This window comes from Mytilus trossulus, chromosome 1, assembly GCF_036588685.1.
Source record: "Mytilus trossulus isolate FHL-02 chromosome 1, PNRI_Mtr1.1.1.hap1, whole genome shotgun sequence".
Taxonomy (NCBI): domain Eukaryota; kingdom Metazoa; phylum Mollusca; class Bivalvia; order Mytilida; family Mytilidae; genus Mytilus; species Mytilus trossulus.
The window spans coordinates 28,509,458-28,570,405 of NC_086373.1; the positions used below are offsets into that span (position 1 = coordinate 28,509,458).

At 32.3% G+C, this 60,948-nt stretch overlaps 2 protein-coding genes across 2 annotated transcripts; one reads left to right on the forward strand and one right to left on the reverse strand.

Moving 5' to 3' along the window:
• Positions 1-23,535: 23,535 nt before the first annotated feature.
• Positions 23,536-35,395, reverse strand: LOC134710585 (uncharacterized). The gene is made up of 3 exons (XM_063570998.1): positions 35,354-35,395; positions 24,590-25,296; positions 23,536-23,848 (listed from the first exon to the last, which is right to left on the reverse strand). The coding sequence occupies exons 1-3, from the start codon at positions 35,393-35,395 to the stop codon at positions 23,536-23,538; spliced, it is 1,062 nt and encodes a 353-aa protein (XP_063427068.1).
• A 444-nt stretch (positions 35,396-35,839) lies between these two features.
• LOC134710678 (uncharacterized) lies at positions 35,840-59,722 on the forward strand. The gene is made up of 4 exons (XM_063571102.1): positions 35,840-36,608; positions 52,129-52,304; positions 57,961-58,181; positions 59,494-59,722. Exons 1-4 carry the CDS (start codon positions 35,867-35,869, stop codon positions 59,720-59,722), a joined length of 1,368 nt encoding a protein of 455 aa, XP_063427172.1. The 5' UTR covers positions 35,840-35,866.
• Positions 59,723-60,948: the final 1,226 nt, after the last annotated feature.

A 60,948-nucleotide genomic window follows, 5' to 3' on the forward strand; every position in this document is an offset into this window, starting at 1 on the left:
TTATCAAAAAATTATCATCCTTAAGGCAAAGACCAACTTATGTTTATCAATTTTAGTTGCATGAACTTTAACCTGCTTAAATATAAAACATAATGCTGCCATTAATGATAAGCATTTAACTAATATAATTGTGTAGTAAACAGATAATTAATTGCTTATACGCACTAGCATATGTTTTCATATTGAAGCATATACTGTTCTTTGGTTATTTACACAAACATGTTTTATTTAAATAAGAAGGCATATCCAATCACTAATGAAAGACATGCAGAGTTTGCTAATAAAGGAAAACTCACCATCTTGAAAGCGGAACAATGAATCTAGATATTTGCCTTACGCCGTACCCTTTTAAGAAGAAAGTTCATATGCAAGTTGTGTTCGAAAAATAAAGACACAAAGTTACCTTAAATAACAAGTGACAAATTAAGAAAATATTATTGTCCTTTTTTTGATACAATACTAATAATTAAATAGAATATTGGAAAGAAATAATTCCGATGAAGAAACTTTTTTTTATTTTTGAATTCGCCCAACGGTCCCATATTTTCTTATTTTATTCACCCAAAGGTCCCTTTAATTGATCAAAACATTATCAACCTTAAGGCAAATACCAACTCATGTTTATCAATTTTAGTTGCAATAACTTTAACCTTCTTTAATATAAAACATAATGTTGCCTTCAATGATAAGCATTTTACTAATATAACAGTGTAGTATATAGATACTTAATTGCTTATACGCACTAGTAAATATTTTCATATTGAAGCATAGATTGTTCTTTAGTTATTTACACAAAAATGTTTTATTTAAATAACAAGGCATATCCAATCAGTAATGAAAGACATGCGGAGTTTGCTAATAAGGGAAAACTCACCATCTTGAAAGCGGAACAATGAATCAAGACATTTGCCTCACGCCTTACCCTTTTAAGAAGAAAGGTCATATGAAGGTGGTGTTCGAAAAATAAAGACACAAAGTTACCTTAAATAACAAGTCACCAATGAAGAACATTGTATTGTCCTTTTTTGATACAACATTAATAATTAAACAGAATATCGGAAAGAAATAACTCCGATGAAGATTTTTTTTTTAATTTGAATTCGCCCAAAGGTCCCATATTTACTTATTTTATTCACCCAAAGGTCCCTTTTATTTATAAAAAAAAACTACAAGCCTTAAGGTAATGCCCAACTTACGGTAATGAATTTTTGTAGCATGACATTTAACCTTCTTTAATATAAAACATAATGTTGCCTTCAATGATAAGCATTTTACTAATATAACAGTGTAGTATATAGATACTTAATTGCTTATACGCACTAGTAAATATTTTCATATTGAAGCATAGATTGTTCTTTAGTTATTTACACAAAAATGTTTTATTTAAATACAAAATCATATCCGATTAGAAATAGAAAACATGGAGAGTTTGCTAATTAAGGAAAACTGACCATCTTGAAAGCGGAATAATGCAACAAAATATTTGCCTCACGCCATACCCTTTTAAGAAGAAGGGTCATATGAAGGTGGTGTTCGAAAAATAAAGACACAAAGTTACCTTAAATAACAAATGACTAATGACGAACATATTATTGTCCTTTTTTGATACAATACTAATAATTAAATAGAATATTGGAAAGAAATAATTCCGATGAAGAAACTTTTTTTATTTTTGAATTCGCCCAAAGGTCCCATATTTACTTATTTTCTTCACTCAAAGGTCCCTTTAATTGATCAAAACATTATCAACCTTAAGGCAAATACCAACTTATGTTTATCAATTTTAGTTGCAATAACTTTAACCTTCTTTAATATAAAACATAATGCTGCCTTCAATGATAAGCACTTAACTAATATAACAGTGTAGTATATAGATACTTAATTGCTTATACGCACTAGAAAATATTTTCATATTGAAGCAAAGATTGTTCTTTAGTTATTTACACAAAAATGTTTTATTTTAATAACAAGGCATATCCAATCAGTAATGAAAGACATGCAGAGTTTGCTAATAAAGGAAAACTCACCATCTTGAAAGCGGAACAATGAATCAAGACATTTGCCTTACGCCGTACCCTTTTAAGAAGAAAGTTGATATGAAAGTGGTTTTCGAAAAATAAAGACACACAGTTACCTTAAATAACAAGTAACAAATGTAGAACATATTATTGTTCTTTTTTGATACAATACTAATAATTAAATAGAATATTGGAAAGAAATAATTCCGATGAAGAAACTATTTTTTATTTTTGAATTCGCCCAAAGGTCCCATATTTACCTATTTTATTCACCCAAAGGTCACTTTTATTAATCAAAAAAATATCATCCTTAAGACAAAGACCAACTTGTGTTTATCAATTTTAGTTGTATGAACTTTTACATTCTTTAATATAAAACATAATGCTGCCATTAATGATAAGCATTTTACGAATATAATTGTGTGGTAAATAGATAATTAATTGCTTATACGCAATAGAATATATTTTCATATTGAAGCATATATTGTTCTTCAGTTATTTACACAAAAATGTTTTATTTAAATAAGAAGGCATATCCAATCACTAATGAAAGACTTGCAGAGTTTGCTAATAAAGGAAACTCACCATCTTGAAAGCGGAACAATGAATCTAGATATTTGCCTTACGCCGTACCCTTTTAAGAAGAAATTTCATATGAAAGTGGTGTTCGAAAAATAAAGACACAAAGTTACCTTAAATAACAAGTGACAAATTAAGAAAATATTATTGTCCTTTTTTGATACAATACTAATAATAAATAGAATATTGGAAAGAAATAATTCCGATGAAGAAACTTTTTTTTATTTTTGAATTCGCCCAAAGGTCCCATATTTACTTATTTTATTCACCCAAAGGTCCTTTTAATTGATCAAAACATTATCAACCTTAAGGCAAATACCAACTTAAGTTTATCAATTTTAGTTGCAATAACTTTAACCTTCTTTAATATAAAACATAATGTTGCCTTCAATGATGAGCATTTTACTAATATAACAGTTTAGTATATAGATACTTAATTGCTTATACGCACTAGTAAATATTTTCATATTGAAGCATAGATTGTTCTTTAGTTATTTACACAAAAATGTTTTATTTAAATAACAAGGCATGTCCAATCAGTAATGAAAGACATGCGGAGTTTGCTAATAAAGGAAAACTCACCATCTTGAAAGCGGAAAAATGAATCAAGATATTTGCCTTACGTTGTACCCTTTTAAGAAGAAAGTTGATATGAAAGTGGTGTTCGGAAAATAAAGACACAAAGTTACCTTAAATAACAAGTAACAAATGTAGAACATATTATTGTCCTTTTTTGATACAATACTAATAATTAAATAGAATATTGGAAAGAAATAATTCCGATGAAGAAACTATTTTTTATTTTTGAATTCGCCCAAAGGTCCCATATTTACCTATTTTATTTACCCAAAGGTCCCTTTAATTGATCAAAACATTATCAACCCTAAGGCAAATACCAACTTATGTTTATCAATTTTAGTTGCATGAACTTTAATCTTCTTTAATATAAAACATAATGCTGCCATTAATGATAAGCATTTAACTAATATAATTGTGTAGTAAACAGATAATTAATTGCTAATACGCACTAGAATATGTTTTCATATTGAAGAATAGATTGTTCTTAAGTTATTTACACAAAAATGTTGTATTTAAATACAAAATCTTATCCGATTAGAAATAGAAAACATGGAGAGTTTGCTTATTAAGGAAAACTGACCATCTTGAAAGCGGAACAATGAATCAAAATATTTACCACACGCCATACCCTTTTAAGAAGAAGGGTCATATTAAGGTGGTGTTCGAAAAAAAAATCCACAAAGTTACCTTAAATAACAAGTGACTAATGAAGAACATATTATTGTCCTTTTTTGATACAATACTAATAATTTAATAGAATATTGGAAAGATATAATTCCGATGAAGAAACTATTTTTTATTTTTGAATTCGTCCATAGGTCCCATATTTACTTATTTTATTCACCCAAAGGTCCCTTTTATTGATAAAAAAATTATCAACCTTAAGGCAAATACCAACTTATGTTTATCAATTTTAGTTGCATGAACTTTAACCTTCTTTAATATAAAACATAATACTGCCTTCAATGATAAGCATTTTACTAATACAACAGTGTAGTATATAGATAATTAATTGCTTAGACGCACTAGAAAATATTTTCATATTGAAGCATACATTGTTCTTAGGTTATTTCCGAGGGTGATTTACAAAAACATGTTTAATTAAAAAAAAAAGGCATATCCGATCAGAAATGAAAGACATGCAGAGTTTGCTAATAAAGGAAAACTCACATTCTTGAAACCGGAATAATGTATTAAGACATTTGCCTTACGCCTTACTTTTTTAAGAAGAAAGTTCATATGAAAGTGGTGTTCGACCATGTTTGTAATATTTGTTCTGTTTTGATTCTTTCAAATGCAAATGAACAATGAAATACTTTAGATAGTTGGAGCTTAACTATTTAAAATGGTTAAACAGAATAAAAAACATAACCTTTGCTCCATGGTTGAGGTAATTAATGTTTTACAATGGCCAAATCTCTTTGTTAGCCATGAAAAGTGTTTTTGATACCCATTAATTGTTGCTTTGATTCAACACAACTACACAATTATTTCTTGACGGATGTTAAGTAACCAAAAAAAAATTAAAAATATATTTTTCAATAATAGATCGTACTTTCACTTTGTTTAAAGTATGATGTAAAAATAACCCAAAAACTACAAAATTCAACTATGGTTCAATATATAGAACGTGTAATAAAATTGAAAACACGTATCTATACTGAATGAAAACAATGCATTATTGTAAGCGAATAATGATTCTTCACATTGAGAAAGAAATAATTAAAAAAGAACAAGATACAGGGGAAGTTACATTGAATATAAGGGATAATGCGGTTTTTGTGAACGCTTCTCGCCATTTTGTAATTAAACTTTTATCAGAACTTTGACCCACCCCCTCCCACCCCCTGTATTTTAATCTCATCTCGGTTTTATTTTAAATGATATACATGTCAGCCTCAATCCTATTTTAATCAGATTAAAAATGCAGTTATATAGCAGGAAGACTATTAAAAGTTCAAGACTGAAAATGTGATACTAAATGGAGAAAGATATAAAAACTTATTTAATAAAACGTACGCAACTATTAAAAAGTGAAGACCATGTAAACTTTATCAGAAATCAAAAATTACTCTGTTTGACGTCAAATTGTATAAAGTCGATTTCTATCCTTTACGGCTTGAGATATTGATATTTGATCTTGTTTACGTTTCTAAGACAAATGATGCATAAACAAAATAATGTTAACAGTAAATATAGTAATTAATAATCAACTTTTCATAACGTAATGATCAAAATATGAACACAGACAATAATTCAGATTTGTTTTGATAGTATATATCTATAAAAAGATACAGGTTAATTTAAAAATAGTTTTCAGGTCAATATTGCAATTCACCCGTCAATTAACCCAACACTCCAAAAAATAGTTAAACCTTGTTATATATGATTGCAAAACTTTGGTGTAATTCACTTTGGTGCAATAAAACATGTATATATAAACTAGCGTTTAATTGAGTACATACTTAAAAAAAAAAAAGTCACATTTACATGATAAAAATTCATTAGTCATCAGCAATTATTTAGTTTTTGATAATTTATGAAAGTTAACATTATATTCAGCCTTGTTAATTATTTAGCCACAACGTACCATTCATACGCTTTTGTTCCGAATTACCCCAACAAGCCATTTACCGGTTATATATATATATTAAAACTGACGTGGAAAGGTAACACATGCCCACCGTAATTTAAGCTCTTTTTTTGAGAGCCCAGGTGGTCGTGTGGTCTAGCGGGACGGCTGCAGTGCAGGCGATTTGGTGTCACGATATCACAGTAGCATGGGTTCGAATCCCGGCGAGGGAAGAACCAAAAATTTGCGAAAGCAAATTTACAGATCTAACATTGTTGGGTTGATGTTTAGACGAGTTGTATATACATTATGTACACAGCCATGTATCACCATCATTGTTGGCGATCCGATGGATACATCTGTTGTAGGGTTGTCACTGACTCAGACGTACTTATGAATATAATTATTTTCTGTGACTGTATCTTACATTAATTTGTAGGATCCTTTACTATAGATAATTTAGCTGATCTGTAACAATAACATCTTCATGCCTTATATATCATGTACTGTAGTACGCCGCTAGATTAAAACTGACGTGGAAAGGTAACACATGCCCACCGTAAGCTCTTTTTTTGAGAGCCCAGGTGGTCGTGTGGTCTAGCGGGACGGCTGCAGTGCAGGCGATTTGGTGTCACGATATCACAGTAGCATGGGTTCGAATCCCGGCGAGGGAAGAACCAAAAATTTGCGAAAGCAAATTTACAGATCTAACATTGTTGGGTTGATGTTTAGACGAGTTGTATATACATTATGTACACAGCCATGTATCACCATCATTGTTGGCGATCCGATGGATACATCTGTTGTAGGGTTGTCACTGACTCAGACGTACTTATGAATATAATTATTTTCTGTGACTGTATCTTACATTAATTTGTAGGATCCTTTACTATAGATAATTTAGCTGATCTGTAACAATAACATCTTCATGCCTTATATATCATGTACTGTAGTACGCCGCTAGATTAAAACTGACGTGGAAAGGTAACACATGCCCACCGTAAGCTCTTTTTTTGAGAGCCCAGGTGGTCGTGTGGTCTAGCGGGACGGCTGCAGTGCAGGCGATTTGGTGTCACGATATCACAGTAGCATGGGTTCGAATCCCGGCGAGGGAAGAACCAAAAATTTGCGAAAGCAAATTTACAGATCTAACATTGTTGGGTTGATGTTTAGACGAGTTGTATATACATTATGTACACAGCCATGTATCACCATCATTGTTGGCGATCCGATGGATACATCTGTTGTAGGGTTGTCACTGACTCAGACGTACTTATGAATATAATTATTTTCTGTGACTGTATCTTACATTAATTTGTAGGATCCTTTACTATAGATAATTTAGCTGATCTGTAACAATAACATCTTCATGCCTTATATATCATGTACTGTAGTACGCCGCTAGATTAAAACTGACGTGGAAAGGTAACACATGCCTACCGTAAGCTCTTTTTTTGAGAGCCCAGGTGGTCGTGTGGTCTAGCGGGACGGCTGCAGTGCAGGCGATTTGGTGTCACGATATCACAGTAGCATGGGTTCGAATCCCGGCGAGGGAAGAACCAAAAATTTGCGAAAGCAAATTTACAGATCTAACATTGTTGGGTTGATGTTTAGACGAGTTGTATATACATTATGTACACAGCCATGTATCACCATCATTGTTGGCGATCCGATGGATACATCTGTTGTAGGGTTGTCACTGACTCAGACGTACTTATGAATATAATTATTTTCTGTGACTGTATCTTACATTAATTTGTAGGATCCTTTACTATAGATAATTTAGCTGATCTGTAACAATAACATCTTCATGCCTTATATATCATGTACTGTAGTACGCCGCTAGATTAAAACTGACGTGGAAAGGTAACACATGCCCACCGTAAGCTCTTTTTTTGAGAGCCCAGGTGGTCGTGTGGTCTAGCGGGACGGCTGCAGTGCAGGCGATTTGGTGTCACGATATCACAATAGCATGGGTTCGAATCCCGGCGAGGGAAGAACCAAAAATTTGCGAAAGCAAATTTACAGATCTAACATTGTTGGGTTGATGTTTAGACGAGTTGTATATATATATATATATATATACGAGTCTAAATTGAAAACTACGTTCAAACCTATGACTGCGTTGGATAAAAACCGCAGTTTTTATACGTGTGCATGTCAAACAAATTTCGTTGTAGAAGGGTCTAAAAACAGCACAAACAACATTTTCCAAAAGACCAAAAGAGTGAAAAAGTATATTTAAACAAAACGCATTTGACTAACAGGTCGAACAACTGATGTTCTTTAACCCTGCTGACTGCCATTGACGATTGCCAAATAAAATTGATCACAAGATGTAACAAAATGGATCCTAATATAAATTTAATACGTCACAGAAAAAAAATAAATGATAACTTGTGGACAGGATGTTGTGCCACAAACATTCGGTGTCACTATTTCTTTAGTACACCATATCCGGATTTCGACAATAAATGTCTCTTCAGTGATGTTAGGGATCGAAACGGTATTTGGAAGGCCATATAAAAAGTACCCTCATTTTTAGAGAAAGTACCCTCATTTTCAGATTAACTCTTGAATTTTAAGTCAATATATAGGATGAACGGATCATATAAACCGGAGGGAAAATATGATACATGCCCAAACAAAAAATATAAACGAGTCTAAATTGAAAACTACGTTCAAACCTATGACTGCGTTGGATAAAAACCGCAGTTTTTATACGTGTGCATGTCAAACAAATTTCGTTGTAGAAGGGTCTAAAAACAGCACAAACAACATTTTCCAAAAGACCAAAAGAGTGAAAAAGTATATTTAAACAAAACGCATTTGACTAACAGGTCGAACAACTGATGTTCTTTAACCCTGCTGACTGCCATTGACGATTGCCAAATAAAATTGATCACAAGATGTAACAAAATGGATCCTAATATAAATTTAATACGTCACAGAAAAAAAATAAATGATAACTTGTGGACAGGATGTTGTGCCACAAACATTCGGTGTCACTATTTCTTTAGTACACCATATCCGGATTTCGACAATAAATGTCTCTTCAGTGATGTTAGGGATCGAAACGGTATTTGGAAGGCCATATAAAAAGTACCCTCATTTTTAGAGAAAGTACCCTCATTTTCAGATTAACTCTTGAATTTTAAGTCAATATATAGGATGAACGGATCATATAAACCGGAGGGAAAATATGATACATGCCCAAACAAAAAATATAAACGAGTCTAAATTGAAAACTACGTTCAAACCTATGACTGCGTTGGATAAAAACCGCAGTTTTTATACGTGTGCATGTCAAACAAATTTCGTTGTAGAAGGGTCTAAAAACAGCACAAACAACATTTTCCAAAAGACCAAAAGAGTGAAAAAGTATATTTAAACAAAACGCATTTGACTAACAGGTCGAACAACTGATGTTCTTTAACCCTGCTGACTGCCATTGACGATTGCCAAATAAAATTGATCACAAGATGTAACAAAATGGATCCTAATATAAATTTAATACGTCACAGAAAAAAAATAAATGATAACTTGTCGACAGGATGTTGTGCCACAAACATTCGGTGTCACTATTTCTTTAGTACACCATATCCGGATTTCGACAATAAATGTCTCTTCAGTGATGTTAGGGATCGAAACGGTATTTGGAAGGCCATATAAAAAGTACCCTCATTTTTAGAGAAAGTACCCTCATTTTCAGATTAACTCTTGAATTTTAAGTCAATATATAGGATGAACGGATCATATAAACCGGAGGGAAAATATGATACATGCCCAAACAAAAAATATAAACGAGTCTAAATTGAAAACTACGTTCAAACCTATGACTGCGTTGGATAAAAACCGCAGTTTTTATACGTGTGCATGTCAAACAAATTTCGTTGTAGAAGGGTCTAAAAACAGCACAAACAACATTTTCCAAAAGACCAAAAGAGTGAAAAAGTATATTTAAACAAAACGCATTTGACTAACAGGTCGAACAACTGATGTTCTTTAACCCTGCTGACTGCCATTGACGATTGCCAAATAAAATTGATCACAAGATGTAACAAAATGGATCCTAATATAAATTTAATACGTCACAGAAAAAAAATAAATGATAACTTGTCGACAGGATGTTGTGCCACAAACATTCGGTGTCACTATTTCTTTAGTACACCATATCCGGATTTCGACAATAAATGTCTCTTCAGTGATGTTAGGGATCGAAACGGTATTTGGAAGGCCATATAAAAAGTACCCTCATTTTTAGAGAAAGTACCCTCATTTTCAGATTAACTCTTGAATTAGAGTCAATATATAGGATGAACGGATCATATAAACCGGAGGGAAAATATGATACATGCCCAAACAAAAAATATAAACGAGTCTAAATTGAAAACTACGTTCAAACCTATGACTGCGTTGGATAAAAACCGCAGTTTTTATACGTGTGCATGTCAAACAAATTTCGTTGTAGAAGGGTCTAAAAACAGCACAAACAACATTTTCCAAAAGACCAAAAGAGTGAAAAAGTATATTTAAACAAAACGCATTTGACTAACAGGTCGAACAACTGATGTTCTTTAACCCTGCTGACTGCCATTGACGATTGCCAAATAAAATTGATCACAAGATGTAACAAAATGGATTCTAATATAAATTTAATACGTCACAGAAAAAAAATAAATGATAACTTGTGGACAGGATGTTGTGCCACAAACATTCGGTGTCACTATTTCTTTAGTACACCATATCCGGATTTCGACAATAAATGTCTCTTCAGTGATGTTAGGGATCGAAACGGTATTTGGAAGGCCATATAAAAAGTACCCTCATTTTTAGAGAAAGTACCCTCATTTTCAGATTAACTCTTGAATTATATATATATTTAGATAGACCCAAATAGTTCCATCTTTTTTTTCTAAATCACTCAATATTAAATTTTCCCATATTTTTTGTTTGTTTGTTTTAATATTGTGAAGATATGAAAATATCAATTTGTCGTTGGAACACCCACATGCATGGTATGACAATGTGCTACATCATTAATGATTCATTTAGGTCCTGCATTACCTATAATGATATGTAAATGTATATAAACATAGGTTTGAAGTTACGCAAGCACCATTAAATTAAAATATGGTTGCGATATCAATTGACCGTACAATATTGAAAATAGAAAAAAATAGAAACATTGCTACATGTATAGATAATTCTTGAATTTGCATAAGATGGCATATATGTAGCATAAACCCATAGAAAACTAACATAAATCTTGCAAATATAATTGTTCGAGCAGAGATCTTGAGGTAATATTACTTTTGTTAAGACAGATTTGATATTGGAATTGTTTAAGTCATATGCTATTGTATTATTATTGCCACATGTACCGTAACTATATTACACATTTTTTTCCAGTATTTTCCAATATGCCCAAACTGGTGAATGTTAAGAAGAAAAGTCCAGGCACAAGGAAAGTCCCCAAAAAAGTCTAAGCAGTTGGCCATCCATGCACTTATCATGTGGACTGACATAGGGCATGCCTTCAAATAGAAAAATCTGGAGTATAGGTACAACTAAATACGACTATTGACCAGAACGTTCCTTGGAATATCATTTATGGAAAGATATACCAACAGTATTTCATTAGATTATTAACATTCAATCTCTTATATTAAAACTTGGAGAGCTACACTTTGTGTGAAGGTAAATTTGATAGTGACTTGATGGATAAGCATGTCATACCAGCTGAATTTGATGATATCTATATTTTAACGTAAAAATGAATCAAATAATATCTTTTTTTAAATTCCTTTACATGCCAGATTCATTTAGTATTCGCCTAATCTACTTGGTATTGAGGGTATATTGACTATTCTCTTTCTTGTCACTGTCAATTATAAATTGTCTTTGAACCAATGTTTATGGTCAAGCTTGTCCTAGCAAACTGTTTCCCATTTATGATGTTAAATAAGATAACTTCCTTGCTGTATGATCTTCCTCCGACATGATTCAACTGACCCTGACCGAATACCAGAGATCAGTCATAAATGTACATTTCTAAGTCAAATTCATGTTTCAGATACTATCAGCGATATATAATTTGCATTTTGTATATGCAATGCATTTAATGTGTTCATTCCCCATTTCCATTCTCAATTTTATCATATCCAGTATAGGCCAGTATGTATCTGATCTTTGCTCCCTTTTCATGGTTAAATGTTTCTAACTAATACAATATCCCCGAAACTAAGAGTAATAACTGAAATTTATTTGGTGAATGGAACGGAAAATGCCGGATATTCGATTACGATTAAAGATAACCGTAATGGTTGACGTCTAAACAACATTTCGTTGCATCTGTGTAAAATAATTTGTATAACGTTTTTTTTTACATTTTGAATAATGTGTGTGCTAGTGGTTCAAAAATAAAATGGTTTCTATCTAAGACAACAGAAAAATGTCTATTGTTTGTTGCGTAAGGTTTGTTTTTCGTAAACAACATGAAACTGATGGGAAAAAAAGTTATGTGCAACAGAGTGATTGTTGTGCTGTTAAATGTAATTTTGATTAGTTTGCCCAAAAATTCGTCCCGTGAGAGTCGTGTAGATACATCATCCCACTGTAGATCCAGACATGGTAGTGTTGGTTAATTGCACACCGGACCCAAACATGAATATGTTTTCTGCCTTGTGATCAGTAAGGCAGCAAACATGTCCCTGACTAAGTCCAAAAGTGCAAACAACTGTTTCATGATATATCCCCCACCCCCCTTAAAAAAAATTCACGTTTGAAATGATTGATAAAAAAAAAATGAAATTAAACGTGATAGAAGAGTTCTTTTTACATTCTAGTTCTAGATTTCTCATAAAACGTTTGGCTTAGGCTTATAATAGAATAAAAGCATTCAGTGTTTAAATGGAAGAACTCAACTGTCTAAAGCCAATATATTAGATAAATTTCTAGAAACCTAAACATAATTTCATATTCTGTATATCACGACTATCATGTCCGGGGGCGATCACTGTGCGTGCACCACTATTCCCTATGTATGTATATAATGTCAAATACTTATTGTTAGTTAACTAATTATCAAATAATTGAAAATTTTTGGAATATGCATGATTTTTGGAACTAAGTGCGTAAAATAAATGAAACGTTCCAATTGTTCAATAATGGAATGCAGGAGATATTGTTTAATCATTGCTAAATGTAAAACTTGATGATAATATATATATAGGTACGTACTTTAACCTATAATGGTTTAATTTTTGAATTGTTGTTTGGATGGAGAGTTGTCTCATTGGCACTCACACCACATCTTCCTATATCTACGACATGTTAAGGAAAAAAGCACGTTCACATATACATTTTACATGATATGAAATGTATCAATTTGAGGTCTTTATTCAAAGGGGCACATAAATAATTGTGTGTAATAAAATATGTTGTTTTATTTTTGTATATACTATATGTTCAATTAAAGAATTGTGTTAAATTTACAATTCAATTATAGGATAATTGAATGGTTTACTGCTGCAGGTTGTGCAAAGTGCGCGTCTTTCACTCCATTTTATTGTTATAGCTCATTCATAATTTTATTATTGTCATAATATGTTTGACATTGAAGTTAAATATGATGCATTGTGTATTTTGATGAAGAACAATGAAAAAATAATTTAGTCAATGTATATGTGTAAGTATTTCAGATGGCCTATAGAGTTATGAGTTGGGAAAGTTTAGTCTCCATGGCCATCTCTCGAACTATTTTGTAATAAAAGTGGGTAGAGAGATTTCAGAATTTGTATCAAACAAATATCGCACATATTTTTATTTTATCCAATTCGTTTAAAAAAGTTTCAATGATTCCCTACCGCAAATACTGAGGTGAATGGGTGTCTGTTCTATAATAACAGTTCCCAGGATGTAACACTAATAAAGATATACACATGAATTCGAAGATACAAATACTACTGTTGATACTATAAAACTAATAATTTGAATCCGTTGAACAGGAACATAACAAAACGTATTAAAATAAAATGTCCTTCACAGAATCATAACTTTACAAATTTAGCAGAATATTTGTGTTCTATTGGTATCAAATCTAAACTTAATGAAATTTTAATAAAAAAACATAAGATAACAAAACCTGTTTTGTACTACCAAAGCAGAGTAACATATGTATTTTGAATGTTTAATCCTATTTCCAATTAGTAATATATTCAAAACAGTATTAATTTGAAGGCCAGGTAATGTTTGAATTCAATATGTAGATGTTGACTCGGTTGACTGTGGTTGAAATAATACGAAAGGTTTAAGGATCAACAGAAATCAATTGAACATAGTTTTACACAAATAGACATAGTATCAATCTCTATAATAACATAGCCCTACAATAACATAAATATACATCAGAAAACATAATTGTAGACAAATTGCACACAACTTTCTTGCATTTTGATGATAATTATAGAATAACTAATCGAGGAATTCAGATAGAGAAAAATATTCAATATTCTATATTTAAATTCTTTAATTAGTAATTCTTTTGTATTACATTGGCAAATGGCTTTTTTTAAAAGAAATTAATGTAAAACATGTAAGGAACTATGTCTTTTTTCTACGCATTCACAATTTGTTTTGATACGCCGTTATCAAAGTCTTGACAACGACTATTGTTGTATGACGTCATAGAGTGAAATAACCACGTTATTTCACATGTGAAATTATCGGTTTTTATTTAACTGGGAAATCAATGTAATTCATTGCAACCAATGTAATAATACGTTATATCTTTTTTTTCAATAGTAAAACATATTTTTATCTTTCCTGACAACACATTTTTTTTTCTGAAACAGGAAAATTGATCTGTATTTACTGGAACTGGTAACTTAAAAAAAAGTATTGTAAGGCTGATAATGAAGTAAATCTGAACATTAAAAAAAAGTATTTAAAGATGAATAATAATGTTTACTACTACATCAATACCATTGATTTGCGTTTCTACAAATCTGTTTATATTCTGCATATTTATGAAAGTATGGAGGGAATTGGTTACTACAGTTGATATGAAAACATCCAGATGATATTCAAAGCAGCAACACAATGATTATGGTACTCTAAGTAATCAGACGGATTTCGTTCTTCATAATGCCAATTTTCTATAAAATAGTTTACACATGCAGTCTGAAACTTACCAGGTTGTTTCATTGATGCCCAATAACTGTTCAGTTTTATTTAAATGTATGAATCTAAACAAAGAACACGTAATGAAAAGTATTTTGCCTATCTATATACTCACAATGTTATTTTATATCTCCATTTTGTAAAACAGTCACACTTTTGCTATCATATTGCGATTTTTTCAATGGAAAGTTTGGTAGTTTAATAATTATGCTGTGCTGTAGAATATAATGCACATACAACAGATATGCACTAATAATTGATATTGTTAAAGATTAATTAGATTCTTTTCTCATATCATATCATTTTACGTTGCTGTTATTTTAATAATTGATATGTTATATGACGAATTACAAATGTTTAAAACTTCAACATCAATGAAATAATATGAAACAGTATACATTGTAGTTCTAATTCTCAAAGATTGTTCGTTAAATGAAGTGTTTTGTAGTTTCTTAACCCAAAAAAAGCAACCATTATGCTTAATATAAAGAAGAAGATGTGGTATGATTGCCGTTGAGACAACTCTCCGCAAGAGACTCAATGACATATAAATTAACAAGTATAGGTCACCATGCGTCCTTCAACAATGAGCAAAGCCAAAACCGCTATAGAAGGCCCCTAAATGACAAATGTAAAACAATTTAAACTTGAAAACTAACGGCCTAATTAATGTACAAAAAACAAATATGAAACACCTCAACAAACAACAAACCTTGTTTTGTCTTACTAAACTATCTGTATACAAGACCTTTCGATGAACCTAGCATTTTTTCTAAACAGAATGAGATACAATTGACAAAAAATAGTTTTGTAACTCACCAGATAAAAAACAGTACTGCTTTCTCGTTATGTTAAAATGTATATATATATCATACAGTGTCAATATAGCAGCCAAAAGAACATCAACATTTTTCATGCTAATGTGATTTTGAGTATATTTAATAATTTCATAATAACTGTATTAGCAGTGATTTTGTAAAACATGCCTTCCGCACTTTATATGCATAAAAGAAAAGTTTATGAAAGTAATTTACGGATTTAAATTAACCGCATTCTAATTACATGACCGAGAACCCAGTTCCATTGCCAAAAAAGGATTTAGATAGAGTCAATTTCATCATGCCTTGCTGACATGTTATTAATTATTCAATACGATTTTAAAACGTTCATTGATTGAAAAAAAAGAATATGCAATTTTAATCGATTGATATGGTCAGCCATAAACATGATAAACACACAATCAAAGGAATTTAAATATATTTTTTTTTATAATTTATTTCTTTTCTTCAAGAATTTACAGGTATCAAGATATATTTATCTTGTGGCACAATAATCAAGCAAGTGAATTAAATAAGCATAATAAACATCCTCTAAACTAACACTTACAAATCTATGGATTAAGTATAGTAATAACATTTTCATTAATATAATAATAAAAGTAATAGTAGTACAAGAAATATATGAGCATACATATGGTATGGTATAACAGTATACAAATAATTTCAAATACTCATATACACACATGTATATACATTTACCTCATTTAAATGTTATTAGCCCAATGGTTCCAGTACAAGTTGTGTTCTTCAACATTTAAGTATTTTGAAGAAATATGCTTCTCTAAAATCAAGTTTTCTTTTATATAATTTTGAAGACCTTTTATATGAGGTTTTATATCTTGCATCTTACATCTGTAAATGAAGTACTTTGTCAGTAGGATAACTTTATTTTTAATGAAATTTACTTGATAATTTTCATAGAGGCCAAAAATTATAATTTTAAATTAAGTGGAATTTCGATAAGAACATAATCGAAAATCGAAGAATTTAGATTGTGCAAAATGTCGGCTACAATATGACAACCCCAAAGTAAATGTTCTATAGTTTCAGATATAATGAATGATTCTATATTGAAACCAACATATCCTAGTGTATTTTGAAACCTTGGTAACACACAAGTATATATTTTTCCAATCTTCTACAACTTTATTAAGAATAACTTCCATTTTTTTCTGCTACAAAATCTATAGGTAAAGTTCCTTGATTTAAAATAGTATACATGTTTTTTTAGCCCTTTTCGGACTTGAAGGAAATATTAATGTTAAAAGGTATACTTGCCGGATGTTTTTTTTTTTTTTTTTTATCTCTTTCAGTGTTGATTCCAATGGCTTGTAGCCACTCTTTTAGTGCTTATGTTAGTCCATAAAACTGTAGATACATGGGTTTGAAATTAAACATAATTTGTTAATATATTTCCATGTTCATCTAACACGTTATTTACAGTCCATACCCCGTGATGTGCCCAATTTGTATATTAAACTCTGGCATTATTAATTTGTTATGTTCAATATGCCATATAGATAAAGAAATTTAGGCAATTAAATTACTTCCTCAAAATGGAATGGATGTCTGAGTTTTTACATAGTTTTCCAGCCATAAAAAACTTCATCCCAATTTTTTTTTCATATATATCTATCTATCTACATATCTGGTTGCCATATTATCTTCGGGTAACCGACCATAGATATATCTACATAATTATACATCTATGGTCTATCTATCTATATATATATTTATCATATGTTTAGTAGTAAATACAGTAATTTTGCATATGTGATAAATAGCCTGCTGTTTAATCCATATCGCGCAACTTTGATGCGCACCCTTTATCGCATACCCTTTATCACACCCCTACTTTTTTTTTTTTTTTTTTTTTTTTTTACATAAAGTCAGTTTTTTTGGGTTTTTTTGCTTAAGAAAAATTTTCCTCAAAATAGGTAAAATTTTTGAATGACGTCATTGGTTGGTATGTGACGTCACGAACGTCGAGTTTTCATATTGTATGTGACGTCACGAACGTCAAGTTTTCATATTTTTTGGCACACTAAATGCAACTATGAAAAATACAAAACACACAAATTAATACAATAATAAACAAAATATTTTTAAAACAACAGCACGCAAATTGTAAGGTAACCCAGGTGCTTCGGATAAGTAATTGAGCAGTTCTTTTTTAAAAGGCCTTTGAAACAAGACAAAAGTAGAACTGAAGGTAACCCAGTGTTATGGATCAGAAAACAGTTCATATAATGTAATAATCTTCTGTTGAAATATATGATAAAGTGTATAATACATGGCAAAATCCGTATCACATGCCGTATCACCCTCGACCAATATCATCCCTCGGGCCTAAAGGCCCTTGGGCTGATATTGATGTCTCGGGATGATACGACATATGATACGGATTTTGCCATGTATTATTCTCTATATATTATATATCATATGAATCTATCATATTATGAATAAAAGCTGTGGCCAGATATCGCCAAACCATATATGTATTTTGTTTAAATGGCAACATCTGAGATAACTATTTTGGTTCCAATAGCAGTAAACATATGTAATCAAATATAAAATAAAGTTTGAACAGAAACTGCAGTAATTTAAAGTCTCTTAAATGTCCGCATAATTCAAATGATATCTACTACAGACAATAATGTTTTGTAATTCATTGTTCATTAAGTTATTGTGACAATATTCTAGGATGTTTGTATTATGTTGTTTGAATAGTGTTTGTTTGTACATTTATACCTAGCATGCATTCATTACATATAAAGTGACAAAAATTCCTCAAATAATTTTTTCAAATTCTTATTGAGTCGGGAGCTTTGAAATTTGACAAACTATAAATGACTTTCTGTTCCAAAATAGACTCGTCATACTGAAATCCAACCAGAATTGACTGGGGAATAGAAATATGGTTACCTTAATCGCCAAAATCTGGCGTTCGTATGGCTCTGCGGGTATAAGCAAGTAAGTTGTCACTTCCGGTAAGATTCGGAACGTTGAATCTAGTACCTCATGTAGAGAAGGTGCCACACTGTCTACACGTTTAAAAATTTCTTGCAACAACTTAGAGGTGTTCATAGGTTGTTTTTTCTCAAGGCAAAATTGCTGTTTCTATCCAATATATCCGCATGTTGAAACGGTAATCCAAATTTTCCGAGACCTTTGTCCCGGACAGCCTCCATAAGAGGATAACCTATTTGCTTCGTTGTTAAATGATTTGTGTCTAGACATGTGTGTAATATCTGCCACTGAACGTAAAGCTACCAACAATCAATCAATCATAGCAATCACACTGAAATGTAATGTTAACTTGATAACAAGATAAAGGTTCTCAAACGGTAAGCTGGATCGATTTTCTAACGTTTGAACGGGAAGCTGGTTCAAATTTGTTTTTGTAAAATCCAGTTCCATCCTCAACACAGATGAAACCTCAGAAAGAAATAGGCAAACGCCTAATAGTTAACGATCTGGTGCAGAGAAAAATGCTACTTCTAAGCGTAAAAGACCAAATGTTAGTAAAAGTCATGTGCATTCTGATCCAAAAAGACCCATGGCTCCTCGTGGGAATCAAAACATTATTGCGGCGGGTAGTCATTCAACTCAAGTTATGGTAAACGCAAGCGGAGACGAAATTATTGCCTCCAACCAAAACCAAAGTGCGCAGTTGGACCCTGTGACAGTAGCCATTCCTGGACCGTCATCTCCGAGAGTTCCGATGTCGAGTACAGATTCTTAGCGACATGAATTGTACGATGTCACCACAACAACCAACAGAAGAGCAGCCAATAATGATTCTAGTATAGTTTCCCAAGTCGAGATGGTCCCAGCGATTCAGGATAGTCATGATATGTATACGCATACAGGGGACAAAAAATCACCCCCTTTTATCATAGTAGGAGGCCACAGTCGCTCATTACAGGCTCGCACTCGGCCAGTAATGAAATTTCCCTAGTTAATCACATTTCGGAAAGCATCCCTAGCATATTTAATCCGATTGGGGCTCATATTCCATTAAAGATTAAGGAGAAAATTTGCCGAGGTGAGTTTATTCATTTAGGTTTATTGCTAAAATCTGCTGCAGTTTTGGGCTCTGATTCAACTTTGGATGGCGATTTTGTTTTGAAAGGAGGTGCCCTGACTGTGGTTAATAAGAAACCAGATTCTTTGAACAATATAGAAATTTGGACTTCGGTCTTTATGATTTATATGGCAATTCTATTAGAAAAATGGCCTATGAAAGCCCAAGAGTATTTGAAATATATGCAAAGCATTCGATTAGCGTCGTCCAGGGGTACTAAAAATGCCTGGGCCGTGTACGATGATCAGTACCGACTAAAAAAAGAGCGCTTTCCATCATCTTCCCGGGGTGTCATTGATCAGGAATTGTGGGTTTTGTGCGTGGTGACAGGGGATGTCAATCAGTCATCCTCGAATTATCAATCAGCAAGGAATATGACTTAAATTAGCATGGCCTATACAAATTGATGTGTTCACATGTTTTATATCTTACTTATCGTATTCTGGTTTTACATCATCTACAATCAATACATACATGATACTTATCCGGGATTAGCCATACCTCATAAATTATTAGGTGTAACTGACATTACATGTACTTTCATAGTTTCTAAATGTTAGAGGGAGTTCGAAGGAAGAGTCCCAAATTATGAGATATTCGCGCTCCTGTTACTTTTGCACAAAATTTTAAGATCACTACCATCCGTTTGCTCCTCTCGTAAATCTTGTCTTTTCGCTTCTGCATTTTTTGCTTTATTAAGAATAGGTGAGCTCACGGCCGATACGAGTACTGCACATATATCGGAGCCCACACAATTTTCTTTAAATATCAAATAATAAATATGAATTGCATTTGAAGATTTGTAGTTCGAAAGCTGACAAGAGAGGTACTTTAACGACTTTGGTTATTCCTCAAAGGGAAGCAGATCTTTGTCCTGTTGCGTGCCTTTTGGGGATTAAGATACCCTGCTTCTGACAAACACTTGTTTTAACATTTTATTTTTCAGTTTATTTCTATACTTAAGAAATCCACTTTATTTTTGTGGCGTTAAAGACTACATTCTATCACAATGACACAATTGTTTAGAATATGCGGATCCTCCCATTACAGCAGAATGGAAGCTTTTGATTCAGATAGGAAGTGGGGACGAGACGTTAGGTTTTCTGATGCATACACTAGTTTTATTCGGATTTGAAAGATTTATAGATACGAAGATTTTCGAAGCTGTATTTTAAGGTTTAAACAGAACAGTAAGACTTTTGTCATTGTAGAACCCCGTCAAGTTTTGGTCATGGGATCATCTTTTGTATATTGGGCCGCCAGAAGCGTGAAGATTTTTATTGGTATGGCCAGCGAGGGACGAAATGGAGGAAATGAAAAAAAAAATTAAAAAAAAATTAAAAAAATTGTTTCCTTCAGTTGAAGAGAATCTTAGATGTTATCCACCTCCACAAATTTTGATCATCCATTTGGGTTCTAAGTTTTGGGTTTAATCAAAGGAAAAAAGCTTATTGATCAGATAAGGTTGGACATTATGTGATTACATGTGTTACTGCCAAATCTCTCCTTGGTGTGGAGTGAAATTTTGCCTCTTAGATACTGGCACTTGTCAGAAAATTAGGTGGCTATCAATTCGACTCGTAAACGAGTTAATGCATCTGTTCAATATATTCATGAAGAATTAAATCATGGCCTTGTAATTTGCCATCCAAATATAAAAGCTCAATATAGAGATTTATTCAGGCTTGACGGACCGTGGAGTATTTCCTAATTGATGAGTCTATAACTTATATTTCTATAGTAAACTCGTTTCGTTGGGGATGAGACTGTATAGACCTTCTCATTTGGCGGGATCTGGCAAGATGACAGGGGGGTCATGACCCTATAATTCTACGTTAGACCATATATTAAAATATTCTACTGTGGTACCACAGAGAAGTTATGTTTTTTTATAAACGGCTTTCTCTTGTTTATCAGAGCGGCCGGTTCATCACTGTTACCAGTTATGAATTTTATCCTCCGAGTACCGAGGAAGCGTTATTCGAGTTATGGCCTAACGTCAGTGTGGGGTCGTGCTCCTCGTTCACTCTAATTTTCCTTAGAGGAACTTTTGTTACTTCTGTTAGTAGAAGAACACCTACTTGCCAATATTAAAAATGCCGGCGGTTTGTATCGTCTTGCCAGACCTCGTTTACTGTTTTTTCCCCTGCGGCCGATTTGATTCCACATTAGATTTCTTGAATTATTTAGTATTAAGGAGTTGCGGAATGATAGCCTATGAGACAACTCAACTGTAAAAACAACGTTGATATAAGCATCTAAAGGTACCCGTACAACCTTCATCAATGAGCAAAACCGTTACCATATGCGGCCTGTTTTATTCCACACAATATTTCTTGAATTATTTTAATCTTTAATTAATAATGTTTATCGGTTTACTGATAATACAGGTTTAATAAAAGTTAAAATTCCGCATTTATTTCTGAGTACCCTCTTTTTATTTGCATTCTGAACTTTGACCGTGTCTGTCACGTGACGTTACCGTATTGTGACGTCACTTCTAAATTTTCTAACGTTTGAACGGGAAGCTGGTTTAATCCCACCCACCTACCCCGACATTCTCCTATTTTGGATTATTTGTTCTGCTGTTGTTTTTTTATGTTTTTCAGGATGCTGAGTGAGATTAGGAAGACCGGGAACGGATTCAGCCAGAGACAATTGATTTTTGGACTTAATAGAGTATGGCAATTATCGTAGAGGATGAACTTTTCGACTCTATATAATAACACAATATTGCAGTGGTTGTGTCCAGTTATATCGTGAAATGTTATTGCGATTAAACGTTTTTCCGAATGCTTTTAAATTGAAGATGAAACATTCTTATATAAATAATTGATGCTGATTTGAAATAGACAGTGCTAGTTTTTACACATCTTATAAAATGCTGATATCTTGATGGTGGACGATTACTAACTAAGAAAGGAGAACACTTATTTCTTTTTAATGTTTTTTGATATTTTTATTGTTTGTTGGTATTATCTTTAATAAAACAGTTGTCGCAGTACTGGTGCAGTGGCGGGATCTGGCAAGATGACAGGGGGGTCATGACCCTATAATTCTACGTTAGACCATGTGTTAAAATATTCTACTGTGGTACCACAGGGAAGTTGTGTTTTTTATAAACGGCTTTCTCTTGTTTACCATAGCGGCCGGTTCATCACTGTTACCAGTTTTGAATTTTATCCTCCGAGTACCGAGGAAGCGTTATTCGAGTTATGGCCTAGCGTCAGTGTGGGGTCGCGCTCCTCGTTCACTCTAATTTTCCTTAGAGGAACTTTTGTTACTTCTGTTACCAGAAGAACACCTATACATGCCAACATTAAAAATGCCGGCGGTTTGTATCATCTTGCCAGACCTCGTTTGCTGTTTTTTTTTCCCTGCGGCCGATTTGATTCCACATTAGATTTCTTGAATTATTTAGTATTAAGGAGTTGCGGAATGATTGCCTATGAGACAACTCAACTGTAAAAACAACGTTGGTATAAGCATCTAAAGGTACCCGTACAACCTTCATCAATGAGCAAAACCGTTACCATATTCGGCCTGTTTTATTCCACACAATATTTCTTGAATTATTTTAATCTTTAATTAACATCAATTAATATACATTTTATTAGTATTTTGGTATTAGAACAACTTGAGCAGTTGAGATTCAGTCCACACAAAAGCAAAATGGACTCACAAGATTTTCGCTATCATTATTTCAACATGGTCCAAAAAATTGCATGCAATTTGCAAATTCTCTTCTTGATCATTGTTTAAACATCTAACCATCGATATATTGACTTCATCTCCTCCGAACTTTGTTAGGAAGTCGCCATTTTCGGATAAAATATGAACGACATTACCATAGTAGTCTGTAGTTATAATTACTAACCCAGTAGAGGTTGTCACTATGTCACAAGGATTAAATTTGTCCATGTCATGCGCTTTATATGTCCATTTTACATGACCTCCTTCATTTAATGCAACGACCCTGCCTTCGTAGAATCTATTATCTATAACACAAATGTCATCATTTTTGTTGGTTGTAATTTTATCAGGGAAAGAAAATATTTTTTTCATTATTTATGTCTAGTTCAATGTCTTAATCTGTAATTTTTCTTCATTCAGAACTAAGAGACCACTTTGTTCGCCATTATGAAAACTTGAGAACCCAACCCAAATGTTTCCATTGTCACAGGTATGAATGCCTCGAACTTGTTTTGGCTCGAGGGACGAAAAGGTTTCTATTTCACTGTTTTTGGTAATACACTTTATCTCCGAGCTTTGAGCCATTGAAAAGAGTATAATGCCATCTTTTGTAATTGTCAAGTCAAAAACATCATCCGAAATTTCTTTTTCATTTGAAATGATACATTTGGACCACGAATCACTGAAAGAGACATTTCCTAGAAAATATACACCTAGCTTGTTCTTCTTAAATACTATCGTCGCGTAATTTCCATGTTTGCCTTTAATTCCAGAAACATTAATATCTTCAATTTGATATTTACTTTTGATAAAAAGTTCTGGTATTTTAATCAAAGATCCAAAATCGATGCAATGAGAAGAAGGAGTCTTGAAAATAAACTTTTGTTTTGGTCCTTTTACAGTATTTTCTAGTGCTATCTTTTTGTCTATTTGCCCAATAGATGTTAGAATAGAAGTTGCTTCGTGCGATTTGAAAGTATCCTGGATCTTGTTCTTTTGATGTTTCAGGTTTACTTCATACACACGTACTTTTTGCTACTTCAGATATATAACTGTATTTTCAGTTTTTCGAAACTCCTCTAGATCTTTCAAAAGACGTTTTGCATCATTTGTTGCTTGTACTTTTATTTCACTTTCTCTCTGCTCTATTTTAAATCTGACGTCATCATAGTTTCTTGATATTTCTTCCTCTTCCTTAATTATCATTGTCATCATTCCAGGAAGTGTTTGCAAATCGTTATCAATCTCTCTTTGTATATTTTTCAATCTTAGTTGTTGATCTTTGTAAATGAGTTCAAGTTCAATAAGGTTGTGATCACGATGTTCAAGAAAACATGAAGGGCAGATTGGCTTTTTACACTCTTTGCAAAAGTGATAACATGTTTTATTTGGATGCTCTAAACATACAATTTTGTGAAGATCCATCTCCCTAGTCCATTCCGCTACCGTTAAGGTAGGACTAGACTCAGTTCTTAGTGCTTGTATATCGATAATACGATGTTGATTTGAATCTTTGATTCTTGAATGTCTTCCAGTCTTGCAATTTTCACAAAGATTAAGGTCACAGTTTAAACATTTCCATCGTACACCTCCTCTAACGTCCCGATTTATATCACAAAATTGACAGTCAACAATGCAAGTTGTTGAGCCATTTCCCCTTTTAAACAAAATTTCAAAATCTAAGTGTGGTATATTTCCCTTCGTTAATAATAAGATTATCGCTACCACATTTCTTGTTTCCATGCACTGAAGAATAGTCATAAATATTATCAGTAACTGTTATTATACAATAAGGCCATGTCTGATTTTCTATTTGTTTAGAGATGAGTTTAATTTTTTAAGTAAAAGTCAGACCAATTCAGACTGGTCGAGTAAAAATCAGTACAGTAGAGTACAAATATAGGCCATTTCAGACTTTAATGGTTTGTGGTGATATTGTTAAACCATCTATTTAATCAATATATGTATTATAAAAGCGTCATTACACAGCCGGGAAGCAATTCTCATAATGGCGTCGAAAATGCGACAAAGCTCACGCGCTTTTCCATTAAAAAAATGGCATTTTTTAGAAACGGCATTGACGTCACGAAAAATGCTGCGTAAAGGCAATTTACTTATTTCCCTTTCTAAACCAAGTATACCATTTGATGCGGAAGGGTCCAAACTTTTACTACGTTGTTATTAAAAGGCTGAAAATACAATGTTTCATTGTAAATTGGGTGATAACAGATGAAAATACGGGCCGCGGAAGTGATACTTGAAAATAAATAAATGTAAATTGAAATGACACACGTAATAGTAACGTATATTCATATAGATGAGATGATAACTATTGATATTTTGTTGAAGAAAAGCCCACTGACAGAAGATCTCGATAGGTAAACCGGCGGTGTGATGATTCAACAAGTCGAAAAATAGGACGTTCCAAGGGGAATAACTCGATCCTAAAACAACAACAATACGACGGTGATCATAAATGACTGATTGAACAAATGCTTTCCTCTTATTATTGATTTGTAGGCAGTATTACTAAAAAAATATATATTGAATTTATTATGAACTTCATCTTCGAAAAAAATCCAGATGAAATAATTAAATTTACTTCTCAAGATTATATCTGGCATACAGAATATTCTGCAAAGTGTTTATTTTTTCAATAGAAAATAATCAATTACTTTTAACTGAATCATGAGCAGAACTCTTGTTTATTACCACTTCATTGGTAATTCAAAACCCTTTTTCAACCATTTAACGGGGGAAATGCATTTGAAAAAAACTTGGACACACATTTAAAAAAAATTTCAAAGTTCAAAGTTCTTGATTTTCCAATTGAGGGCACCTGACGGGACATAATGACAACAATAAACAATACATTCTGATTCTTAACACATAAACATATAACGAAGATAAAAAAAACAATACATTTCAATAAATTCATTTGTTATTTGCAAATTTATCTAAATGAATTTTAAAAGTACTTATAGGAAGAAATTTAGCCAATGCCAAATAATATGAAGTGTAAATCTATATATATTTTTGGATGCAAACTTTAAACCAAATTATTTATCATTTATTTCTGAACCTTTCAACTGAAATTAGTAATTTTAGATCACTAAGTCTCTTATTTTATAGTTTTAAAACAATAATATAAAGTATGTTCCCTATTGGAATTTTAAAAACAAAAGTTTAAAACAAGACGAATAATTTAAAAAAAAAAAAAAAAACAACTTTTAGTTCCTTAATGAACAAAAAACTACCACATGTATTCACATGTTTTAAAATTGAGAATGGAAATGCAATGGGGAGTGTGTCAAAGAGACAACAACCCGACCAAAGAGCAGATAACAGCCGAAGGCCACCAATGGGTCTTCAATGCAGTGAGAAACGCCCTTCACAAATATGTATACACGTACTACTTCATTGAAAATGGACTCATACTTAACTTAAGTTTCTTAAAAGTGTAAACAAAAAATCTTATTAAACTATCATGTTTAAACCAAATAAATTCATTAAAAAGGATTTCAAGATTTTTTTTATGATTTAAATAATTTAAATAATTGTGAACAAATATGTAGTAAATCTTATTGATCTCATTTTTCAGTAAAGAAATTATTGTTCTGTTAAGCACACAGAAAATCCTACATCCCTTTAATATAACAAAGTTCTACTCCTGGCTTTTACATTACAACATAGAAACCAGCAAAACCAGATCTAGTTCTTGCTATTTTTGGTTCTTTTCTAATTGGATTGTTTAAGTTATTTTAACTGATTGCATGATTGTGTCTTTTTTTTAAATTATACTTTTCAATCTTTTTCAAAAGAAGTAAACTTTGCAATTGCATTACATTTTTGAAAAGAAAGTATTTAATATCATATGAATATAACAAACTGTAAAGCAACATAAAATAAAAAAAAAAAAAGATAAAAGAAATATTAGAATCACCATTATTAAATCAGCATAACATAACATAACCAACCTCTAAAAGAGGAAAACTTAAAAATGCTTAGCAATTTGAAATTTTATAATTATAAGTTATATAATTGACCCTGAACTGTTATGTGACCTGTCTTATGCAACTATAAAACAAAAGATAATGTGGTAAACTAAAATGTAAAAATATAAATAAAGGAAATGAAACCATAATAACAATCAAATTAAATAAATGAAATTATAAATGAGTAATAATAAAAATAAAACAACAGAAGTGAATTAATTAGTAAAATAAAATGCTTTGTTAAGCGCAGCTGGATATAATGGCAGATGTCCAACCTGAAAAGTTAGGGTCAAAATGTACATAATATCACACGTAAAATTGGTTATATGACATGTATGATTTGAATTTATATAAACAAAAATTACACTATGCTGTTGTTATTTGAAACCCTCCCCCAAAACATTTTTTTAAAATTTTTATCTGTTGGGCAATACACTATGGTGTTGAATATTACAATGTACCCCCCCCCCCCCCCCAAAAAAAAAATCAAAATAATACATTTAATACTTATTTAACACCCCGCCAAAAACAAATTAATTCTTATCCCCCCCTTTATTTTCACCTTCTCTTCTCTTATTTAAAAAAAAAATCTTTCCCTCAAAGTATGGGCAGAATCTCACTTCTATTTCTATTGGAGTTTGCAACCATAATTTCAGGGTTTGAAGTTAGTAGGGGCCACCCACCAATGCCCCCTAAAATTTGGTGTGGGTTACTTAACTTTCTTCTTTTCTTGTATTTGACTATATATGGGAGCTACAAAATTTAAGCTGTTGGATCCATGACAAAATTTTAACTTCAATTTTAACTTCAATCCAGGGTATGAAATAAGCAGGGGCCCACAGGCCAATGGCCCCTAAAATTTTGTGTTGGCTACTGAAATTTCCTTTGTAAAGGACTATATATCTGGGCTACAAAATTTAAGATGTGGGCTACAATTGTGAAAGTCTTAAGTCCTATCCCTGTAATCCCTGCAATTAACCATTTATAATAAATAAAAGTCAGAGAATATAAAATGACATACATAGTCATGGCTATTAATATTAATATTAATTAATACTAACTGCTAAGAATAAATTAACGTCTAATGACCTCAAGACAATCATAATTTTTTATAATACATAATGTACAAGTAGCGTAAGGGAGGAAATCAACCATACACATCACTTTGCTTTAAATGGGATTGGATTTCCTCACTTACACTGTTTTTAAATTGTATTAATTGTCCTTTAACTAGAAAAAAACAAACTTTTCCCCCTTATTCCTAAATGGTTTGACCCATAACCTCCAAAAGTCAATCTTAACCATCCCTTTGAAGTATGGAAATGTGTGGTATAATTCCAGAGACATTCATACACTTACACTTTATTGTCTAGAAACTAAAAGAAATGCTTATTTGGGCCCCATGTTGTTCCCTTATTCCTAATCTGTTATCAGCCTAACCCCCAAAAATAATCCCAACCTTCCTTTTGTGGTTATAAACTTTGTCTTAAAATTTCATAGATTACTACAATTATTATCTGGAAACAATCTGTCTTCAAACGAAGGCAAGTGATACAAATATACGACCGCAAAAATTTGTCAGTTCTCAACAAAATATAACAGCTTGCTTCTAAATCACATGGTTACAAAAAAATACACAGATGGCATGATTTGTCTTGTCCAGTAGCAGCTTAGCCCTGCTTGGCCTGTTCAAGAAAACATACAAAATCATACTCAATTTCCCAATTTTTAGGACTTGAAAACAGGAAGGTGCAATTACAGGAATAGAACGAAAAACGTATATATATAGATTAAAACTGACGTGGAAAGGTAACATATGGCCACCGAAAGCTCTTTTTTTGAGAGCCCAGGTGGTCGTGTGGTCTAGCGGGACGGCTGCAGTGCAGGCGATTTGGTGTCACGATATCACAGTAGCATGGGTTCGAATCCCGGCGAGGGAAGAACCAAAAATTTGCGAAAGCAAATTTACAGATCTAACATTGTTGGGTTGATGTTTAGACGAGTTGTATATACATTATGTACACAGCCATGTATCACCATCATTGATGGCGATCCGATGGATACATCTGTTGTAGGGTTGTCACTGACTCAGACGTACTTATGAATATAATTATTTTCTGTGACTGTATCTTACATTAATTTGTAGGATCCTTTACTATAGATAATTTAGCTGATCTGTAACAATAACATCTTCATGCCTTATATATCATGTACTGTAGTACGCCGCTAGATTAAAACTGACGTGGAAAGGTAACATATGGCCACCGAAAGCTCTTTTTTTGAGAGCCCAGGTGGTCGTGTGGTCTAGCGGGACGGCTGCAGTGCAGGCGATTTGGTGTCACGATATCACAGTAGCATGGGTTCAAATCCCGGCGAGGGAAGAACCAAAAATTTGCGAAAGCAAATTTACAGATCTAACATTGTTGGGTTGATGTTTAGACGAGTTGTATATATATATATATATATATATATTATCTTAAATTTTATCCATGTGAATTGTTTGAAATCCCCCAAAAAACTTTGTGTTCAAAATAAATCTAAAACAAAATGTAAGAGTTGTCTTCCTTAGTGCACCTTTTCACTCAATTTACAGCTCTTTATTTAAGGCAATCAGACTTATCTCCCATGTAAGTAATGTACATTTTAGTGAAATTTAGACACTCTTTTTTGGCACATTTCACACAATATTTCATAATGGTATAAACATTTCAATGGCCATATTATGAAGCTCTCAACTTCTCATTTATGTTTTAAAGAATCTGAAATTCTTAACAAAAGGCAGACAATTACAGAATATTGTACATTGTATACATTTATCATACATCTTCAATATTTATATGAACCTGAGTAAATACATACAAATAGAGGTATTTGTGAAATGGGAGAAACAGCATTATAAATTATGCATATATAGTTTTAATTATAAGTATGGACGCAGACCAGCATGGAAAGTATCTAGCATTCTGAGAGTATGGCCATCCTCTACCAGTTAAAAAATATTTTATACTCAAACCAGATTTGAACTTGATATGTAAATTGTCATGTTAAAACTATAGATACCAAATATCATAGCAGTATAATGGTAGTCTGGGAGTCCGGACGACTTAAAAGAAAAGTGCAGAAGATTAATAGTGTGATTTTTCTAGGACTTAGGATCATATAACTATGCAAAATATTATCAAATCAGAACAATATTCAAACTTGATCTGAAACTTGTAAAGGTTAAACTATATATGCGGTAAACAGATAACGTATGTGATTTTCCCGAGTCCAAGTGCCATAATTCTACAAAAACTCATTGGAACAGAACAAAATTAGATCTTGATCTGTAACTTGTCATGGTTATACTATAATAATAGATATAGCAAATATCAAACCATTATCTTTTAACCATGAGAAAAAAGTGTGGACAGCTAGATTTGCCAGACAAATTGATTGACAGAAAGACAAATGGACAGGGTGCAAACCTAAAGTCCCCTTCAACTTTGTTGAAAGGGGACTATACACATCAATTTATAATCTACATGAGCATTGTAACATCATGAACATTGAAACGTTTACATGAACTATAACATACACTGTACCAGCTTTAAATGCTGCACATCTGAACTCATAATTTAATAGACTGAAACATGTGAAAGTTAACAAGAAAAATTAATTGTCATGTCAATAAATTTCTTTAGATGTTTAGAAGAGCCCCAAAATGAGTATGATGGATGCCTATACAAATTTTATACAATTACATGTTCAATTATATCCATTTGGCTGTAAGGATGAACATATGTTGGTCAACACTAAATATAGAAAAGTCTAAAGAAGTAACCTTAATTGGAGAAAAAACTGAGTCACAGTATATCAGCAAGCCTTTAGATACAAATATACATGTGCATGTTTCATTTTTCTTGAAATTATCAAAAAGGAGAAAAACAAAAAAGTCTATAGAACGACATAAGAGTCTGAGAAATATGGGTGATAGGCATTAAGTGCCCTTCCTAGCAATTTTAATTAAACCAGATGCAGATTATAAGGATTATAAACAGAGGGAGAAGTGGGGCATATACAAATATATACTGTTATCATCAAATTAGCTTTCAAAAAAAAGGTGGTGTGGATGGGGCTGGTCCCTGTCAATCTCAACTTTTAAAATTCATACTTATTGTAGGATGTCTTGCTGTGTTGAAGACACATTGATGGCTTACCTTAATTTGGTTGTTTTATGCATTTTGGATTTGATTGGCTCGTTGTCTCAAACACATTCCCCATTTTCATTTTTTATTCTATTTGTATGCTATTTCATATATGGACATATGATCAGAATGCTGAGCATGATAACAAATATCAGTATTTTAGGTGTTGGAGGAGGGTTACATTTTTTAATAAAATATTCATGGTCTGAATGTTGCCCCCATCCATTTTTTTTCTTTTTGTCTTTAAATTTATAAATTAGTGTCTTGTTAGTTTTCAAGGAGTCAGAAATACGTTTTGCAGATGAACACGTGGACATTATTATTGGTAAACAATCTTTTTCAACTGTGAAATTCCGACTACGTCAGTGGGGCAGAAAAAGGGAAAAAATAAGTTAAAATTAGCTTGAAGGTTAACATTGTATGATTTTGTTTCCCGCTACCTACATTTATGCTTTGAGTTTGACAGGCCGCTTAAGTATTTTATATCGACTGGTAACGTCATATGACCCTACTGTAGCTCTTCTCCGTGCCTCAATGTATCAAAATATACCAGTCATATTTATTTTCACTAGGTAAACCGGCGGTGTGACGATTCGTTATGAGCAGAAAAATTGACCAGGGCAGTCGATGTGAAAAAAATGTCCGTTTCACAAAATGGAAAGAATCTCTTGAATTCATTTAAATGGCTTATGTCATCTCGCCTTTTTGATAAATGTAATTTGCTTTAATACTTTAGATGAAACGATTTCAAGATCGGTCAATAATTCCGTTTATTTTAAATGAAATTTGCGATTTTTCGATGCGTCGTTCACGGCCAATTTTCTTTTAATCGCGGAGCGACATCTGTTGACAGCTTTTCCATAAATTATCTCCATTGATTCTCTTGCCGCATATCCGGGGTTTTAACGGACAAATCAGATGTTTGCGTTCCGGCTGACATATTTTGATATTATATTTTAGTTTACAGAACTACTTGCAAACGTTACAAACGTGACTGCAAACTTGATACATCCCGAACAGCCAAAAGGACGCCCCACTTCGTTTTACTGCCGGCCGGGAGAAGACCAAGTGACCATATTTCGTTTCCCCAGTCACCCTTGGGGAACTTTAAATTAGAAACAACAGAAATCCATATATGTGATCAAACTGATCGACATGTATCCTCACAACCTACCACTTTTATACGATCTCGCGCTCAGTTTTTTCCTTGTAGTTTGGATATTAAAACAGGTTGTTTGTGTAAAAGAAAAACCTTTAAAAAAAAACCAGAAAACTACACAAAACGTAGTCCTCTAAACGTGATGACAGTCTTTTAAATTGTGCTTATTAATGTGAGTGATCATTTATCCATGCATAACCAAGTACTTATTGAAGTCAACACCTTTGCAATTAGGTAAAACAGTTACTGACAACTTAGAATTCGAACTTGCTGTCAGTTCATTAATAACGATTGTAAGTGATGTGATATGTTCTTCCATAAGAAAAAGCCTTTCTCATGTAGCACATTCGCTACATATACCGATCACTTTTACCCAAGATTGTCTCTGATGCTTACCAAACTGCCAAACTCCAGAACTAACTAGACAAAGTGGGGCCAAGGGATATGAAATATAGAGTTTAGCTCTGAACTCAATATAGGGGCTGCCATATCTGCTGCAGGACAATTGAAGTCTATGTTCAGACTTTCAGAATTACACCAAGGTGTGTCTGAAAATATCAAGGATACATTAAAAGAAGAACAATTACTTTACCCTGCCACCATTGCTCTTATGAGCTATGTCCTCGTTTTGGTATTTCTATGGAAATGATGCCCGCATAGCTTCTTAATAGATATAGGAAGATGTGGTATGGAACCAATGATACAACACACCATCCAAGTCACAATTTATAAAAGTAAACCATTATAAGTCACGGTTTGGTATTCAACACGGAGCCTAGGCTCTTAAGTTTATTTGTTAGTTAAAGACGAAAAATAACACAAAGGCGCTTCAAAACCGTATATTGTTCCTAAAGATAAAAAAAAATCGTAAATGTATTGCTATTACAAAATCAATCGTTTTTGTAGCAACATTCGCCCTATTACATTTGGAATTTGAGTGCAGATATATCATGCATATGCATATGGGAATATGGGTCACGAACATTGATCGAAACTTTGTACTCACATTGCATTTGTGTTTCCTATGCAAAGGTAAGACTATATCGGACGTGTTTGACCGAATCATGAAGGTATTTACGCTCCAGATAGCATTTGTACTCAAACACTGTGTTTGCTTTGAACAAACTCTGTCCTGCGCCGAACTTGCTCTTGTAAAAAAAGGGAAATGTGTTGTAATGCTAATACGCGTACTGAATTCGCATATGATGACTAAGATATTGATGCATGTCCCTATTTAATGAATACTTGAGCTATTGTGTGTCGCTTTTAAAAGTTATATAAGGATCATGACTGATTTTGAATTACAACATTAGAAAATTGGCATTGCATTGTATAATTTTCATCCTTCCCTTAAAAAAATGAATAAGTAAACTTTTTTACCAGAATTATCCCACTAAGAAAATGTTTATGCACCAAACTGACTTTGTTTTACACTCAAGTTTTTTTAAACCTCACATTCGCCTTGGTGACTAGTATATTTTGTGTTATAACTGATCTGTCCAGACTTTGCAAATACACAATATGTATTTAACTATAACTATATACTAATTTTCACAAAATACACATCCTTTAAGATGCAAAATTAAAAACACTGTTTCAGCGCTTGAATTTTGTTTTTTTCAAAGATAGAAAAAATATTGAAATAATTGATAAACTGGTGTTTTATGGTTTAGAAAATAATTCTGTAATATACCATAGTGAAACACTATACAACATATAAAAGTTTATGGATGTGAAAAGGTCAAGGCCACTTATTATTTTGCTATGTCATAAATGGAAAAAAAAGCAGAAGATTCCAAATCAACACCATTTTGTAATGGCAGCTCTTCATATAAGAAGTCAAATTTTTCGTTTTAACATCTGTTATAGCATATGCCTATGATTGAATCGTTTTTGTAGCATTCTATTGAATAAATATCAGAACATTTTTCCTTTTTTATGGTTGAAATATTGTTATTTTTAGGTCTGACCTTTGACCTCAATTTTACAAAATTGTGACCACTCTGGATTTTTACGACCCAACTTTTTTTTATTGTACACGTTTTCCTCTTACTATCGATATATAATTTAGGTGTGTGTTCTTCCGGACCATTGAAGTTTTAAAAAATGAACTCTGGTTGCAGTACTATACACATACCTGACAATTTTCCCTCACTGAACAAATATTAATTCTTATATCATCACAATAAGGTATTTCAAGTGGGTAAAGAATGTCGCTGGTTTCTAACCACATAATTATATCATCATGATGTGTTTTAGAATATATTGTGTTCATAACCATCATTTTCCAACAATTTGTCTCTCTCCTTTTTGATTTCTTACTATTCCTTCAGTCTTTTTTGTCTTTTTTTGCATTATCGATCTGTACCTTATTTGTGTATTCATTAGATTTTAACGTTGTCAAAAAATAACTCTATAGAATGTAATGAAGCCCATAAAATCAAACAGAAAAATCTACATACCCAAGATGACTTTTTCGTAACAGAAGGATAAATAATACCCATTTTGAAAATAATAAATAAATCATGTTTTACCTGAATAAAGTATCAAAGCAATTTAGCGGGTAGTAATTTTTTCCATTACAAAAATCTACTGTCAACACAAGAAAGATATTTGGCACATTACATTCGTAACTCGAATGTTGTGAAATAGCCTTTTTTTTGCACTAATGAGATAAAAACGTTGAATTTTTGGAATTTGAAATAAAGTGTGTTTTTTTCATGAATACCTGTAAACGGCTATGAAAAACTATGCTGTCTAAGAATTAAGCTCTGTTCATTTGCCACTTTTTTTTAGAATTACTACTGCTATGTTTCAAATTGTCTGTTTGTTGAACAAACAATTCAAAAATACGTCATGGTCTATTAATTTTACTTTAATATTTTTACATAATAATTATGTTTTTATGTAGTCGCATCAATATTTAGCGTCATTACTAGTTCCAATTTGTTTTGGAATATAACCTTGGATTTATCATGAGATTTAGTTTTTCGCAAGTTAAACTTTTGATTACAAAACGAATGTTAGCTATATTGTTTTGTTTTGTATTAATTTACTTTATTACCATTAATCATAGCTATCTTTACCGTGATACCCACTTTAAAAAAGTAGCGCCCATTCCCGATACAAAAAAGACAAAAACAACATTTAAATTCACACCGACATCTGACGGCAAAGCATTTTTGACATCAGCTATATATACTAATTTATCAAACTCTGTAGGGCATAAACATGCCATTATTGTAAACGGCTGGGAATATCATGTAAAAAGCCATAATTTCACGTGTTGTTTTCGTTTGAAAAATGGACAACCGCTATCTATTAATTCAAATCAGAAATTGTCCAGTATATATCCACATATGCCACTTCGCAGAATTCAATATAGATGTCCAGTTCCAGTAGAGGCCAACTTGATTGAATACGTATCAATTATAAATGATATGAAATCTATATGTCAAGAGTACTTATCATATTATGTAAAAGTAACATTACCACTGGGTTCAAATAACTCTACCATAGCTATTTGCTCCCTAATATCGTATAGGTCCCAAGATGCTGCAATATTAGTAGAGTGGTTTGAAGCACAACGTTTACTAGGTGTGGATAAAATTTTAACGTACACACAGGAGCTTAACATTGATGCAGTGCGAGTGCTGGACTATTATGAATCCGTAGGACTTGCTGAAGTGATACGAGAGTTTAATATGCCAGAAAAAGGTATGTGGTTGTATGTTTGCTTTATTTTATTTGTTTTTTATATTGACTCTTCAAACAAAACTTATTATCAAAACATGTATTCTCAGTTTTATTTAAAAAAAGTAATAAAACATGACGTTCTAATGCTCGACTATATCAAAATAACGAAACAATAGTTGTTAATTGTCATATTCCTTGCTTTTTATAAAGCATTTTCCGACATGAATAGTGCATTAAACCCATTTTTTTTTAAAGTACGCTAGATCTCCCACTTTTGAAACAGTTGTATATAGCTGCGTCAAAATGGTGAATAACATCAAAAGAACGTTATTGATTAAAGTAACAATGGCTGGGATCCATCAGCCAAAATGGTGTTACAAATACCATAAACAAATTACTTATTCCTAACATGCATACAATTAAATTTAACAACGACGCTACTAAAAAGAGTCGTTGAAGCTGATAGTAAATTTCCCCTCTTATAGCATAAACACTTTTCTAGCAAATAGCAAATTGTGTAAGATATAAACACCCGATATACTTTAGCATGATTAAAATTTTGCTGTCATAGTGTATAGTAATTTGTATACAGTCCATGTTTATCTCATTCGTATATAGGTTATACTTGACATGCTTGGTCAATATTAAATCGGCGTCTTCAAAATGAATCTATTGCTTTTCAAACTGCAGATCACCTTAATATGTACTAAAGTCAATTGTAATCAAGCACATTCGTATATGCAACCAAAAAAAATGTCGTAAGTACAAAACTGATAATTCCTTATAAATGTGATACTACATGACTACAGGCCATAATATTTCAACAAAAGAATATTAGTCTGATTTATTATTTTACTGACGTTGTTTATCATTTTAAAAACATGTTGAGTATTCTTTTTTTTTGTCTTTATTAATATTACTTCAACTGATATCTGGTATTCCTTTGACGCTGCTCTGTACTTCATTTCATTGTGTTATTGTTCTATGATAAATTTTGTATTGTTATCTTTCATTTTCCTGTTTCTTTTTCTATATGCCTTTTTGTATTTTAGACTGTCATACAAGTGAGTGGATTAGCTAGCTATAAAACCAGGTTTAATTCACCATTTGCTTCTTAAGAAAAGCTCTGTACCAAGTCATGAATATGACAATTGTTGTCCATTCGTTTCATGTGTTTGGGCTTTAAAAGTTTGCAATTTTACTTTTTGTATCTGTAAATAAATTACTTATGTTATTATTCTATTGGTCAATTATGTTTTCTTTATAAATGATAGTAGGCTAAACTCACGTTAATAAATTCTCTGACTAAATAATTCAAAATTTGGTGACTATGTTGAACGCATCAAGCCCATCGAACTATAGATAAATGATACAACAGATACAGTAAAGTCGGCTTCATATCTTGACTTACGTCTAGAAATTGACAATAAGGGTCGGTTGAAAACAACACTTTTCGACAAAAGAGATGATTTCAACTTCCCAATTGTGAACTTTCCATTTCTAAGAAGGAGCATTACAGCAGCGGCTGCATATATACGGAGTATATATCGCCCAATTGATACGATTTTCCCGTTCTCGTATTTCCTATCCTGATTTCCTTGATAGAGGGTTGCTACTCACAAAGAAGCTATTAAACCAAGGTTCCCAAATGTTGAAGTTGAAATCATTCTTTCGTAAATTTAACAGACGCCATCCCGAATTGTTGCTGTACACAGTGTTCATTATATTTCATAGCTACAATAAGTAAAATATACAAATGAATGACCTCATAGAACATCAGTTTACTTCATGCATGATACCGTTATGGAATAACCGTTTCACAGATGATATCAAATATGATCCTTACGCCGCAATTGCAATCCCTTTCCCTTTTCATGAATGTGATCTACCGAATAAGACTATTTACCGGGTTTAGATTAACATGAGCAACACGACGGGTGCCACATGTGGAGCATGATCAGCTTACCCTTGATATCACCCCCAGTTTTGTGTGGGTTTCGTGTCGTTAGTCGTTAGTTTTCTTTCCTGTGTCATGTGAATTTTTTTTTGTCTTTTGTCTTTTTCTATTTTAGCCATGGCGTTGTCAGTTTATTTTCAATCTTTGAGTTTGACTATCCATCTGTCATCTTTCGCCCCTCTTTTTAAAATACGTCTTGTTTTAAGGAATTGAGATTATTTTCAAGATATTCACCGAACTAGGTATCAAATCATATCAATTTAAATACAACATTTCAACTACACAATTACATATCAACTGGGCACATTTATTAGATTTCGGAATGCATGTTGCATATTTTATTTTATAATTATGAAGGATTTGTTTAAACAATTCAACAGACCTGAGGTCCCTTTAAAACTATCGATTCATAATAGTACAAACCTAAACATTTCAATAAATTCGGGAAATTACAGTTTGAATTATTATTTGCCATATGTTTGTTCCTGTCTGTTAAAATAACAGTAACGTTATTATTTTTTTTTATATGCCGTGCTTCTTCGATTTGTACACAACACCGTAAAACAATTCTCGATACATCTAAACCTAGAGCAGACTCCGAGATATACATAATAATGGTTGTTAAAATGAACCTCCCATGTAAATCCACATATATCGTAACCTAAGTTGAAAACCCTACAGATCATGTATTCTTCTTTTGAGCCATAACAAAAATAATGCATGCATTAGTGATCGGAAAAATTTACAAAATCAAGAGAGATTAAAATTCCAAAAAAATTGCGCATTAATGTTATTTCAAAACATGACGTCATACTAATGAAAACCCCAAAGCTAAAAGTTTTACCATTGCGTTTACCTTCTAAACTCGGATAATTTTGCATTTCATTTTTTTAATGTAAATGTTCCTATTTTCTATTAAATTGCAATATTCGCACATTTGCTGATTTCAGCAAGTCAGCATGGAGGCCTCTTGGTAACAACAGTGACATTGACTGTAGTTTTCGAGAAAAAGCTACAGATGTATTAGAGTTTGATAACATTTATTGCAATATATCAATTTTGAATATAATGAAGATTTCAGCATGCAGTCTCTAACTATTTAAATAGCTAGCGAAGCAAGACAATCTTTGCTGGTCAATACATTTCAATAAAATATAGCAGTTTCAGTTGCTATATGGGTCACACTATACATTGTATCATGCTACTTTCTTTGTTAGAACCTTTTCTTTAATTTTATGGAAATATATCCCTTTCCGAACCCATTGTATAAAACAATTTAATCAACGTGTGGTTGCCGGTGATCGCAGAAGATGATTGGCTGAGTTTAAGGGTCATAACCTTTCTCAGCTCACTGAATGCATCAAAATGTTCTAACAGGTGTTAATGAAATTGACAACTTCGCGGAAAGAGAAAGGCACTCGAAGGGGATTTTTGTTTAGAAAAAAAGGAAAATTTATCTTTTAATCTTTAGAGAAACAGATTATTACATAGTTACGCGTGGATTATCGGATTTATCCAATCTCGAGAAGATCTTAAGCGGAAATGTGATAAGGATTTGCTTGTTTACTTTTATGCTATATGTGGAACTCAGGGACCTGATTGTAGTAGAATTCATAATGATATCCTTAAGAACTTAAGTGTAGTATTTACGTCATACTACCATCATGATTCTAACCGATTTTTAGCAGTGAATATTTGTTAATATATAGTAAAATAATTATGTAATTCTATCTCAGTTATCGTTATTATTGTCGGCCGAAACGAACAGAAAGTCATTGTTTTCAGTCGATGTTACTAGTAGACCTTTTCAACAATTATCTACACCTACTGTTGAGCACGACTACGACAGGTAAGATGTGGGGGGTCATCTCAAAGGTAAAATTGAAAATAATACTAAACATCACTAAGAGATTTAAAGTTTGTAGTTTTATTTAATTGACAATGATATCACTTTCCAAAAGAGTAAAATGGCATGGGTTTTTAAATTTGGAAGGAAAAAGCAAAGATCAACTCATTTTCTGTACAGTGAAAAAAAAAAGCAGATAAAAAAACAAAAAAACACAGCAGTTACTGATAGACTAAAAAGGAACCAAATATGAAGGCGAAGCATAACTTCCAACGTGTAAGGCCGTACACAGTATCAACATTTTTAGGACTTGGTTCAGGCGCACAAAACATGCGACGGGGTTTTACTAATTAGATTAAAAAAAAAAAAAAAAAAAAAAAAAAAGAAACTCCCTTTTGCATGGTCATAAATTTTCGAGAACAGGGGAATGGATCAACGATAAAAAGGACAACTTCTGTTGTTTTTTTGGAACACACGCAATTATATTGGACAATCAATTCTTGAGTACGACCATATCATTAAATAAGGGAAAAAAATAAGTTATTGGACTCCCAACCCCTGCTTAGTTCTATCCAAAACGAATGTACAATGACAAAGCTCTATAGAAACTAGTATGTTGAATTATAAATCCCATACGCAGGTATGCATTACTTAAATGTTGATACGTTTCCCCTTATTCAAGAAGAAAATACACCAACTTTAACAAGGTATCTTGATCTTTTCCTTCGACCTTTGAAATCAATATGCTTTACTCCCCCCCCCCCCCCAAAAAAAAAAAAATTGAATATGTACAACGGGTAAGGTTTATATCGTTTAAAAAAAAGTATCGAACGTGTTTACAAGTGTGATAACAGACGGACAGACAGTCCAGTAATAATATTTCAGGAATTCTCATCAATTTTCAGAAAAAACTTTTAACAGATACACATTTATTCTTATTGACATGCATGCTGCATAATCATAAAGTTGATCAGAAAGCTGATCATGATGCGGAATGATTGCAGTAATATTTTAATCAATTCAACCGGACATATCGTGTAAATACATGTAATAAGAATATTGTATGATAGAGAAATATTTGTATTGACTTTTTATATTTTTTGTATATCTTCTGTTGCTATATTTAACCACCAAAACAAATGTATATAACGTAATGATAATCAGACGTTTTTGTCTTGGAGACGACCCCTCAATTTTACCTGTAAACTGTAGGTGTCATTAGTCGGTGTCGAGAGTTGTTGACAAGGTCTAGTAGTGGAGTGGTGAATGTTGAAAAGTTGCTTAGTTAACGAGGTTAAATATACCTCTTGAAATTTTAATGTCTTAAATTGGCTATCTAATATTCTGTGTCAGAAAAACGTTTGTCGTAAATATGAATTGTGGTACAAATGACGTTAAACACAACCTAACTTGCAACGAATCTCCACTGCTGATTTGGTAGACAAATGTCATAATTAACACCTTCTTAAAATAATTTGTGAACGAAATTGTTATCAAGTACATGTAATGTTATATGTATATGTTTAACTAGCATTATTTGCACTTGCAGTAAATGTGTTGTACAGGTACAACAGTAAAGCCGCCGTATTATACCTTAATCGACCCGATTTCCTTTTTCAAGTTAATTTGTAAGAAGTTAAATACATGAAATATTTGGTTAAATATATGTTTTGAATCAGGATTTAGAGTGTGTGTTTGATTTGTTTTGTAATCAAGTAAAAATACATGTTCTTTGTCTCGTTACAACTAGCTTGTCAAGAAAATGCGTGTTGTAGTTTATGAGTGGCCAATCGTGTCATTAGCGGTATGACCATACCGTATGAAATTTGCGTTGTTTTTACTTTCAAAGTGTTGATTTAAAGTTTCAACGCTTTGGTTTTTACTTCCAACGCGTTGGTTATCATTTTCACCGCGGTGGTTGTCATTATCAACGCGTTTGTTGTGAAAACTAACGTGTGAATTCGTAATCCAATAACAAACTTTCTAACAAAGTATTACTAGTATCTAAATCTGGGTCGATGGAAATAAGAATGGAATCCAACATCAACATATTCCACCATCATATTGTAATTTATATCAATAATTACTCAACCTGATTAAGGAATAAATATACTTCATTCCTGGTGGTATTTTAATATATTCTAGAAAATCACTAGAACTGAGTGGATACATTTATATAATTGCTTGCATCAATCCTACATTTAGCTAGTGTTTCGGTGGCATTTTTATAGATTCTGAAATGGGAATCAAAATGGAACTTAAAATATCCACACACTCCAACATCCCTTTGCAATTCATATCAAACACCACTCCACCCGATTAAGGAACACAAATATTTTATTCCTGGTGGCACCCAAATTTATTCTAGAAAATTACCAGACCTGACTGGATAAATCAATATACTTGTTGGCATTAAACCAAGGGATTGATGCAAGCAAACTTATAACAAACCCATCCAGTCAACGCCAGTGACCAAGCATTTATATTCCGAAATCAGCTCTATTAATGTTTGACATGAACTACATAAGGATGCTTGAACATGCTGATGTTGGGTTTTATGTTAATTTCCATTCTAATGCAGACTTAAACATTTAGAGATAATTTAAGTGCTTTGGAAGGGTTAAGCATATCTGAACTTTTAAATGACAAATTTATTATTATTTGAAAAACTGACAAAAGCAACAATGTTGTAGTTTTAGATAAAGTATTAACTTATCTGAAGCAAATAGACATAAAATTGAGAATGGAAATGGGGAGAATGTAAACAGCTGAAGGCCACCAATCGGTCTTCAATGTAGCGAGAAACTCCCCCACCCAGAGTCTTCCTTCAGATGGCCCCTAAACAAATATATTAACTAGCTCAGATCATTGATGATGTTGGTCAGGTCACGTTTTTGTAAGCTTTTGATATTTTTTCCGTTGTTATTTATTACATTTATGTATTAAATTATGAATCTTATTATATTTCAAATTTGATATAATTCTTTTGTAAAATGAAAATTATAAGCATCGTGTCATCGGTCCAGTCATTAGTATATCTCAGTTTTATATAATATTGTTTAAGACAGTTTGCAAATAGTTGCCAAAAGTGCAAAACTTACGGTATGGAATATAAAACTTACGGTATAGAATTGAAAATCAACGTTGTTTTCATACCGTATAAATTACTAATCAATGCGTTGAAGATGATAAGTAACGGGTTGAAAATGATAACCAACGCGTTAGAAGTAAAAACCAACGGGTCGAAATTGAAAACCAATGCGTTGAAAGTGAAACCAACGCGTTGAAAGTAAAAACTAACACGTTTAGTTTGGGAGGGATCCTCTCTTTCAGGCTCAGAGAGGATTTTGGATCCACTTGTTCAGCCTAAGAGTGGATTTGTGGCAGATTTGTCTCCCCAACTTTGCTATTCTTTGTCATTTATGCAATTAATATGATATTAGTTGATGTAATTTCGTATCAATTATGTATTATTTCATATTAGATATGAACTTTTATGTCAAATGTTTTATTGGCAAAATGTATTTTTTTCATTTTATGATTTTGAATTAAAGGCCTTTTTTCGTCAGTTTCGTTTTTATATCATATAGCAAATCTAGTTCAGACTCTGGCATGTGTATACATAGTATGTTTATGGTTTCTAGCTGTCTGTCTTAAAACCAATTTTATGTGCTAATTGAAAATGAAGCTGAATACAATAATTTAAGACAGCAGAGAAGATAAGTCTGTTTTAATTGGTTATTACTAACCGATAACATTTGTTATCGTGGATTGGGAAACAAGTTTTGCAACTTATAGTAATCCCTTTTCACTAACATGTTGAACATTGCATACGGTATGTCATACTGCCAATGACACGAACGGAAAGTTATTGTAGTAAGTGTTCACAAATGCACTATCTGCGATTCTGGAGTTGAAAAAATATTAATCATATCAACAGAATCTGGACTTTAAGAAGTCTGATAAATGCTTCAGCAAGGAGACGTGATGATTTGTTATTTTTCAAAATAATGTAATGATGCAGGACCACAATCAACCGTAATTAGGTATTATAGGTTGCAAAATAAAAGTTGCACAAGTCAACAGAAAGGTGATAACAATACATACCATTGCCTCTGTTGAAAGGTTAGCCAATCTAAAAATGGCTGCTTTTAAAGCATGTGACGATATATTTATTTATCAATGCGATCAAGATAATTTGCTCAATAATGCAGTTTATACTCCGACATGTTTGACAAGATACTTGACAAATAAACAAAATCCAATGATAAATATGCGTAGGATTTAGCTTTTGAAAGTATAGAAATAGACCTTACTCGTGGGAAAAAGTTTCTTGTAATGTCATGAATTTTGACAGCGTACCATTCTTTTTAAGAGATAACATTAGTAATTCCTCTAGCCTCAAGGCTAACATCGAGAATCACTACAGGGCTGCCATTGTGTTGTCTGCTCAAAAAGGACAAGGTAAAGCTAGCAATACTTCTTTTCGCAATGCTGTTTAGGCCGCAAATAACGTCAATGCAGAATTAGAATTTGCAGCTTGAAGATAACAGATAATTAATATCAGTTCACGCCATTGCTCCGTCTTTTGACCAAGTTGTCATCGGTATTCTGTTGTTCGTTCATGCCTTGAGTGGGTGGTGTTCAACTTCAAGTATGTTTGGCATCGGTAAAACGTCAGTATTTAACCTCCTCAGAACAAAACCGAGCCGTTCCAATCATCTTATAGCCTTAAAACAGGATGATATTGATAGTGCTGTAGTTGATGCTAGGATGTTAATTTCTGCTTTATACGACTCGAAATACGAAGTCAAAACCATCTAATTTTGCTGTGACATCAGTTGACTATAAATAAAGATATGTCAGATAAAGCTTCCTGCATGTGAATCAATATATTAACGACACGTACTACGTTGTAATAATTTCTACGTGGCAAAGCAAAGTATTGGTATCGGCAAAATTGACAAACACAAATACTGGCTCACCATGTGCCTTTGGTTGGAAAAGTGTGTGATATGAAAAGCTGGAGACAGTTTTCATTGAGGGACAAGTGGCAACAAACATTTTACAAGATCTTATTTGTTCGTATTATGAAAAAAATCATGCTAGGAATCATGTTTTTGCGAGAAGCGAGGGCTCCCTTGCACTGATTTGTGCTTTTGCCAAATGTAGGAAGTTACAAAAATATCCAGGCTGTATCATTCGAAATAGCTGATGACACAGATGAACTATCATGAAAATTGTTTTTCATTATATATTTAGTAACTTTATTCGGATTTTTTTAACGTTTTATTTTGTACGGAAACGGTCATGTCTCACTTTCTATATGTGTCGTAATAGAGATTTCCAATCAAATGACTTTACTCGACATAACCGACTTAACTCAACGTATTCCGTCCTATTGCATTGAAGCATGACAGAGGGGAGAATACACTGTATGCAGGTTGCTCTTTGAACACACAGTTTTTGCTGGAACATACTTTATGTAAAAATCAACCCCATCTATTTTTTTTAATCTTTGAATATTTTGTTATTAAACTTTGACTGATTTAATTGACACAAATATAATAACGGAAAAAAAGTTAGCAAGTTGTAATCAAATACACCCATCATTCTTATCATTTCACCTGACCCATATTTTAGTTCTTCTCAAATTATGAATTTTAAATACTACCAAGACAAAATCCAGCATGAAAATATTTAAATAATGAATTCCGAAGCGAGAAGATTCAATTTGTCTTATTTTTGTTTTTACAAAGTTTAACGTTTAGATTCTAACACACCCGAATGTAAAAGGTGTACTCGACTATTTTTTCAATAATATTTTTCTATAATTTAATTGAAATAATTTGATGTGTGCAGCAATTTATATCATTGATATATTTATCAAATAGTACTTTTTTGCCCTACCTATACTAATGTATGGGCCGAGGTTTTTGTCTTTTTATACCTAAACGTGCATTCGAGGATACAGGAGTAGAGGGCGAACTCCCCCTTTCGATCGCTAAATAATTTTGAAATCTCATGTTTCCCACAATATCTATACAAATATTAAGCGTATAATCGTCCAAATTATTTTTTGCATTGCTCCGCTCGTCAGTTTAAATCCAATTATTGGGAACTACACCCTCTTTCAAATATCTTGGTTCCGGCCATATTCACAAATTGTAATGCACGAAAAAAAGTGATTCTCGTTTGACTTTGATAAATTCTTTTTAAAAACAACAATGTCTGTATATTAAACATCTCACATGATATTTAAAAGTTTAAGACTACATACTGAATTGGATTTTTTCCGTGATTTAGTAGCTCACTTACACAGAAATGTGATACTGACGTGTAATCTAATGGACACCTGGAAATGCGTATTATCTGCTATACAGTTATAAACACTAATTGTCCTACATAAACTCTGTGATTTTGACATGACAAAAGGTCTTGCTTTTCTTGACTGTCTATGAATTTCTTATACTAATTTGTGATATGTACTAAAAACATGAGTGTAGTATGATTGCCAATGAGGCAACTCTTCACAAGAGACCAAATGGCACAAACATTTTAACAGCTATAGGCCACCGTACGGCTTTCAACAATGATCAAAGCCCATACCGCATAGTCAGCTATAAGACGTCACAAAATGAAAGATGTAAAACAACTAAAACGAGAAAACTAACGGCCAAATTAATGTTAAAAGAATTAACACAACAACAAACGATGAGAACTGATTCACAGGCTCCTGACTTGGAACAGGCACATCCATACTAGGACAATGTTGCAATAGTACGACATAATTGATCAATATTATAAACTGGATAATTATTCTCTATGCATTAGTTGTAGTTGTGCAGCAGCTGTGGATACTACCAGATCGGTACATGGAGTTTATTTGGAAATACTAGAAATTCCTTTTTTTATGCTCCGTTTAAGTCTCACGAGTCAATCCCTTTCTTAGTGTTTTAATTGTGACATGATCATTTGATAAACAAACTTATATGGTCTCTATTGGCTTTAACTTGGACATTTATAAAAACCATGTATCAAAGAGATGCATGCGTAAAATAAGTTCTCGACATAAATTGGCAAACATATCAGATAAGAATTAAGCCTCAAGTTATAATACTTACGACAAAGAAGCCTCAAGCTATATATAATACATGTACGTACAACGGAGAATTGGCCTCATGCGATAGTACTTTTGACGATGATGATACTGATGTATGTCTTATATCCAGCGACAAATATTACATATATATTAAGGATGAGGAAATGATAATGATAAAGTCATATACCTTTTTGTATATGCCCAACACTGAGAGTCGCATTTTCATATGCTAGGTAACAAGAGCGTAACCACTATAAAGACGCACTTTTCTTTCTACGAGTAAACCAATACCTGCTCTTACTCATGAATGCATCATGCTTGATGGAGAAGCCGAAAAATACAGTCTTAAAATTGTTCGATCAGGGGATTCAACAAAATAATTGAACCCGTATTCGAGGCTAGCCTGCTACCAGTCAATCCCATATACATTGTACTAGTATATAATTATGAATATAATTTTTTTTTCAGTCGTGTATTACATCCACTGGTGATCCTGTCCATGGATCTGTCGCAGAGTTGTCACTTTTATATTTATATACATCCAAAGCGAGACTAAAAATGAAACTAAAATTTTCGCCAACACAATCAATATATGTGGTAGCTAAAAGAGTCCACTTCAAATTAGATAATTTAGAATAAAAGACAATTCTCGTAAAGACTAAAGTACGTGACATTATAGTTGTCTCAAAAATGTAACATGTATGTAAATTGGCAATCTCATCCACTTTTAATCAGAGATACTTGGGCACAGGATTTTTTTAGCCAATTACTATGTACTATGAACTGATAGTTTACTATACATAGTGCCCAATGATTATTATTCATCAGTTGATAATCAAGTACACCTTCCAAATCAAAATCTATATAATGAAGTGGTGTACACATTTATTTACATACATTATGATCAATTACAATATTTGTTTTTTTTAATGTTCGATGACTTTCATTTGAAAGAAAAGTGTATGTCAACTATTGAAATTTAAAGAAGTACAAGACCTGTTTTGATTTGTTCTTAAATATACACATCCCGTTGTTGTACGTTTTCTCAGTTGAAAAAAAAATTGGAGATTATAAATAAAGCAGATAACTGCAGAATAAGAGAACGTTTGGAATGATGCTTAATAAATGCAATCCCAGCTATCAACTTATACAGAGGCACATTCTAATTTACACTTTGAGTTAAATTTTTCTCAAATTTCTAAAAAAAATAAAAATTTAAGAATAAATATCAATGGAAAGTATATATCATAAAACATTTTAAAAAACGAAAAGAAGAAGGGACACCAATTTGATAGCGACAAACAAAAGCAATAAAAATATCATATAATGAAAGTTTCTTTAAATTTGAATAAAAGTATATCGGAAAAACAAAGTTATGGTCAAAAGCATGAAAGACAACTCAAATGAATCGTATTATAGGTAAAGATACGTATATATGTGGGCTTATGACAGTGCAAGTTTAGGCGGGAATCTCAATTATCACGTGATATATAAAATCATGATTTCGTTCGTTTTTCATCATCTAAGACATACTTTATACTGATAACATTTATAATGAATGGGTTGAATAACTTATGAATACTTAGGTTTCATCATTTGTCAACATGCATGTTTTTATAACAAAGATTTATACACTTATATATCGCTCTTGCTGTTGCTCGCTAATTTAATATGGTTCATATAATTCGTGACCTAGTAAATACGGTAACTGGACGTCTGTCAATATGTGAGGTCATTCGATACATGACGTCACATAATAGTTACGTCACATTGAAGGCGTATTTAAGCAAACGTCACTATAGCAACAACCTCACATTAATTTCACTTTGCTTTCATATTAGGAAGTGATGTAGTTAACCCGGGTTTACCCTACATTAATTCAACCTTTGATGAGGGGTAACTTTAATCCGGGTTCGCCCCGTGTTAAAGCGTTCACACTACCTAAATTTAACCCGGACTAATTAATTCGGGTCGACCCCGGTTTAAAAGGGCATAATGTGAACGGGGTAACAGTTAAAACTTGAGTGATGCATTTAACACAATTAACTAGTTTGCAATAACCGGTCCCGTTACTTGCGTACGCCGAGTTAGGTACGTATGTCATTTTATTGGAAATCTCTATTGCACGCTTTTACTCAGTGCAGTTATGTCGAATAAACATTCAACTGGCATCATCTGAAAGGTTATCATTTATTGAGACAGTTAGAATTTATTTTAAGAAAACCTCGCGAAATGTCGAAAAACTTAAACGAAATTTAACATGACTGCACATTTTGTTTGATTTATCAACAGTGCATTTCGGATACTCTTTTAAAAACTTATATATTCTTAAGTTATATATTCTAAAAGTATTCAAGAAAAACGATTTGTCGAGGTCAAATATCAAGTTATTCGGTTACTGTTATTTAATAAGTTTCGAACAATTTTATAACAGGTGTTTCCATCCAAAATTGAAAGAAACGTTGGTATGACGTCATTTGCAAATATTGATAAAAATATCTATATGAACTGAAGTATAAATACATAATACTACTTATATAATTTATTTCATGGGTTATTAATTTTGGAATATATCAATGGTTTGTTTCTCATGATGAAAATAGGATTTTTTTAAATGATGACATTTGACCTTGATTAACGGAACTATTGTACCAGCTTTTATATTTACGACACATATTTTCAAAACGTACACGATTTCCGCGTTCCAATGAGCTATTAAAATTCCATGACGTATAAGGTAATTTAAATTTTTAACATTGCCCTCCCCGCCGCTCCACTATAACTAGGGTTGAAATCTGATCTTGCATTATGTCTTCATTAAAGTACAAGTAAATGGATATATTGAATAAAGAGATACAATATCATTAACACTTTTTTGCAAAATGAAGACTCTTACATAAACTGTTCTTTGATTGCATATTGTCCCAAACAATTATTTTAAAACATTGAATAGTAAGATATATATAGATCTAAGATTGTTGGGTTGATGTTTAGACGAGTTGTATATATATATTACTATAGATAATTTAGCTGATCTGTAACAATAACATCTTCATGCCTTATATATCATGTACTGTAGTACGCCGCTAGATTAAAACTGACGAGGAAAGGTAACACACGGCCAGCGAAAGCTCTTTTATGAGAGCCCAGGTGGTCGTGTGGTCTAGCGGGACGGCTGCAGTGCAGGCGATTTGGTGTCACGATATCACAGTAGCATGGATTTGAATCCCGGCGAGGGAAGAACCAAAAATTTGCGAAAGCAAATTTACAGATCTAACGTTGTTGGGTTGATGTTTAGACGAGTTGTACATATATATATATCCTGATAGAAACAAACCAAAATAAAGGTTCCATTCATCGTTATTTATAAACAGATATATTGAAACTACATTTTATCTAATAAGAATTAAGCTTCAGATATAATAAGGATTAATGGATTTGAAATTTATTCATACAATCTTCGTACATAAATGAAAGTGTATCATAAGACTCTAAAGGCTGGTTAGTATAAATATACATGTAAATTGACTGCTTATGTTGTAATTTATTGTATTTTGTGTATATGTACCAAGTTGTACTTTAAAATAAAAATATCTATCTATCTATAAGAAGAATATGAGTATTATGATAAACCAAATTGAGGTCCTATAAAAGAAAAACAAATCATTCTATTAAGGTGGTAGGGGTGTCTTCCTCCATCTTGGATTGTAAAAAACAGAGAACCAAAGGTCCAAATTTTTCATCAAGTTAGCAAAATTGATGCAGGAATGCAGATATTTAATGAGAATTTTCATTTATAAGAACCAATTTATAAGAATATAACTTATAAATATTAATATTTTTGCAAATGATAATTATTTTTTGTTCTTTTTATTTGTTTTTAAATTGGCATTTTAAGGGGAGGTATCTCTAAAACAGTGCATTTTCTGAAGGATTCTACATGGAATTTCCCTATTTAGTATTTTAGCCGAAAAAAACGTACGGTGACCCTATCTTTTCTTTTAATATTCTCAAAGCAGTGTCTGAAAGCTATCTTTTCCTGAAGTATTTAACAATTCTATCATTTTGTTTAGTTTCTAGACACAAAATGGTGTTTTTTCCTGTATAATCCATACAAAATGTGTCATTTTGTCCCGTCCTGTAGCTTGAAAAAATGCGCGGTGACCTATCATTTTTATTGTATTTTTCAATATGTATCAATAGATACTACGTTTTGGCAAAGTATGAACCAATTCTATCATTTGTATTTTAGACTCCCATACCACCTTAAGAACAGCATTCAGTTTATGAACAAATTTTCACAACTTATAAGAAATCAACCTTAACATCAAACTGGCGCATGCATCATATTGAATGCCAATGACATTTAAGTTAGAAATCATGTATGTATCAATTTGGGCTATGAAAACGTTTGATGGACTAATACGATATTGGATGAAACTGCCTTGTTCTTTTATTCCATTAACTGTTACAGTTTTTGTAGATTTAATAGTAAGGAACGTGATTTGTTTGCTTTGTATATAATGGTGTTGTTTTTTAGGGGTTTTATGATTTTATAATCGTACTGTATTGTTGTTTTTATAGCAGACAATAGAAACTTCCATCAAAATAAAACTTATCTTTATATTAATTTAAGACAAATATCCTAGACGTATTGGGGACCAGAATGAAAGGCAATGGACTGACAAAGAAGTTGTGTCCCTTGATTGTAATTCAAGACTTCTTGGATTTAAGTATGTTATTATGTGCGACAAGGATGAATTTGTGGTGCCAAATATTACGAAGTTTGGGTTTTCATTGAGAAAATCCCTGGTACGTATATTTTTCATTAATAATTTATACAACCAATCAGGCTTATATATAGATACAATATGTAAACGTTAGAGGAGTATCGTTTTTAAGGTTTCTTCTGATTTATTGAATCTGTTACTTGTTTCAAATAGAAAAATAAAAGTCTTTATAAAAGATATGTCAAGACCCATTTAAAAAAAATAAGGCTTCGAATGTAAAATTAGGTGCCATAAAATCCTTATCTTATTGTCAATTTCATGATCTGAAATGAAAGCCAGTAATTTTGTTAATAAAGAACATACATGTTAAGATAAAGGGTTATCAAAGGTACAATTCAATAGTTTACTTATGGTGAGAAAAAAACAACAATTCGTTTAGATTAACAAATGTCTTTCTTGATAACAATTTATGTCAATTATTTAATTAATGAAAAATCGTCGATAATCAGTTTCGCGACCAGTCGACAAAGGCATTTTAAAACATCGCTCAATGGTGATTAATTGGGAACATTCGCATTAGCTGCAACAAAACTAGTACCGTTTAAGTTATGACAATTACCAATTGGTTACGCAACTGCGACCAGTGTAAGCTTTACATTAAAATCAAGATATTGTTTGCTGAAATAATTCACGTGTATGTAAAACACTATATGCTAAGTACCCCATCTACAATTATCCATACATTACGGAGAAAAACACCATTTAAATACATTTTCACTATTATTATTTTATGTTTTGGTTGTACGCAATTTATTTTTTTATTTTAATGTAACTACATCTCGTCCTGGGCTTCAAATTTGATGGTTTGTTTCCAATGAAAGAGTTTCAAATATGCAAATTAGTATATTTAACCCCAAAGCACACAGCAGTCTACACATGTTTTATATATACAATATTTGTTTTTGATTTTATGTTCCCCAATTTTTGACACATACTGTTTAAGCGATATTTTATAACATTGTCATCAAGCGGTAGGTTTGGCTAGCAACTATACCATGTTCAACCCCCCCCCATTTTTCTTGAAATGACATGTACCAAGTAAGGAACATGGCAATTGTTATGAAATAGTTCGTTTCTATGTGCGTTGGCGTTTGTTGTTGTTGCACTGCTATTGTTCCTTTATTATCCTCGTATAAATGACATGTTTCCCTCGGCTTTAGTTTGTAAATAAAGGCAACAGTAGTATACCGCTGTTCAAACTCATAAATCCATGGACAAAAAACAAAATCGGGGTAACAAAATAAAAATGAGGGAAACGCATAAATATAAGAGAACAACGACACAACACTACAATGTAACACACACAGAAACGGACCAAGCATCAGACAAAATCCCACGAGAATAACAAATATAACATCAAAACCAAATACACGAATTTGGGATAGACAAGTACCGTGATACGTCGTTATGTCAATTTACACTAAAAAATAAGAGAAAACAAACGACGCAACGCTAAATTGTAACACACACAGAAACGAACTATAATATAACAATTGCCATATTCCTGACTTGGTACAGGACATTTTTAAAGGAACAAATGGTGGGTTGAACCTGGTTTTGTGGCATGCCAAACCTTGCACTTTAATAGCAATGTTAAATATAACATTGAAATGACAACATACTATTACAGGACTACAATACAAATAAATAGGAGAACGTATTAGACAAAGAAACACATGATTAATGAATAACAAAAAGCATCAAGTCTAAAATTTAATACGCCAAAAACGCGCCTTGTCCACACAAGACACACCAGTGACGCCCAGATATAAAAGATCGAAAGCGAAAAAAAGTACAAAGATGTACAGCATTGCAGATCAAAAGTTGAAAAAGGTTGTGTCAAATACGGCCAAGTTTTTATGCTTGGGATAAGAACATCCTTATTATTTAGAACAATTAATGCTATTGCAAACAGTAAAATTTAACCCAGATTTGTTTTTCTATAAACGATTTATCGATTTTGAACAGCGGTGTACTACTGCTGCTTTTATTTAACACAGCATTATTTCTTGCCTATTTGTTAAATTGAAAATGGAAATATTGAAAATGAAAATGGCAATACTTTGAAATGTAAGTTATGCAAATATTCTAATTGTATGAACCCAGACTACAGGTACAGACCTAACAATCTCCATGAACATAATACTTGCCAATAATGATACAACTGCATACCAAATACCATTTATTTTCCTTTAAACATACAAAGTTGATGAACCAGGTGTATGTTTTCTTTTTATTTTATATATTTTCTTAACACATCCATTAACATGTAAACTACGTAAATATTTCGAAATCAATGAAGTTTCAAAGGCAAAACAAACATGACTGAGGGGGAGGCCCCAAATATTCTATTCGGAAATAAAACCTACCGATGGTTACACAACTACATACAAAACAGCACTGACCTACCTCATAAACTGACATAATTACAAACTAATAGTTAAATATGCAAAGTTTCAAAGTTAATAGACCATGACTGAGAGAGCATGACGAGGGAGCGGGGCGATATAACCCCCATTGGAATGAGATGTTCAAATACTATTAAAACTGAATACCAAACATAACAGACACACCATTAGCGGTTCACCTTAAACTAGACCTAATACATTGTTGACGCTGCCGTCGAATTCGGAAACTTCATATAACAATTTTATAAGTTTCAATAAAAGAGGAAATATTTTAATTCTTACATAACAATACTAACGTAAGACACCACTGTAGATTTAAAAAAGAAAGCTTATGTCGCTACAAGGCTGCACTCGCACAGCATAGTAGAAAAGGGATTAATACAAGTTATATTAATATAGATTATTATTTGAATACTGAATACTATTAACATTTACTTGGACATATTTCGGTATCAAAATAGACCAATGTCAACGCAGTTTTTATTGAGACGCTGAAGTGCACACCTTCATCTTTTTTTATGATTTGTTTACAGAATGCAAAATATTAAAACGAATAACCGAGTAATTCGTCACAATCAGATTCTAATAAGGTATAAAAAAAAAACAGCAGTCTTAATTTTAATAGTACTTTGCTTTGAATTACATAAAATCGCAAGAAATTAATAATATTCTGTTATATACTGTAAATATTAACGCAGTTTCTGTTTAACATACAGTATCATTTATTTATTATTATAGCCTGGTGTTCTAAAATTACAGATTAAATTACTGTTTGGTATGTACAGATCTGAGACTGCGAGAACATATCGATACTGAACAAAAACATGCTAGACGCTGCGTATGGGATCATTAGATTTATGTATTGGTTGTTATCATATTTCAACTTACTATATTTAAGTTAAATAACTGTAATCGTATCCTGTCCGTAATAGAAATGACCATGTTATTCATAGGCTGTTGGTGACTGATGTCTCTCATATTGTGTTGCGATTGTTGTTTTGTTATAAATCAGGTCATATCGGACCTTTCAATCAGTACAAGTTTCGCTTATTATTGAAGACGTGTTTTAACCTTAAATTGCAAATATGCACTTAATTTCTTTTTGTGAATAATAGTCAGAGGTTAATATAAAATACATCTCTAGTATTGTATGTATTGGACTAAAGTAAAATTGTTGTCAAATGTCATTTGGATTTGCATAGCAGATGCTGCATGCATAAGACGCTTATACCGTACGTGCACACAGGTTTTATTTTCAGTTTGTAGATCTTGCATCATTAAATATTTTTATGTTTTATGCGTATAAATGCCTTGAAGATTCTCTCTTTTTTATAAATGCTTATCTCTAAGAGAAAATGGTAAATATCTTTTTTCGAGGGCAACTGCTATAGAAATTCAATTGTAAAATTTGTATGTAGATCTTACTTTGCTGATCTATCGATCATAGTATCTGCATAATACTTAATAATTTGAGTTTTTTTTTCTTTCAAGGGCAATAACTCCTATAAGATAGTGATCAATTGACAATTTCGGTCATGCTTACTTTTGTTTTTTAACTTTTACGTTAGTTTACATTTCTTTAAAAGGTTATTACTCCTAGACTTAATTTATTTTAGACGTATTCATAGATTCTACTGTGCTGAACGTTTCTGTCATTTGATATTTCTCTTTATCAATAATATTTTTAGAGATAATAACCAAAAACTGAGAAATGTCATCAACATTATTATTTGTTTGGCATTTCATGTAGTTCTGGAACTGTTGATCATGTATACTCCTAGCAAATTCGCTCCAAGAACTGCAGTTTATCTCAGTGTTTTATTTTAAACATGGCGGCTAGATTAAATGACTAACCGGGAAGAACTCAATCTGCAATATGGTTACTAGATATCATACGGATCATATACTCAAAGTTTGGTTGAAATTAGTTCAGTTGTTTCAGAAGAGAAGATCTCTGAAAAAGTTTACGACGACGACGACGGACTCTAAGTGATACCAGTAGCATGTCCATATGGAACAAAAGACTGAAAAAGTATCACATGCCAAACAAAACTTAGTGAAGTACTGTGAAAAACTATAATTAATAGAACGGTTTATAAACTTATTTCCATCTGCCCCTTTACACTAGATACAATAATAATGATTTGAATAGTCAAAATATTTGTAGAAAGTAGGCAAAAGATTTTTCTACGTGGAGCAGTTGCAATAAATGTTAGGTTATCAATATAAAAGAGCAGGGCACGAAAAAGTACAAAGTCGAAATCAAAATGGAATTATGAAATATCTTACTATAGCAAGTACCAAATCGCTATTCACAGTTTAAGCGAAGACCATGATTCACCATTTACAATGATTTACATATTGTCATTGTAATGAAAATCACATTTATATTGGCGTCTTTATTTTGAAACAATATCAAGGTGCGATTATTGTGCTTTTTATATTTACAAGTTAGAAGGTAAATCTTCAATAAACTCAGTATCAAGCGCTGTACAAAACAGTCAAGACAACCCGTTATTATAACTTATTACTTTAAATTCTTTATTCGTCATTATAATATGCGTATGTTCATCATTATCGCGGTTGGTTGATTGTCAATTAGTATAAATGTCACTACAACATATGTACTGTTGTAGTAGATGTTTGTCTGTACCTCTATAGTTATATAGATATAAAAAGATGTGGTGTGAGTGCCAATGCGGACACTCTCCACCCAAATAGTAATTTATAAAAGTAAACCAATATAGGTCAATGTACGGCATTCAACATGGAGCCTTGGCTCACACTGAACAAAAAGGTATCATTGGCCCCAAAATTACTAGTGTAAAACCATTCAAACGGGAAAACCAACGGTCTAATCTACAAGAAACGAGAAACACGTATAAACTACATAAACAAATGACAACTACTGATCATAAGATTCCTGACTTAGGACAGGTGCAAACATTTGCAACGGAATTAAACGTTTTAATGACACCAAACCTTCTCCCTTTTTCTGAAACAATAGCATAACACCACAACATTGAAAACCACACGATAAATATCAATTGGGAGGCTTAACTCAATCAAAAAACGTAAATTAACACACTATGAACGAATAAATGTGATCTACGATACCTGAATACAAATGCACAGTTAATAAAATATAAGAGACAAACATTCAAGGTCAAAAAACAAAGTCCAAACAAAGCCATGTACATATTTCATTTAATACAATATTATGTGGTCACTTTCGCATTCATTCACATTATATATTTTTGCATATTGCAGGAACACATTTTTGAAAAATCGACGGCGGGCGTTCAGCTAAACCCCAAATTGCATGTCACAACATGGATACCCTACAACCAATCAAGTTCTATGTTTATCAGCAGATATCTTAATAGCACCACACCAGTTACCGATAGACATAAATACGTATACATGCCTGAACGTACGATTGTCGGATCAACAACTATTCACGGATTTACGGCATGCAAGGGATATAAAAGGTTAGACCATCAAATAATAATATGCAATTGTCCTTTTAAACAATGTACATGTACTCTGAGGAAAAAAAGGAAAGTCCCTAATCAAATGGCAAAATCAAAAACTCAAACTAATCAAACGGATACCAAATGTCATATTCCTGACTTTGTACAGGCATTTTCGTATGCAGAAAATGATGGGTTGAACTCGGTTTAATAGCTAACTTAACCTCTAACTTGTATTTATATTTTGATATAAATTTCGACAATGCAACACACACACAGACACAAACTATAAAAAATTGAAAACAACACATTTAATAAATTCTTGCGTCCGAAGCGCTTTTCTGGATTTACCTTCATCAGGAACGCTCAAAGCCAAACATTTGAAATCCGAAGATGTATAAGTACCGTTACCGTTGAAGAGCTATATGTCAAAAATACATAGAATAAATAGCCAAATTCATCTAAAACCAACTTTGCCTGAGGCAGTTGAAACCTTAGTTTCTTAATAATTTCCAAATTTATAAACGGACAATTTGAGTAAAATGTGTTAAATCATGTCAGTAACGAAGTATTGATTACTGAGCTGATGATATCCTCGGCAACTGATAGTCCACCAGCAGAGGTATCTACCCAGAGATTTGAAAAATTGAAAACATAACATTAATAAACTCTTGCGTCCGAAGCGCTTTCCTGGATTTACCTTCATCAGGAACGCTCAAAGCCAAACATTTGAAATCCGAAGATGTATAAATATCGAAACCGTTGAAGAGCAAGACGTCAAAAATGCATAAAATAAATAGTCAAATTCATCTAAAGCCAACTTGGCCTGAGGGAGTTGAAACCTTAGTTTCTTAATAATTTAAAAATTTATAAACTGAGAATTTTAGTAAAATTTGTTAAATCATGTCAGTACCAAAGTAATGACTACTGAGCTGATCATACCCTCGGGGACTGATAATCCACCAGCAGTGCTGTAAAAAATTGAAAACAACACATTTAATAAGATAACAACTGTCATTTTCCTGACTTAGTACAGGACATTTTAAGATATAGTCTTAGTTTAATTAAACTATTTCAACATTGATATAATTTTTAATCAACTATACGTTAATGTCAACTATTTGGTAAGTTCCAACAGGTCAGTTGTTTGCGAAAAGGGTAAAATTAACCACCAACAGCATTTTACTGTGTGGCATACATTTTAAGTTATTCTTAATAAATTCAAAGTGTTTTCACCATGCTTTGTTTGTTCTGTATACGTTTGCGTTGCATCATTTGTCTTTGCCTTTTTTTAGTTATCACTACAACTAATACAGACTGTTCATTTCAGACGTATAGCACCATCTAATGTTTTAGATTTTCATCATTACCGGTCTTGTGAAAACAGTTTAGTCAAATACCAGTCGGCTCTAAACAGAGGAAAAAATAAAACAGTTGGAAGTATATGTGCAGATTTCAGACAATATACGCAAGATGACATGAACGTTATTCGTAAACAAATTGAAAAGAATGTCCTCAAAGTGAGAGAGCAATTAGGTATAACATATAAAACAATATAATATAGAATGATTTCATTGTTTTCTTTATTTCAAATCACAATTGTTAGTTCGCGAGATGTTTGTCTAGCCACAAAACCAGGTGCAACTCACCATTGTTTCTTAATATCGACCGTCAATATATTTCTATGATAAAAAAACAAGCGTCCAATCACGTACGCGTAATCGTTATAACCTATGAAAAAAAAGAAGACTGTAAAACCGGGATTCCGACTTATGCTACTACGATATCGTGGCACCAAATCGCCTTGCATTATGCCCGACGCGGTAAGCTCTACAAAAATAGTAAAGCTTTTAATTTAGACTTGTATATATTTTTTCGTTTGGCCTTGTAAAATATTTCCCCTGAGGAAAATTATATCGTTTTCGAAATACCGTTTCGATCCCTAGCTTTACTGAAGAGACATTAAGTGTCAAAATCCAGATATGTTGTACAGTTTTGCACCTCAAGTTTGCAGTATGCCATCTCCTACGAAAGTTTGATGTTTTCTGTTTGGGTTTAAATTAATAATTACTAGAACACATCCGCGAAATCACGGGAATTTAGAGCATTTGTAAGTTTTTGCAGGATACATTTTTGTAAAATAACTTATAACTGGTCAATTTAAATAAATGTATCAATAAACTCATCATAGATACCAGGATTAAATTTTGTATCTACGCCAGACGTTAGAAGACTCATCAGTGACGCTCGAATCCAAAAAAATCAAAGTCATAGGTTTTTGGGGACAGGACGTATTTTTGTATCCCTCCCCTTTTTTCCAAAGACCGATTTTTTTGGTTTTCTGTTTTTCTGTATCCCATGAACATATATATACTAGAAATACTATCATTAAACGGTCAGTGATATATAATAGCATATATATAATAGCTTATCTATGATGATATAGAGACTCTATATAATTTATCAGTGACCGCCATGGACAGTACACTTTTGGAATTGATAATAAATAGCTAATGCACTTTATTTATAGTACATGTATATGTATGATCATAGTATAGAGAAAAACGCAAGACATAATTTTCCTTTTAAAAAGTCTTTAAGGGTAGTCTTGTTCTCAAAAGTCAGTTCGATGACGGAAACAATATCCGGACGCCTTTATTGTCGTTTTCCTCTCAAATAACCCAAACTGAATAATCATAAGCAAGGTAATAAATGCGACAATGCATTCTTCCTGAAAAACACAGAGGCATGATGATTAATTCATCGTGGAAGAAAGAGAAGCGAC

What these genes read in the sequence shown, in the direction of transcription:
- LOC134710678 (XM_063571102.1), top strand. Translation starts at nt 35,867, where the DNA reads ATGAGATTTAGTTTTTCGCAAGTTAAACTTTTGATTACAAAACGAATG. An exon ending in TTTCATTGAGAAAATCCCTG is followed by an intron (nt 52,305 to 57,960) that starts GTACGTATATTT and finishes TGCATATTGCAG; the next exon opens with GAACACATTTTTGAAAAATC. An exon ending in GCATGCAAGGGATATAAAAG is followed by an intron (nt 58,182 to 59,493) that starts GTTAGACCATCA and finishes TGTTCATTTCAG; the next exon opens with ACGTATAGCACCATCTAATG.
- LOC134710585 (XM_063570998.1), bottom strand. Translation starts at nt 35,395, where the DNA reads ATGGGTATTATTTATCCTTCTGTTACGAAAAAGTCATCTTGG. An exon ending in TTACGAAAAAGTCATCTTGG is followed by an intron (nt 25,297 to 35,353) that starts GTATGTAGATTT and finishes ACTATTCTTCAG; the next exon opens with TGCATGGAAACAAGAAATGT. An exon ending in AATACAGTTATATATCTGAA is followed by an intron (nt 23,849 to 24,589) that starts GTAGCAAAAAGT and finishes TATAGATAATAG; the next exon opens with ATTCTACGAAGGCAGGGTCG.